General features: G+C 40.2%; 1 protein-coding gene and 1 long non-coding RNA gene across 3 annotated transcripts; one reads left to right on the top strand and one right to left on the bottom strand.

Annotated features, from left to right (window-relative positions):
- Window positions 1–29,777: 29,777 nt before the first annotated feature.
- LOC130408341 (S100P-binding protein-like) lies at window positions 29,778–39,768 on the top strand. 2 transcript variants are annotated; one of them, XM_056731834.1, is made up of 4 exons: window positions 29,778–29,868; window positions 38,972–39,069; window positions 39,210–39,321; window positions 39,565–39,768. In XM_056731834.1, exons 1-4 carry the CDS (start codon window positions 29,831–29,833, stop codon window positions 39,680–39,682), a joined length of 366 nt encoding a protein of 121 aa, XP_056587812.1. In that variant the 5' UTR covers window positions 29,778–29,830; the 3' UTR covers window positions 39,683–39,768. The 2 variants fall into 2 exon arrangements, with proteins under 2 accessions (XP_056587812.1, XP_056587811.1); XM_056731833.1 differs by lacking the exon at window positions 29,778–29,868 and adding an exon at window positions 37,800–38,376.
- Window positions 39,769–65,045: 25,277 nt separating this feature from the next.
- LOC130408342 (uncharacterized) lies at window positions 65,046–69,356 on the bottom strand. Its single transcript, XR_008904741.1, has 4 exons — window positions 68,530–69,356; window positions 67,386–67,493; window positions 66,152–66,319; window positions 65,046–66,075 (listed from the first exon to the last, which is right to left on the bottom strand). It is a non-coding gene; the product is annotated as an uncharacterized LOC130408342 (long non-coding RNA).
- Window positions 69,357–72,089: the final 2,733 nt, after the last annotated feature.

Genomic DNA, 72,089 nt, shown 5'->3' with positions numbered 1-72,089 from the left:
AGCACTTCCTGCTCAGCTACTGTTCGGACGCTCACGCTTACTGCTCCGCGCTTTGCTCTATCGCTTTGACATTTTATCCCCTATTTCTTCTTTTATTTTATTTCCTTTTATCACCTAATTTTAACTTTAGCAAATCAGCACAGTGCTCATACGACAAAGTTTGGATTACTACAAAAACTGAGAATTCTTTTACCCGACCAGCTTACATTCCGGGAAAGGAAAACACAACTGCCCAAAGGATAAGAGAAAATGCCTCTTCTGGAATCTACTTGCTGCACAAACTGCCACAGACTTTTACAAAGGATTGCAGTTCTTGAAACAAAGTTACTTACGAGACCACCAAACCAGACGGAGCACACAACGGAGCTTCGTCATGGACACCCTCAGCATACCGGTGAGTCCCATGAAACTAGTGCTCCTCGACAGGTAGAGAAACAAGCCGATCGACTTACTAATCGATGGCACAAACAGGGAGCGAGACCCAAAGGCACTCGAGACATCAGACTGTCACGAGCATCACATATTACTGCAGTAGCATCCTCTACCCCAGATACAGCTCTGACAAGGATTGCAAACACTTGTCTCCTACCACCGCCTATACATCTTCAGAACAGATTTGAAGTGCCAATGAATGTAAATGAGGAATCCCCAAACGTGATGAATGTGATCGAACACAGACTGAATGGGCCAGTAGCTAACACTGATGCTAACTGGCGCTCAAGGTTGAGCAGACACCGGCACTCCGCTCAGAGAGCAGCAGAGCCCAGGACTCTGATAGTGGGGGACTCCATAATCAGAAACATTAGCGGCAGGGATACAACTACGTGCTGCCTTCCACAAGCAACAACTTCTGATGTTAACAGGGAACTTCAGAATATTCTGATGAAACATAAGACTACAAATCAACTCATCATTCATGTGGGGAAGAATGATATTCATAAAGAGCAGTCAGAACTCCTTTCAATGAACTTTTTGAAACACTTGAAAGACTGAAAGTTCAAACATTCATCAGTGGACCTCTCCCAGCAAGAGGAACAAACAGGTTTTCACGGTTACTTGGGCTAAATACGTGGCTGCAAAAAACCTGCAATATAAAAGGAGTGAACTTCATTGACAATTTCAATCTTTTCTGGAGTCAGAGACAACTCTTTCATCGGGATGGGCATCACCCAAACAAACTTGGTTCAATAGTGTTAAAGGATAATATTTACTTCTCCCTCAATCATCCTTCTGCAGTTTGTGCCAATCCACTCAATCTGAACGGCACACACACATCTGGACACAGTATGAATGACCATGGGACTTCACTTCAGCAGCAAAATGGACATGATAACACCACTCCACCACAACAACCTCTGCTCACGGACACAATCTCAGCTGAGCCCTGCCCACAGAGCTCATCACAGACAGACATATCAGAACTGCTTGAAGATTCAGCACCCAAGGACGACTTCCTGGAAAACAGCCAGGGAAGCCAGGACAGCATATCACAACCTCCGATAACAGCAGAGCAACGGGACCTTTCACCAGACACCTTTTCCCTCTCTCCAGCCTCGCCCCTTCTGTGCTTCTCACAGAAAATGGAAGAACTGGTGTATGCTGGAACCAGACTATCCCACTCTTTTGCTGCAAGCCCCCAGATAACAACCAAAAAAAGACAGGCTCCATTACCACCGACTTCGAAGCCTGCAGCAAAGCTTGCGGGCCCAGCTCGCCCTACCGCTCCTGTGAGAATTCTTCGGTCTCTGCCACAACGCCAGGCCCCACACCTTCCTTCATCTGCTCGAGGTGAACCGAAAACAACTGATACCAGCTCTCAGTGATGTGTGTCGGGTCCCCGTTTTGATAACAGTAACTTTCTCAAATGTTTACAGAACAAGCGAGAACCCAGTGTGCCTGCATCTTCCTCTATTGCTGTTCTATTACAAGATAGAAAGTCTAAGGCCTTCAATAGCCGTACTGCAAACCTAACTAATCTGGTGCCTATTACACGTCGAACTAATATTGCTGTGGGGATAAGTAAGACTGTTAAGTTAGCACTCCTTAACATCCGCTCACTTAAAAATAAATCACTTCTAGTCAACGACTTAATAACCACAAACAATCTGGATTTTATGCTTCTGAATGAAACCTGGCTAGAAGACAGCTGCAGTGCAACAATCCTAAATGAAGCAGCCCCCCCCTAACTTTACTTTTATGAGTGTTTGCAGAGCTGTTAAGAGAGGTGGGGGTCTAGCTGCTCTTTTTAAAGATATCTATCAATGTAAGCAAAAATCATTTGGGAATTATTTGTCTTTCGAATATCTGGGTATTGTGTTAAAAGGTGCTCCACGCATTTTACTTATCATTATTTACAGGCCTCCAAAATACTCTCCAGCCTTTGCTGAGGACTTTACAGAACTGTTATCGACAATTACCTCAGAGTTTAACTGTTTTGCCATTGCTGGAGATTTTAACATCCACATAGATAATGCAGAAACCAATATGGCAAAAGAAATCAATACTGTTTTAAAAACTTTTGATCTTACTCAGCATGTACATGCACCCACACACAATCGTGGGCACACTCTAGATTTACTTATCAGTAAGGGTCTAAACATTTCATCGATTGTTATCAAGGATTTAGCACTGTCTGATCATTTCTGTATTTTCTTTGATATATTGATCTCTCCTGCCACTGAAGCTAGGTCTGTGTCTGTCAAGAAGAGATGCTTAAATGAGAACACTAGTGTACTATTTATGAAGGCTATATCCTTAACACCAAGCATATCTGCAGACTCTGTTGATTTTCTCCTTGATTCCTTTAACTCAAAAGTTAAAACTGTAATTGATGATATTGCTCCTGTGAAAGTCAGGAAGAAGAGTGGCAGACAAAAAGCACCTTGGAGAAACTCAACAGCAGTGCAAAATATGAAAAGACAATGCAGAAAAGCAGAACGCATATGGCGGAAGAAAAAACTTGTAGTCCATTATAACATCTACAAAGACAGCCTACATGCTTTTAATATGGAACTAGGCAAAGCTAGACAGACTTTCTTCTCAAATATTATAAACAGTAATTTAAACAACACACGCACTCTTTTTGCTACTGTAGAGAGACTGACAAACCCGCCAAACCAGATTCCCAGTGAAATGCTCTCAGACAACAAGTGCAGTGAGTTTGCTTCTTTCTTCTGTGAGAAAATCAATAATATCAGAAAGGTGATCAGCACATCCTTGAGTTGCCCTGGGGTTAGACAGATAATCAAACCACCTGAGAAAGTTGTTACTATGTCTGACTTCAAAGAAATTGATGGCACAATTTTGGAAGAAACCGTACAACACCTTAAAACATCAACCTGTTCTCTTGACACACTTCCCACATCATTTTTCAAAAGTGTGTTAAACAGCTTAGAAGCAGATCTTCTAGAAGTGGTAAATGCCTCACTTCTCTCTGGGAGTTTTCCAAACTCCCTGAAAACTGCAGTTGTAAAGCCCCTCCTGAAAAAGAACAATCTGGATAAGACCATATTAAGCAGCTATAGACCGATCTCAAATCTTCCTTTCATAGGCAAGATCATTGAAAAAGTTGTCTTCAATCAGCTGAATAAATTCTTATGCGCGAATGGATACTTTGACAATTTTCAATCTGGTTTCCGACCACATCACAGCACAGAGACAGCGCTCATAAAGATAATAAACGATATTCGCTTAAATACTGATTCAGGCAAATTATCAGTGCTGATACTACTCGACCTCAGTGCTGCATTTGACACTGTCGATCATAACATACTTCTTGACAGGCTGGAAAACTGGGTGGGGCTTTCTGGGATAGTCCTAAAATGGTTCAGGTCATACTTAGATGGGAGAGGTTATTATGTGAGTATAGGAGATCATAAGTCTGAGTGGACATCCATGACATGCGGAGTCCCTCAAGGCTCAATTCTTGCGCCAATCCTGTTCAACCTGTATATGCTCCCAATGAGCCAAATAATGAGAAAGAACAAAATTGCTTACCACAGCTATGCAGACGACACACAGATTACTTAGCTCTATCGCCTAACGATTACAGCCCCATTGACTCCCTGTGCCAATGCATCGATGAAGTCAACAATTGGATGTGTCAAAACTTTCTTCAATTAAACAAAGACAAAACTGAAGCAATTGCATTTGGAAACAAAGATGAAGTTCTCAAGGTGAACGCATACCTTCACTCTAGGGGTCAAACAATTAAAAATCAAGTCAGGAATCTTGGTGTGACACTAGAGTCAGACCTTAGTTTCAGTAGTCATGTCAAAGCAATAACCAAATCAGCATACTACCATCTGAAAAATATTGCAAGAATTAGATGCTTTGTTTCCAGACAAGACTTAGAGAAACTTGTTCATGCTTTCATCACCAGCAGGGTGGATTACTGTAACGGACTCCTCACTGGCCTTCCCAAAAAGACCATTAGACAGTTGCAGCTCATACAGAACGCTGCCGCCAGGATTCTGAGCAGAACTAGAAAATATGAACATATCACACCAGTCCTCAGGTCTTTACACTGGCTCCCAGTTAAATTTAGGATTGATTTTAAAGTATTATTACTGGTATATAAATCATTCAATGGCCTAGGACCTCAATACATTGCAGATATGCTCAATGAATATAAACCCAACAGATCACTCAGATCACTAGGATCATATCAGCTAGAAATACCAAGGGTTCACTCAAAGCATGGCGAATCAGCTTTTAGCTATTATGCCAGCCGCAGCTGGAACCAGCTTCCAGAGGAGATCAGATGTGCTCCTACAATAGTCACTTTCAAATCCAGACTCAAAACGCATCTGTTTAGCTATGCATTTAATGAATGAGCACTGTGCCAATGTTCGTCCTACTGTCTGTACTGTACTGTATTTTACTTTTATAAACTGTTTTAATTACTCTTATTTCTTTTTATTATTTTAATTTCTTCTATGTAAAGCACTTTGAATTGCCACTGTGTATGAAATGTGCTATAGTTTTACAGTTTTATAAATAAAACTGCCTTGCCTTGCCTAAGCGTAAATACTAAGACTCATCAAGCAACCTTGGTAAATTAGGATTGCACTTCATACCCGGTGAGTCATGGCTTCTATTCCTATTGTTGTTACTTGCACCTCATGTCATATGTTTAGTTTAGCCTTCTCTGTCAGCGGTGAGGGTTTTACATGTGATAAATGCAGGGAAGTAGTTAGGCTGACGGAGAAGATCTCAGAGTTAGAGTCTCGCATCCAATCTTTATTTGAGGATAGTAAGAGTGTTAGGACTGTAGAAAACACTTTGGATGCAAGCAATGTTAGCGCACACAGCTCGGTTCCGGTTGAAAATCCCCTGCAGCAGGGAAGCTTTGTAACGGTGAGACGGCATAGTCGCAGGACAAAACATCACTCAACCGTTCCGATTAAAGTCTCGAACAGGTTTGCCCCGCTCAGTGACGCACCGACTGAGAAACCTGCTGAAAGTGCCCTAGTGATCGGTGATTCTATTGTCCGGAACGTTAACATAGAGGCACCAGCCACCATAGTCAAATGTTTACCGGGAGCCAGAGCGCCTGACATCAAGTCAAATTTAAATGTGCTGGCTAAGGCTAATCGTAAATACAGTAAGATTGTTATTCATGTCGGCACAAATGATGTTAGACTCCGTCAATCGGAGATCACTAAAGATAATATTAAAGAGGTGTGTGAGCTCGCGAGCACGATGTCAGACACTGTAATATTCTCTGGCCCCCTTACTGCTTACCGTGGTGATGAGATTTATAGCAGATTATCATCACTAAATGGCTGGTTGTCTGAGTGGTGCCTGCAGAATAATATAGATTTTATAAATAACTGGAAGAGTTTTGAGGGCAGACCTGACCTGTTGAAACGAGATGGTCAGTTTCCCTCCTCCCTAGAAATTTGGCACACAGTCTTAATAATGCTAAAGTCTGACTACCTGGGGCCCAGGTCAGGAAGGAGACAGAATGGCTTAACCGACTGTCTGCTTGCCGTCTCACGTTACAGAATACACAAAATATACAACATGTTATAATCCCTTCTCACAAACAACATAAAATAGAGACTGTGTCTGTCCCCCGGATTAGCAAACATAAGATATTGCGTGTTGTGTACTCGTTTTTTATTTACACATATGTCAAATCAACTCAGCCACACGCATGCTGACATTCTGAACAGCGACTTATACTTCCCGTTTCCCAAGATGCATCGCACTTTTCTTAAAGGTACAGAACATCATTCCAGTACATGACATCCCCCCCAAAGTCGGATAAAGAACTAACACAATTCAACTTTAGCTCCTTAAGATGAAGTGTTCCCTGCATTTGGTAGAACAAATAACATACTCCCTTAACTTAGAATTATCACATTTCTAACATAGTTTCTTAACAATTAACAGGTCAAAAAAACAGTGTTGTATATCAACCAATTACAAAGTCATCAAATCTTTGAGGCAATTTCTTTTCCCTTTGGGGCTTGACACATATAGTGTTTTGGTTACACGTCACATTAGGCACACGTCTCTCTGTGTCCTCGGGTAATGTCTGTTGTTCTGCATTCATAGCGCAGTCACCACTCCCCACGTTCTTGCTATCCTGGTTGCTTTCTGTCTCTCGCTCTACATATTTCTTCACAAACACTGTGTTGCGAGTGTATTGAGCTCCCGTAGGTGATTTAACAATTACTTGGTTCCCAGCTTTGCTGACCACTGTGTGGGGTGTTGCATTAAACGGTGTGGTAAACTTGTCGATCTTGTCCTGCCTCAACAGGACTTGGTCTCCAACCCTGACATCAGAGTATTCTGCTTTGCGATGTTCATCTGCATACAGTTTGTATCTCCCCTTTTTCTCAACATCACGGTCGTGAACCTTAAGATCTGTTTCCACTGACGTAAGATCTGGTAACTTGCCTCTCATCCTTCTTTTAAACAGAAGCTCAGCAGGGCTTTTGCCTGTTGTATTATGCACAATTCCCCTGTACACTGTGACATACTTCCTGAGTTCTTTTTGCCAGTCAAGTCCATCCGACTGTGCAATTTTGATTCGTTTCATGATCAAAGCATTTTGGCGCTCAACCTCGCCATTCGCTTGGGCCCATTTAGGTGTGGTTTTCAGATGTTTAATTCCATTAGTTTCACAGAAATCCTTGAACTCATCTGACCTGAACTGAGGCCCATTGTCCGATTTCAATGTGAGTGGGAGTCCATGTCGGCTGAATATATCCTCAAGACAGTCAATCACCTTTGCTGTTGTTGTGGTGGTCAGTATCTCATATTCATAGTACCTACTGTAGTAATCCACTACAACAAGAATTGAGTGTTTTGATGGCAAAGGTCCAAGTAAATCTATTGCCAAATCTTGCCACGGTCCATCTGGCAATGGTAAAGGCCTCAATGGTTCTGGAGCATCAGGGCGAGACACAATTTGACAACCATGACACGACTTGCAATACCTCTCAGCGGCTTTTTCCATGCCCGGCCACCATACTTTTGTTCTTAGATGTTGTTTGGTTCCAACAATACCAATATGACCCTCATGTGCCAGTGCAACCGCTCGTGCTTGTATTGTTTTAGGAAGAACAATACGTGTTCCACGTAAGACCAGAAAACCTACAACACACAGCTCGCTAGCTACAGGTGCATATGTCATACACCTCTCAAAATGTCCACTTTCAATTGCTTTTCTCACCTCTTTGAGTTCTGGATCTTTTTCTGAGGCTTCCTCAACTTCCCTTGTGGTTAAGGCTCTCGGGGTGGCAGTAACAGCTACAAATCTCACATAATCATCCGATTCATACAAGTGTCTCTCTCTCATTGCTGTGCTTCCAAGGAGTCTCGATAAGGGATCAGCAATGTTTTCCTTTCCTGAAACATGGACAACTTTAAAGTTGTAAGGTTGAGGACGCAAAACCCATCTCTCCACCCGGGCACAGGGCTTGGAGCGTTGACCGTATATTGACTCTAACGGCTTATGGTCGGTGACAAGATCAAATTGTCTCCCATATACATAGGGGTGAAGCCTTTCACAGGCCCACGCAAGGGCAAGGGCCTCCTTCTCAGTCTGAGAGTACCTTCTCTCACAGTCTGTTAGGCTTCTACTGATGTAGCAAATTGTAGCACCATTTGTCCTTTTTGACTCTGTATCAGTACAGCACCCAATCCCACAGGGCTGGCGTCAGCTACAACCCGGGTTGGAGCGTCTTTGTCGAAATAAGCTAAAGTCCCTGCTCTTGCAAGTTCTTGTTTCAGGGCTTTGAATGCACTTTTCTGTTCTGTGCCAAAGACAAATTCAGATTCTTTTATGGTAAGACGTCTCAAGGGCTCTGCCAGTGTTGCAAATTGTGGAATAAATCTACTGCTATAACTGACAAGTCCAAGAAAACTTCGAACTTCTGAGACATTTTGTGGTTCTCTGGCCTCTACTACAGCTCTGACCCTCTCTTCGGTAGGCCCGATGCCTTTCTGTGTGAGAAGAATTCCCATAAAGTTAAGGCGATCCATGCTGAATTGGCATTTTAAAGGATTCAGAGTTAGTCCACACTCTTTAAGACGTTTCAAGACGGCCTGGAGACGTTGGTTATGTGTTTCGCTGTCAGGCGCATGCACAATCACATCATCTGATATGTTTTCAACTCCCTCTATTCCAGCAAGAGCAGACGCTATCTCATGTTGGTATTGTTCACTTGCAGATGATACTCCAAAAATCAGTTGTTTGTATCGGTACACCCCATTATGGACTGCAAATGTTGTAATCTGGCGAGACTCTGGTGTTAACTCCAGTTGATGATATCCCCACTTGAGATCCAGCTTGCTAAAGACTATGGATCCATTCATGCTTTGCAAAAGTTCATCTACAGTGGGGATGGGGTATCGTTCCCTGATGATTGCTTGATTGGCTTGTCGCATGTCAAGACAAAGTCTGATTTCAGAGTTGGCTTTTGGCACAATTACTACTGGATTAACCCATGGTGTTGGCCCATTTACTTCTTCAATAATGTCCATTTCTAAGAGTTCTTTTATTTTTTTTCCTCTACTGGACTCCTAAGATTAAATGGTATTCGCCTTAAAGGCTGGGCCACTGGCTTAACTTTCGGGTCAATGTATAAGCTAATTTTTTTGGTTTTCAGCTTACCGACTCCTTGAAAAACTTCTGGGTACTGCGAACGAAGTGATTGTTTGAGATCCATTACTGCTGCAATGTTTGTGCCAATCTTTAGCACTCCAAGTTTCATGGCAGTGTCTCTCCCTAATAGCGGTTCTCCATTGCCTTTGATGACAATAAACTCAGCATATACCGTCCGGTTGTCTATTCTTGTTTCACACTTGAAAGCTCCCTTTATTGGTAACGGCTGATCAAATGAGTAAGAGAATAATTTTCTCTCCATTTCTGGGATGTACGAATGGCATTTGATATTACTTGATTTCAATTTCTCCCATGTGCTTTCATCAATGATATTGCTGGTTGCGCCTGAGTCTACAAGCATCTTCAAATTGACATTTCCCAAGCACACATTCAGTCTATCGTCCATGTTTTTATCTTGGATAACAAATGCATATTCAGGTTGTGCCTCAACTTGGTTGACTGTTTGCTGCTTTACATTTTTGGACATGTAGAATCCCTTTTCTAAGTGATCTGTATTTCCACATCGATAGCATTGTTTATTTGACTTACTGCATTCTGCTCGTTGTTTTCCTTTGAAGTTTCTTTTTTTCCAGACGCGGTTAACAGACTCTGTATCCGGTTTAGATACGTCACTCACCGCAGAAGAAGCCATTTGTTCCTCTATCCGTTCACAGAGCGCAGCGACCTCTAACGCGCGATCCAGTGTAAGATTGGGTCCTTCCTCGAGGAGTTTACGGCGTACATAAGTCGATGAGCCTTTGCGTCCCGAATTTGATTATTCATGTACTCCCCTTACGCACAGTCTCTTGCTGCCTGTCTGAGACGCGTTGTAAACTGCTGAACCGTCTCAACGGAGTTTTGGGAAAGTTTATAAAATGTCTGCCTTGCATATGCGTTATTCACTCGTGGGACGAAGTATGCGTTCAAACCTGTAATAGCTGCGTCGTAATCGGCAGCACCGCCCGTATCGGCCAGAGTTGAAAAAATATCCTGAACATCTGGTCCAGCATGATGTAAAAGTAGTGCTCTGCGCCACTGACGAACTGATGCTGTAGCCTCCGCCTCGATTATAAGTCCTTTCCCGTCCGCGTAAAGTTCAAATGATGTCAGCCATCTCGTCCATCTTGGACCAAGAGTTGCGGGATCTTTGTAGCACTCAAACGTAGGAATACCTGACTTTTCCATCGCTTGCAATCAGTGCTAATATCCACAAAGCTGCATCCTCGTCGCCAATGTTGTGTACTCGTTTTTTATTTACACATATGTCAAATCAAATCAGCCACACGCATGCTGACATTCTGAACAGCGACTTATACTTCCCGTTTCCCAAGATGCATCGCACTTTTCTTAAAGGTACAGAACATCATTCCAGTACATGACATTGCGTAAACCTCTTGAAAGTAATTTAATAAACGTTAAACAAATCAAACATGGACAAAATACAGATAATCAACTGTTACGACTTTGATTGCTTACTATTAGATATCTCTCAAATAAAGCACTTTTTGTTAACGATTTGATAACCGATCATAAAATAGACATGCTTTGTTTGACAGAAACATGGCTAAAGCCAGATGATTATATTACTCTAAATGAATCTGTTCCCCATGATTGTTACTATAAACACAGCCTCGTCTAAAAGGTAGAGGGGGAGGTGTAGCTGCACTTTACAATAATTATTTTATCATCTCTCAGAAGTCTAATTTTAAATACAATTCTTTTGAAGTCATGGTACTTCACGTATCAACACCTGATACTAAGGACAAAACATTTTTAAAATTTATTCTAGCTATTGTATATAGGCCTCCAGGGCACCACAAAGATTTTATTAAAGATTTTGGTGGGTTCTTATCAGAACTAGTACTGGCCGCAGATAGAGTCCTTGTCGTTGGTGACTTTAATATCCATGTAGACAATGATACAGATGCTTTGGGACTGGCTTTCAAAGACACTCTTAACTCCATGGGCGTTAGTCAACATGTGTCAGGACCCACTCACCTTCGTAATCATACTTTAAATTTAATTCTTTCTTATGGTATAAATGTGGACGATGTTAAAATCGTTCAGCAGAGTGAAGACATTTCGGATCATTATCTGATATTATGTTTATTTCACTGGCCTACGGCTGCAAATCAAACTCCTTGTTACAAATATGTTAGAACGATTACTTCAACTACCAAAGATGTGTTTCTCGATAATCTGCCTTAATTGAATATCAAATATCTAGCATGAGTAAAAACGATGACGATCTTGACATTACTATTGAAAATTTTAACTCTACCTTCTCGGAAACATTAGACACAGTTGCTCCTCTGCGTTTAAAGAAAATTAAAAATGGCAGCCCAACACCATGGTATATTGAACACATTCAGGCTATAAATAAAGCGTCCCAGAAAATGGAGCGCAACTTTAAGAAAACTAATTTAGAGCTATTTCGTATAGCATGGAAGGACGGTACTCGAAAATACAGGAATGCCTTAAAAACGTCTAGATCCGCCTACTTTTCATCACTAATAGAAGAAAACAATCACAACCCTAGGTTCTTATTTAACACCGTGGCTAAATTAACAAAATTAAGTTGTCATCGACGTCAGATTCTGATTATCAGCATAACAGTGATGAATTTATGAACTACTTCACGAGTAAAATCCAAGATATAAGAGAAAAAATTATAACAATGCAACCTGTAGTGAAATCCGCTGAACAAACTAACTACAGCACCCCTAAGGAGAAATTGCAATTATTTTCTACAGTAGATCACGATGAACTGTCTAAAATCATTAGATCATCTAAATCAACAACATGCATGCTAGACCCTATACCTACAAAACTACTGAAAGAAATGCTCCCAGAAATTATAGATCCTCTTCTCAGTATTATTAACTCATCTCTGACATTAGGACATGTGCCTAAAGCATTTAAGGTGGCTGTTATAAGGCCCTGTGAGAATCTGGATTTCATCCTGTCCTCTACAAATATTCCATCTGTGTTTAATACAAAGTTCATATATCATATGTAGTCATTCATATTAGATGTGCCTTACTTTCTGGTTGTTTAACCTCGTTGAAAGTTCTATCATGTCATGCTGTCTTATGTTGATATAAGTATCTGTTGTTCTCCATCTCAAGGTTCCTAATAATGTCTAGGGACAATTGTTTTGATATTGTTTGGAGAATTGTTTATTATTGTAATATTAAATACGATCATATCTGATTGTTCAGGAAGAATAGACTAAATAGAAAGTCTGGTGATTTTCCACTGCTTTGGTGGTTTTATATGACACCTCCTGTTTCAAACACATAAATATTAGTCCGAAAACAATAAACATTGGACTCTGATTGAACAAGCACTTGTGTCTGTGTCAAACTTTGTCTCCAGGCCTGAAACTCTCTGTGTTCCATCGATTAGACTCTTCAACCGTAGAATATTGTTTAGACAAGGGGACATAAGGAGTTTGACAATGCCTTGTCAAAAAACCCAAACTCGACCCTAGAGAACTAGGGAATTACAGGCCTATATCGAATTTACCTTTTATATCTAAAGTTCTTGAAAAAGTAGTTTAAACTCAGTTATGCTCCTCCCTCCAAAGGAATGACATTAATGAAGAATTCCTGGATTTCGAGCATGTAACAGTACAGAGACTGCTTTGATCAGAGTTACAAATGATCTGTTTTTAGCGTCTGACCGTGTGGCTGTATTTCATTATTGGTGCTGCTAGACCTCAGTGCTGCATTTGACACCATTGACCACAGCATACTTCTACATAGACTCGAAAATTACGTCGGCATTAACGGAATAGCATTGAAATGGTGTAACACATCTCCATAAAATGGAAGGAAGGAGTCGGGAACCGGAAGACATTTTAAACATTTATTAAAGTAATATAACAGCCGGCGGCCCCTCACGGACGACCGCCGGCGAACAAAACATAATATAAATACAAACATAACATAAGTTCGGGCCCGGTCCTCTCTCTTCGACGGTCCGGTCGCTCGTTCCTTTTATATGCTCCCATCTCCTACGTGATTCGAGGCCGGTGTGCGCACAGCTGGCGGTAATTCACAATTACTCACCGGACTCGAACCACGGTCTCGCCCCGCCTACTCTACTACAAATGGTTTAACCATTTTCAATGTGTAGCAATAAACGATGAGGTGTCCCGCAAATCGCAAGTCCAGTACGGTGTACAACAGGGCTCAGTCTTGGGGCCTCTGCTCTTCGCATTTTACATGCTACCTCTAGGAGATATAATAAAGCGACACGGAATTAGCTTTCACTGTTATGCTGATGATACTCAACTTTATATTTCCTCGAAGCCACATGAAACCCAGCAGTTCCATCGAATAAAGGATTGCATAGTTGATTTAAAAAACTGGATGAGTAACAAGTTTTTACTACTGAACTCGGACAAAACAGAAGTGTTACTTACTGGACTGAGAACCGCAATACGTAACAACCAAGAATACTGCTTATCTATTGACAGATGCTACATAAAACTCTCGTCGTCAGCTAAGAATCTTGCCATTGTATTCAATAGTACTTTGTCATTTGAGAGCCATGTCGCCAACACCTGTAAAATTGCATTTTTCCATCTTAAGAGTTTATCTAAACTACGTCAGATGCAGAGAAATTAATTCATGCATTCATGACATCAAGACTAGATTAGTGTAATGCACTTTTAGGTGGTTGCCCTGCAGGCCTATTTCAAAAACAGCAACTGGTTCAAAAAACGGCAGCTCGAGTTCTTACACGTACAAAAAAGTATGAGCATATAACCCCGGTTCTGTCAACCTTGCACTGGTTACCTATAAAGCATCGCATTAACTTTAAGATCCTGCTTATTACCTATAAAGCCCTACATGGTCTAGCGCCGCAGTATTTAAATGAACTTCTATTGTATTACAGTCCTCCACGTGCTTTACGCTCTCAGGCGTCCTGTCAGTTGGTAATACCTAGAATTTCAAACCCATGCAGGTGGTAGATCCTTTTCTTATCTAGCGCTTAACTTTGGAATATTCTTCCCTGCACTGTCAGGGAGGCAGACACACTCTGTCAGTTTAAATCTAGATTAAAGACGCATCTTTTCAATCTTGCATACACTACACTTCCATAATATTAATCCTCAGAGGATTTAGGCTGCATTATTTAGATCAACTGGAACCAGGAACATGTCCAACAACAAATGATGTACTTGTTGTATCAAAGAGTGCAGAACAGTGCTCTACTCTCAGCCAGTCTTGTCTCTTTGTTCCAAGGTTACCACAGGATGCAGTTCATACCCAGATCTGATGGCAGAGCTGAGAATTGGAAGCGGTTACCTGACAAGAGGATAAAGCTGGATAAAGGACGCTGCAACTTGACACGATTTTCCTACAACCACTCATCGTGAAGTGAGTACAACACGAATGAATAAGTATAAGTTGAACTGAAGCCGTTAGAATAAACCCAAAACGCACGAGATTTTTTCGATCATCATCTCATAACATATACTCTTCGCACTGCAGAAATCAGTTATCTTGTTATCAACAGGGTAGAACGATCACCTCAACTACTAAAGATAGTTTCATAAGGAACCTGCCAGATCTGACTCCTTTATTAACCTTGCCAACTAATATAGAATCGCTCGATGACATGACCAGCAACATGTGCACTATTTTGTCTAATACATTAGAAGCGGTCGCACCTATGAAGTCAAAAAAGATTACTGAAAAGATCATAGCACCATGATATAATAACACCACTCGGGCCCTTACCCTAACCCTAAACACTTAAACTGGAGCGCAAATGGAAACAAAGCCAATAAGAAGTCTTTAAAATATCATGGAAAGAGAGCGCAAACTGTTACAAAAAGGCACTAAAAGCAGCAAAAGCCGAGCACCTCCGTAACCTCATAGAAACTAACAAACAAGCAGAATTCACCTGACCTGGCTATTCCGCCGCACCTTGGTATCAAGGAATTCAGGATTTTTTTTACAGAGAAAATCGGAAAAATACGAGACAACATAGCTAAAACCAAACCTCCAAGTGTGTCTGAAGAATTAGTATCGACCATCACCCAAAAAGAAAAGCTTCAGTGTTTTTCTCCTATAAGTCAGGAAAATTTAATTAAACTTATTGCAACATCCAAACCGACAACCCCATTCCGACTACTTTATTAAAAGAGTTACTACCTGTTGCAATTGAGCCCATTTCTACCATAATCAACTCGTCAATTAATCTAGGCCATGTCTCAGGACCAGTGGCGGCTGCTGATCTTTTAAAGAGGGGAAGCTCATTTTCGGCCTAAATCAGAAAAATTGTCCATTTATTTATATGTAAATTCTGCCCTACGTTCCTTTTCAAGAAAATGCTCTGTAACCCTGTCGTACCAACTAGGCGTCTTTTCCAGTGACTTGACCAGTGTCCTCTCAATGGCCAGCAGAGCTAGGCTGCTTAAACGGCCTTGGCCCATTGTGTTACGGGTGTAGGACTTGAGCCGCTTTAAACAGGAGAAGCTCCTTTCTACACCTGCAGATGTAGCTCCAATTGTTGCCACAAATGAGAACAGTTTGTAAAGCTGAGGCATTGCACTGTCAAACTCCATGTCTTTAAGGAACACCAAGTAATCACAGAGCTTTCCCCTGTTACTCTGCAAGTCCTGATCTGAATACAGGACTTGAAGTTCAGACCTCACTCTCCCTGAATCAAAGTGATGTCCATAACTTTTCACGACACTTTGGAAGGCCTCCTCTGGAAATGCTTGTCTCATGTCATCAAATTTCCCTGGATTGACTAATTCTAAGAAAAGCATACTTTCCAAATTTGAAAAACGTCGAGGAATCTGCTCCAAGATGTTATGAAGGATGGCCATGTACAGATTTCTGTAGCACTCTTGGGGATCCTGCAATTGGGTCAGACGGCGCTTTCTCATGGGCTCATCTCTTGGGTCTGATGTGAGATCTGCTGCTTGGGCATAAACAGCTTGGAAAGCCCCCTCTGACCTCTTCTCTTTGACAAATGCCAGAAGAGACTCAATTCTTTTCTTGCAGTAAAGAACATCCATCGCTCTCTGCTGGACAATATCAAAGACCACATCAGTCTCAGAGAAGATTTGTTCATATGTGTACAACATGAACACAAACTCAAAATTAGTGGTGGGCATAGATTCATTTTTTTAATCTAGATTAATCTAGATTAATCTAGATTAATCTAGATTAAAATGGCTCATTTGAATTCTGCCGAAGGCATTCAGAATATGTGTGCTACCCAAATAATGACTAAAAGTAAGTCTTTGAGAACGGGTTTCTCAAGCCAGGTGGCGCATTAGACCAGGGGCTCATCTCCTGTTTCCAAAATGCATCACAAACTGCTTGAGAAAGCTGTTCTACTATGATAATTGGTGATGAAAAATAAATTATGTTCAATAAAATGTACTTGTGTTTACTTCCGCATTAGCTAAGGGATGATTTGCGTTTAGGTGGTACTTGAGACTGGAAGAGCTCCTACAGTACATTTACATTTAGTCATTTAGCAGACGCTTTTATCCAAAGCGACTTACAAAGAGTGAGGGAGCAACAAGCGATATGTCATACAGGAGCCATAATACATTAGATCTCAATACAAAGTTACTGGTTTCAACTAAAGCTAGACCACTACCTGTTGAGAGAAAGTGTTTTTTTTTAAACCAATTCCGCATTGCACAAGGTGCAAACAACCTTAGTCTTGTCGATGTTTCTATTGGGAAGCTTCTTACAAATTAATATTCCCTGAAGCAAACCCGGCGGCTTCATAGCATGTTAGCACGTCACGTTTGATGCGGTAATTTCACAGTAACGTTATGTTGTGTTCAGACCAAACGCGAATGGCGTGTCAAGCGTGACTGATTTATATGTTAATGCAAAGAGCCAATAGACCTACTTGCTGCGCGAATTGCACGAATGAAGTCCTGATTATGAGATGATGAGGCGGCTTCTGCTTCCGCGAATGACGCGAATCACGCAAGTTGAAAAATCTCGTTCTCGCCCCGTACACTGCAGTTAAGCTGGTATACATCCGCGCTAAAATATCAAGGTGAAAGTCATCATAGCTTGCGTAGTATAGACCCAGCTGCAAACCCAACTTTGAGAATAGATTAACGGCGACATTTTTTTTAACGCGCGACGGCCCACCACTACTCAAAATCCTCCAGTTTCCTCACGAAGCCTTTGGCACAATCCAGTGTATCATCATCCATTGTCGTATCTGCAATGATGTTATCAAATGTCTGCAGGAGGCCATCATAATTGTTTGCCACAGTGCTCACTATCCGTGATGTGAAATTCCATCGAGTAGGAGCAGACCATTGAGAGCTGAAGCCATGATAGCAGCCCCATCATAGGTCTGTGCCACAAGCTTATCCTTAAAATTTTAGCCCGGCATGTTCTCATTTAAAACATCAAAAACGGACTGAGCATCTCGCCCCCCAGAAACATAAAAAAATCCAATGAAGCGCTCCTGAATTTTACCTGAACTATCCACATAGCGAACAATGACAGAGAGTTGGGCACGGCAGGATATATCAGTGGTTTAATCCACCTGCCATCCAAAAAAGGGAGCATCCTGAATTTCATCTCTGATCTGATCAGAAATGGTGGCTGCAAGAGCAGAGATCAAGTCATTTTGAATAGTGTGTGACATACCAGAAAACACAGTTGAGGACTCGAATTGTGTGGACAGGACAGAGTCATATATAGCTAATGTTTCTGTGAACTCTCTGTAATTCCCCTTGTTGGATGATTCACTACTCTCATCATGTCCCCTAAATGACAGCTCCTGCCGGCCAAGCAAGGATGTCACATCAATAAGGCGGTTTAGGAAGGCCCTGTTTTGTTTAACAGTTTCATTATGTTAAGCCACTTGAATGCGAGCACCTTCATTGATTGCACGTCAACCCTGATCCTGCCCATGCAACTTAATCTTGCACATGCACTCACATGTTCATTGCTATTTTCATGCCTTTTATATGCCCTGTCAAAGTTTGACAGATCTCCAAACCCCAATTTTGACCAAACAACACATCCATGAGATGGTTTCATCAAGAGACATGGCCAGCAGTACATTTTCTTTTTCACAGCACTTCCAGTCAGCCAGCTAACATTGTCATACCAGGAGAGCTGAAAAGACCCGTTACTTTTCCCTATCTTTTGCACTAAATCAATCTTAGGTGTTGATCTGCCCTGCTGTTTAATTCTAAGTTTCTCCTCGTAAGGAAGACTTTCTAATGGCTTTGCCAAAATCAGGTCGACAATATTAGCACTGTCTGCCATCGTGTGCAGTTTGCCAGCTGGCTAGTTCAGACTATATGAATTAATAAACAAACGATCTAATTAATATATATATATATATATATATATATATATATATATATATATTTAACTCAACGGGAGGAAATGTGGAAATTATGTTAAACTGAAACAATGAATGTGGTGTGAAATTGTGTGAAATATACGATGAAGGTTGCAGCAGTTTGTTTTTCGACTACACATGCAAAATCTGCGATGGGACTGTGTTGGAAATGGAGACACAGAGTGATACGCGTCATAATCTGAAGACCACGCCCACACCAACCGTCTCTTTGCATGTCTAAAAGCTGATATGTGACAATGTGTATAGCAAACAAGCTAAAAAAACAAACAAGAAATAGGTTTTATAAGATGTCGACCCCAAAAAACGAGCGTTTTAGGACATAAAAGTGGATTAAAAAGAGATGACAGACCCTCCAATCATCACGCAGACGCTCGGAGTCCGGGCCAGCCCACTCCTCCATTCATCCCAGAGACGCTGATCGTCCGTGGGCGGGATATAATCGCAGCATTATCCAATGACCGTCTTGTTTCTAAGCAATGAAAAAAACTGTTTAAAGCAGCCCCATTGAAGTCAATGGATGCTGGGCTTCAACAGAGTAATGCACTGTACGTTACGGGAATGAATGAGAAGGAAATCGAGTCAGCCGACCTAAGTAGCTGATTCTGAACGAAATTATTTTCGTACGAGATGAACGTGTTTAACGCATTTTTAGTCAATAAAATGTTAACATAACAGTACATATATTGGACCATTCATTTTTTGACAATTATAGGGGAAGCTGAGCTTCCCTTGCAGTCTTAAAGAAATCGCGTCTGCTCAGGACCCTTTAAGCTGTCTGTCATTAAGCCTCTTATCAAAAAAACAAACTTAGACCCCAATGAACTTGGAAGCTATAGACTGATTTCAAATCTCCTGTTCTCGTCTAAAATACTAGAATAAATAGTGTCCACTCAGTTGAGTACTTTCCTCCAAAATAATGACATGAACGGAAAGTTTCAGTCTGGCTTTAGACCGCATCACAGCACCGAAACTGCAATCGTTAGAAATTACAAATGACCTTCTTATTGCATCATATAAAGGTAACATCTCACTCTCAGTCCTTCTTGACCTTAGTGCTGCCTTTGATACTGTAGACCATAAAATACTGCTAGATCGTTTACACAATTATATCTGTACTCAGGGACAGGCACTGCAATGGTTCAGATCTTACTTAACAGACCGATATCAATACGTCCATTTAAATGGGAAATCGTCAAGTCTCAGGCAAGTCAATTATGGACTACCTCAGGGATCGGTTTTAGGACCATTGTTTTTCTCCATATACATGCTGCCCCTTGGCAACATTATTAGAAAACATGGAATTAGCTTCCACTGTTATGCAGATGATACTCAGCTATATATCTCATCAAGACCAGATGAATCCTTCAAGCTATCCAAACTGCATCGAGGACATAAAACATTTGATGACTTGTAATTTCCTTCTTTTAAACTCTAACAAAACAGAATTTACAAAACAGAATAATAGAATTTGCATGCGAGCCAATAACGATGCAAAAGCTATAGGCCTAATGTTTAGTTGTAAATGAGTCAGATTCCCAGAGCTCCTCTGCACACCCTCCAAGAACTCTATACAGCCACAGTGGGGAAAATGTCTCAGAAAATCACCCTGGACCTCTCACATCCAAGCCATCATATCTTCACAATGCTGCCGTCTGGTGGGCGCTACAGAGCACTGAGCACCAAACAACTCAACTCAACTCAACTCAACTCAACTTTATTTATATAGCGCTTTTTACAATTTTCATTGTTACAAAGCAGCTGTACATGAGACACATTGAATACAAGTATGAATTCTAAAGCAGCCCCCCCGGCCAGGCAGATAGTGCAAAATAATATGCAACGGTGGTGAGGAACCCAAAACTCCCATCGAGAAAAAAAACCTCAGGGGAACCCAGGCCCAATCAGGGGATTCCAGTTCCCCTCTGGCAAAAGCTGCCGCCTCTTCACAAGCTCAACAGTGCTTGCACAACAAGGCTTAATTAAAATATAAAAATTAAGGATTTAAGACTATCATTAACAATCTAATAGCATTTGAAATGTTGTAGGAAAAACAAAGTTGTCGCGTCCTTTATCCAGCTCTATCCTCTTAGCACTTGTCAGGTCACCGCTTCCCATTCTCAGCTCTGCCATCAGGTCTGGGCATGAACTGCATCCTGCGGTAACCTTGGAACAAAGAGACAAGACTGGCTGAGAGTAGAGTACTGTTCTGCACTCTTTGATGCAACAAGTACATCATTTGTTGTTGGATGTGTTCCTGGTTCCGGTTGATCTAAATAATGCAGCCTAAATCCTCTGAGGATTAATATTATGGAGGTGTAGTGTATGCAAGATTAAAAAGATGAGTCTTTAGTCTAGATTTAAACTGACAGAGTGTGTCTGCCTCCCGGACCGTGCAGGGAAGAATATTCCAAAGTTTAGGCGCTAGATAAGAAAAGGATAACAACCAGACACAAAACAGCTTCTTCCCTCCTCCTGAACAGTTCAATGTTTTTACCCACCGTGCAATCAATAATTCTGTGTAATATCGCCAATGTGTGCTTTCACTGTGTGTGTGTGTGTGTGTGTGTGCGCAAGTGTGTATGTGTGAGAGTGTGTTTGTGTGTGTTTGTGTGTGTTTGCGTCTATGTCAATGTGTGTAAGTATGTTTGCATATTGTGTGTGTGGAGCATTTGTATGTCTGTCTTTTGTTGTTTTCACCTTTTTCTTGTTTTTACAGGTATATGACTTTAGTTGTTTTTCTTGTATTCAATGTGTTCCATGTACAGATGCTTTGTAACAATGAAAATAGTAAAAAGCGCTTTATAAATAAAGTTGAGTTGAGTCAATAATAATTAAGGGCAATATTAATTATATCCTCCAGATAATACACCATCTATTTTTTTACAACTCTTTCTGTCAATTATATTTCATTCTGCTGTATATAGCACATTCCTTGTACTACAATAGTATATTCTTATTTTTTACTTGTACAGATTTAGATACACACATAGGTTTACTCTCTATATCTTATGTTTATTGTAGTGTATTTCTTAATTTTTTATACACATAGGCCCTTATTAAAATCATCCGTGTACTGTATTCTTGTCACAGATGTTCTCTGTTTTGGTTTGTTTTTGCCTTCTGTGTCTGATGTCTTTATTAGTTAATTAGTCCCTCACCTGATTCTGTTTCCCTTTCATTGTGTTTCCCCATGTATTTAAGCCCTGTGTGTTCCTCAGTTCCTTGTCTGGTATTGTTTAGGTTACCGCGTGTTTCCTGTTCTCCTGCTCCCGTGTTTGTTTTGGATAGTCATCATTTAACCATTTGGATTTACGTGTTTGTGTTGCATCTTCATTCCTCCTCCGTGTCTAGCCGTAACAGAATATCAGACCTTAAATTTACATGGACAGCTCAAATTCTCTCCAGAGGCCATCCTCATGGATCTAAGGCAGGATGGTCGGACCCTGGAGAGTTATGTGGAGGAGTTCCTGGAGTTGTGCTATCAGGTAAATTGGCCATTTTTTTGACCGGTCTGGTTGACAATCTGCTCATCCTCATCATGCTTCTCGACGCAGATGAGTACCCGCTGGAGGACTTCGTAAGTCGAGTCCTCCAAGCGATCTGCTCCGACTTCTGCGTCGGGGTAGGTGATGAGGACTTAAGCAAGGTTTGCCCAGTTTCGGTTATTGATGGGGGATGTGCTCCAACTCACCTGGATGCCGCGACTCACTCCTCCACCATTCAGCTGCAAGAACCGGTTAAAGGGGGCCTACTCTCAGACCCTGTCCCATCCGGCCATCCAGAGGCCTTGGAGCCGGTCCCGTCCGGCAATCCAGAGGGTGCTGGGCGCTCTGGAGGTCTGGAAGGCGTTCTGGGGGTCTGGAAGGCGCCGGGTGCTCTGGGGATCTGGAAGGCGTCGGGCGCTCTGGGGGTCTGGAAGGCGCCGGGTGCTCTGGGGATCTGGAAGGCGTCGGGCGTCCTGGAGTCTATATCCCAGAGTCATAATCTGAGGTCTCCTCTCGGAAAGTGCACACACACTACTCAACCTTAGGGGCTCAGGACACTTCGGGTGCGGCGGCGTTGATATTCTCGTTCCTAAAGCGTTTGAAACGCAGCATAGAGTGTAGCTTTTGATTGGGAACGTCTTGGGTTTCTTGGCTGTAACCCTGTTCCCTGAAAAAGCGGGAACGAGATGCTGCGCCTCAATGCCACACTGTAGGCGTACCAGGACATCCTTTTAGACAAATTTGTAACCTGATGACATGTCCGCATTCACGCGTATTTATAACCTGCAGGTGCTGGTGTTATTGTTGTTTCACAACAGGTCGAACAAAGACTGTTCTTCCATAGCGTTTTAAACGCAGCATCTCGTTCCCACTTTTTCAGGGAACAGGGTTACAGCCAAGTAACCCGAGACGTTTCTTAGAATGAGATTCGAACCCACGTCCAAACAAACATAAAAATTATGTGAAAAATCTGACTGGCTGTGACATTACTCTAGGACCGGGGTGTCCAATGTTGGTCCTGGAGGGCCACAGGCCTGCAGTTTAGCTCCAACTTTGCTTAACACACCTGTTTGGAAGTTTCTAGTCTGCTTTGTGAGACCTTGATTAGCTGTTCAGGTGTGTTTGATTAGGGTTGAAGCTAAACTTTGCAGGACACAGGCCCTCCAGGACCGACATTGGACACCCCTGCTCAACGACCTTGGACAGCTGCAGGAAAACTTAAATCTGATTGGCTGTCAGTGCATTCCACCTATTATTGGGTTCGAAACTCCCTATCAGATCGTAAGGCGTTTATTTTCAATAAAATTAAGATAATAGAGCGGCCCTAAGAATAAGGAAAGTGAGCCATAATGCTTCATTATTTAAATCGTATATGTACCAAACACTTAGCGCTGAGTTTCACTATCTGAATCTTCAAATCTTTGTTTTTTTACACGAAAATCCCATTTTGTTAGATGCTTTGTTGAATGCTAGTTTCGTGAACTATAAATGCTCGTTTAACACACAATTTGATGTCATTATATAAATTTTACTTAAAATGTACTTGTGGCGGGGTCAGTCTGCCCCCACCACCACCAGGTTATATCAATTGTATACAGACACAAGAAATCAACAGGAGGTCAGAGATATTCCCTGAGATATTTATCTTTATCTTTATGCTATATATATGTATATTTATATAATGTAATTTAGATTATGAATTACATAATTTTGCACAAATTAATACATTCATAGAAAATACATTACAATCTAAGGTAAAACAGGAAGAAAAAACATTTTCTATGTCAGTCAATCTGTTACTGAAACTTTTCTAGTGTCGATTTGATTTAAGGAATCATTTTTTCTTTCTGTATTGTTCTCTAAGGATCTCCTCCCTTCTGTGTGGATCCCTTTTCATTTTCTCTCTATACATGCTCTTCGATTCCATTTCTCCATCAATTCTTTCCGTCTCAAAACCAAAGAAGCATCACCTTTTCTTTACAGCTTAACATTTTTTTCCTCTTGAGTGACACTGCAATTGAACATTATCTGTCACATCGAAGGACATTTAAGCCTTTTGTCTCCGAAAAGGTTCAGCATATTTAACAGTTTGACAACTTTTAGCACTGGGACCGCTACTCCATCTATCAGTTTCAAACCATCTCCAAATCCAGTCACGTCAACAACCCATGCATATAATTATTTGATTATGTTATATAAATATATATATATAATAACTATATTTTTTGCACAGGCCATTGTTCTTTTGTCAAGGTCTCTGTAATTATTCCTGTAAAAAGTGTCTTTGTATTGTCTCCGGTGTTCCTTTTACATGTGTTTGCCTCCCTTCTTCTGTGCTGTGGCTGGAGTGTTGCTGAAGATGTTGGGACAACACTGGCCTGCGGAGTCAACAGAGGAGTCGCCGAGGTTGTCGGGACAACAAAGCATCTGAAAGCAGGGTGTTAGGTGGTGAAAAATGTGAGAATAGAAGAACCACCAACCACCCACTGGCCCAATGGCGGAGTCCAAGTGGCATGGCGAAGGTATTCGCGCGTTCTGTCTTTCCAGCGCTCTGGGTTGTTACAATTAACGTTATTTTAACATTGTGTAATTTATCTGACTCCAAAAGATAAAGAGGAAAACCTTGTTGAATGATATTATTTGTATTTGATTATTATGCGTGATAATAATCAAGCAATTTGGGTCAGTGTTTGATTATCCCGCTATACTCTAAACTATATTCACTCATCCGATTCTCATGTCGCTTAGAGTCTCGCGCCGGCCGTTTATACGCGGATCTCACGGTTACAAATTTGCCAGTCTTGGTCATTGCCAGAGGTAAGAGACCAGTAACATTTTGGTGCCTGCCCCCTGCGACTCACTACTAAACGCACCTTTTTGGTCAGCCTAGATTATAAACACCTAATCACAAGCAACAATTGTTTTCAGCCAGAGGTCATGACCAATCCACAGTGATAGATAGACCAATCTTACCTTCTCTAATGGAAGCTTTATATAATCATACCATGGTTTCCCATGTACACTTAACTGGAATAATATTACTGTAATCAGAGTCTGATACTTACTCTTTTTAGATTGGTCAGACATCCCTTGTGTTGTTCTAAACGGAAATTCACATTAACAGCCTCTAAGATCTAAGTACAGTTGTGTTCAAAATTATTCAACCCCCTCTGAAATTGATTGTTTTGGTCGGTTTGACATTGATTATGATCATTCAATCCTGCTTACAATTAAATCAAAGAGGCACGTGTAGATCAGACAAATATAACACAACATTTATAATGAAATAACCACAAATGTCTTTTCTGAGCTCATATCATTATCAGTTTTATTCAACCCCCAAGTGACATTCAATCTTAGTACTTAGTACAACATCCCTTTACAGTTATAACAGCTTTTAAACGTGAAGCATAGCTTGACACAAGTGTCTTGCAGCGATCTACGGGTATCTTCGCCCATTCATCATGGGCAAAAGCCTCAAGTTCAGTCACATTCTTAGGCTTGAGCACTGCAACTGCTTTCTTTAAGTCCCACCAGAGGTTCTCAATCGGATTTAAGTCTGGTGACTGCGATGGCCACTTCAAAATGTTCCAGCCTTTAATCTGCAACCATGCTCTAGGGGACTTGGAGGTATGCGTGGGATCATTGTCCTGTTGAAAGGTCCAACGTCTTCCAAGCCTCAGGTTTGTGACGGACTGCATCACATTGTCATCCAATATCTCCTGGTACTGAAGAGAATTCATGGTACCTTGCACACGCTGAAGCTTACCAGTACCTGCAGAAGCAAAACAGCCCCAAAGCATGATTGACCCCCCGCCATGCTTCACAGTAGGCGAGGTGTTCTTTTCTTCATAGGCCTTGTTCTTCCTCCTCCAAACATAGCGTTGATCCATGGGCCCAAACAGTTCTAATTTTGTTTCATCAGTCCACAGAACACTATCCCAAAACTTCTGTGGTTTGTCCACATGACTTTTGGCATACTGCAGTCGACTCTTCTTATTCTTTGGGGACAGCAAGGGGGTGCGCCTGGGAGTTCTGGCATGGAGGCCTTCATTACGCAGGGTGCGCCGTATTGTCTGAGCAGAAACTTCAGTACCCACATCTGACAAATCTTTTCTCAGTTCCTCAGCAGTCACACGGGGACTTTTCTCCACTCTACGCTTCAGGTAGCGCACAGCAGTCGAAGTCAGAATCTTCTTTCTGTCACGACCAGGTAGTGTTTCAACAGTGCCCTTTGCCTTGAATTTGCGAATGATGCTTCCTATGGTGTCTCTTGGTATGTTTAACATCTTTGCAATCTTCTTATAGCCATTGCCCTTCCTGTGAAGAGTAATCACCTGTTCTCTTGTCTTCCTGGACCATTCTCTTGACCTCACCATGTTTGTAACCACACCAGTAAATGTCTAGAAGGAGCTGAGTATCACAGTCATTTTAAAGCTGCCTAATTGGTGCTTATTAGGCTTTATTGCTGCTCCCTGATATCCATAGGTGTTTTCAATACCTGATTGAAAACACTTCATTGAACCTCTGTTCTTCAGAGTGGTAGACTTTAAGGAGTTGAATAATTATGTCAATAAAGAATTCACAAAAGAAACATTTACTACTGTATTACAAAACTAATTGATGTCATTTTAGTTGCATATGGTTCTTTAAGAAGTCCTTGTAGGATTTCATTCTGAATACAATTACAAATGTACACTAAATTACCTAAAACCATTTACAGCATTGGGGGTTGAATAATTTTGAACACAACTGTACACTTAAACTAATGCCAAGTTGTTAGCCGGATCTCTAAAATTCTCAGCTGGTGTGTCATTGCCACCTAGACAGGATTCTAGTCCGTTACTAACGTAGAAAAGTTGAAGCCCCGTTGAAGGTTGCTTGAAATATTTCAGAGTGCGAACATCTTTCACCACTCATTTATCACGAAAGCATAAGCAATCAGGTCCAAAGCAGTAGTTTCATCTCTGCAAACAGTGTGATACAGCAGCAACAGACAGAAAAGTTAATACTTCAGATCAGTCGCTTAATGTTGAGGTACCATCAACATCGTCAATTGTAAGTGAATATTTTAGTTTTTTGGTTACATGTATTGTTGTGACGACTATTTAATTTGCAAAGTTGTGTTGAAAATATGTTTAATGAATTGATAGGTGACAAAATTGATGTTGTTTATTTATATATTTTTTATATTGTAAAAGAAAATAGAATGTATTTGGTTAACATTTTGACTTATCTTTGCCATACTTGTCTATATACACACCCATATCTACAATACAGTGTTATTATTTTCGTTTTATTTTATTTATACTTATTTATACTTTGCTATACACTAGCAGTGGATGTTTTATTTCAGAATAACATTCAGTTTTGTTGAATTATGTGATTTGTTTAATTGTCGTATGTAATTATGGATTTTCTTGTGTTTTGTATGCATGTTTTGCTAAAGTAATAAATTACGTTTGTTGAAACATCTTGAATTTATTTGTCTTTTTAGAAGATAATACCATTAAATAAAATTGCAGCATTTTTGATGGAGCAGAATGACAACAATATTAAATACACATAATGTATATGTAGTATTCTACTGTGATTGTGAAGCATTACAGTAAATAACTATCACTACTCTTGGCAGTTATTAGCTGTTATTCTTGATTTACAGTAAAATACTGACAAAACTGTTGCCAGTTAGTCACCGTAAAGTCTCAGTTACAGTAAGTAGCTGGCAACAGTGTTGCCAGTATTTGACTGTAGAAATGCCTGGAAAGGTCTAACAGTGTAGGCCACTGGATGCTGACAACTGAAGGTTAGGTTGTGTGTGACGTGCTCAGCACAGCTTCATGTCTGGCCTTCCCACTCTGTTCATAGCATGTCACATATTCAATCTTGAGTACCAGGATAGGGCAGCATGTATCTTGGAGTCCACTAAAAGGTATTGGTTGAACTACTTCCTTACCTGCATTTTATAGATATGTTAATGTTATATACCTGTTAAGACCTTTAAAACAGTATTTCTCAATAAGAGATACATTTTTTTAGGGCAAATTATTAAGAGGTCTCCCCTATTTAACACTAGCAAGCTGATGATTCAATTAATGTGTTTTAATATAAAATTATTTGTATATTTAATATATAACATTTAGTTTTTCCTGACTCTTTGTAGATATTAATCCAGAGAGTGGAACAAGAAGAAGCGTCATCTAAAATTCTAGGATACAGAAGAAAGGTTGCATTGAAACCACATGTTGCCACTCTTCTTAACACAATGATGAATTTTCAGTGTAATCGATGAAAAGTAAGAAGCACGCATGCAGGAACGCGCGCACACACACACACACACACACAGACAGATCTCATCATTGAATTACATCATTTCATTATTCTCTGTCTCTGACTGTATATGCTGTCGTCTGTTTTTCGCCGGCTATAAATTGAATATCTAACATTATTCTCTTTATTCTCTTCCATGGTTCTATCTACTTGTTGTGCTCTGATGGATCAAGATGTCGACCGTTTTACAGACTCACTTGGGCTTTGTTTTGCGATGTTGTTACATGATGGTTATGTTGGTTAACATGTTGTTTAAACATGAATGTTTGTACATTTATTGTTTAAAGAGGCATCTTGGCTACTATGAAGTTGTAACTGAATAAAAATATTTCATGTACAAAATTCGTCTCTAATGTATTTTTGTATCAATTAAAAAAAATTAAAACACTGTATATCCAGTATGCAAAACATACTGGATATACAGTGATTTATGTATTTCTTCTAAATACAGTAAATTAAAATCAAGCAATTAGCTGTAAAAAATACAGCATTATACTGTTGCTATTCAAAATTACAGGTTTTTCCTGTATTATGCCATTACAGTAAATGCCTGTAAATTAAATTACAGTATGGTGGCTGTACAAGTTACAGTAACTGGCTGGCAACCCTGCTGCCAGTAATTTACTGTATACTTTACAGGATTTTTTTACAGTCTATTTAAGAAAGAATGATCATCCAGCAAAGCAGTGATGGGTATTAAGTAATATTAATTATGCACTTTAATAATTGGCCATTACCAAAAATAGCATGGTCTAATAGTTTTTTGCACTAGTAGGCTAACTGCAAATGTTCTATTGTCTCAGTATTGTTACTAGTTTACATGTAGTTAAACTAATACAAGTTATATAACTACAATTTTTTTTCGATTGCAAAAGTAATATTGATTCAGTGCCATTAACAATGACAGATCAGCAATTGTGTTGACCCAACTAAACAGATTTATTTATTGAATGACATTAATTACTTTTAATCGCTTTAAGATGCTGACTTATTTTTGAGTGAGTTGGAACTTAAACGTGAATTAATCAAAATGACTGTAATAAAATTTCAGGTTTTTGTATTTTGTAATTATTGTGAATAAAAAGCAAAGGTCTGAACCAATATAATTTTTCAGAAAAAAAAACGAATAAAGTTGGCAGTAACAAATTAGAGTCATTTTCACAAGTTTGATTATTATTTTTCAGTGGAACTCAACACAATCTTCTTCAACCAAAGCAAATATACTGTATAATTTGAGAAAAAAAAAATATAAAATTGATTAACAAACTAGAGTTGTGAGTTTGCCCAAAATATTTATATATCACATCAAGCAGGATGTTTGAACAAAAGCAGTAAATCAGCAGCGTAGCGTCAACGTTAGGTCTGTTTTTGTTTAAACATTTTAACGTTTCGATTTATTTATTTGTTGGGGAGTTGCTTAGTGCTGCTGCTGCTCTTAACATGGCGGGTAAAAAGATTAATCGCCGGCATAGAAGAGGCAAATACAGAACCCACCTGAACCGCTGGGAACATGAACAGCGGCATCATGGCAGAAGAGAGAGTAACATTGTGAGGAGTAGACACGTTGTTCGTTAATGAAATATATTTTGAGAGCGCCTATTTGAATAACTGAGCTAAGAGTTGTTGTGCCGATGCAGAAATGATGTTAATGGATGACTATATATTAACAAAGTTCGGGAGAAGCCACAGCATATAATTAAGACAGGCTTAAGTAGACAAAGTAAGTAGCACATAAGTAGAGAAAGATTCTTACCTGAAGCCATCTCTACAGGATTACACATCACAGGAAGGACGTAAGGTATTAAAGGGATCATAGGGGTTTTAAAACGATGCAGTCACGCAGCAGGGCCGATCCGTGAGGCAACATTTCCAAATACATCTTCCCGCAGATTCCGTATCCCCGCTTGTTTACGACGCCCTCGTTCGTTCCCACGTGCAATTGCTGCCGTGTTGTGCCGAAAAATGCACCCCTGCCAGATTAAGCACCCCCTTCTAACACACGCTGTCTGATTGGCTAATTCTAACCACTCCCCTCCCCACACCTAATCCTAACCCCTCCCCTAACACCTAATCCTCACCCTAACCATTGTGGGGATGAGGGGGTGCATAATCTGGCAGGGGTGCATTTTTCAGCATAACACCGGCACCAGTAAACATATCCAATAAAGATAAGCTCAATGACATTACGTTAACGTTTCAATGGCTGTACAATAATCTTGAAGGAAACGATTCACTCTGTCGTTCCATGCAGCAACTTTGACTCTAATCAACCCCAAATTCTATGACTCAATTCCGATAATTCACAATATATGACAATGTACATGATTATAAACTGACTTTACTAGTGTTTGAACAGCCGAACTCGCTGTCACGCAAGAAGCTGGGTGAGTACAATCTTTTAATACATTTATATGTATCCACTGTCATTCCGCGGCGCCACTGCACTCAACATTGGCATATCGCTGGCCAGCACGGAACCACGACGTTCAGCGAACATCAGTCATACTATTGTAAACTTCCGGAGATTAGTAACATAATCGGCACTTCTGAAAGGGATTGCTAGTTAACAAAATTGTCCGTATCCAACGGGATACGTTTCTACACAGGGTGTCATTTACATCTTGCCCAAATAACGCACGCACCCGTTACCGTTAAACTCCACTCAACTTCATTTATAAAGCGCTTTTTACAATTTTTTTTGTTACAAAGCAGCTGTACATGGAACACATTGAATACAAGTAAAACAACTAATGGCATATACCTGTAAAAACAAGAAAAAGGTGAAAACAACAAAAGACAGACATACAAATGCTCCACACACACAATATGCATACATACTTACACACATTGACATTGACATAGACTAGGGTGACCACCCGTCCCGCGTAGCGCGTGCGCGCACAGCGTTTGAAGCCCAATTCATGCGTCCCGCAAATTGAGACCCTGTCACGCTTAATCAATACTTGCTCAAAAAAAAGTTGGTCGCTCTATATCCTCGAGCCCCAGGCAGCCAAACGAACATTACTTGACAGTTCAGCACGCTACTGTTGCCACACCCACCCCTCAGTTGAACTGCTGACTAGATTGTTCCGTTGTTGTTGTCATGACAGCGCGCACACGTGCACACAGTAAGAAGGAACTTTTAGATGCGCGCTCCAATTTGAAAAATGGAGAAAGAGAGTCTGAGCCAGGGCCGATTCTAGGTTTTCAATATTAGGGGGGCTCAGCCTCCAATGAGGATATATATAGAGAGAGAGAGAGACACACTCTAATCACCACATATTGTATACGTTACTAAAATAAATAATTAAGAAAGAATATGCAGAAAAGCATAAATACAAGTTATTGTTATTCAAATGAATATCACATTAATCGGTCAATGTGCAACATTTATATTTCAAAGTGACAACAACAGTCACAAATCCATAAAATAAAATGTCACAATCAACTGCTGAATCATTATTTAGTAAAAATAACTTAATATGTTTCCCTGCCATTCATTCTGATGAGCACTAGCGCTGTCACTCTCTCTGCATGACTGTGTGTTCATCTATTACCTCCACAGTATGTTTTCAATTAATGATAAAAATACTGAAGAGTCTAAAAAACGACATAGAGCTTCTGTACACTTTTATTTCCTCTGAACTCAGAACAATGAATAACACTGCCGCACCGGGCTGATCTACAGTAACTCTTATCTGCTCGTCCTCTTTCCGGAGCTGTCAAAACTACCGTCGACTCTCTATAACTATAGCACATCATCTTTAATGACACTTTCTGTGCGCTACAATATCATCTTGATCGTGGAAGTATGACGTCATTGGTGTTTGGTGCTTTCATTTGGCTTGAGGTAAAGTTAGCAAATAGTTAACGAGGGGTGAACGCACATAAAACTTTTAAACAGTGAATGGGAAAGGGTCATGTATCGCTTCCACATCATATTAAGATGCATTTATAACAAAGAATGCCAAAAATGCAGATGTCATGTTAATGAACACACCTTGTAAAGTTACTCTGCTAATGACGTTAACTCCAATGTCCTTCTGTGTGAACTGAAGAATGCGCTAAATAACGCAGCCTAACGCCGTTTTCATAATAAGAGTTTTAAAGGGGGCTATAAAGCGATCTCGAATTCTTGTGCAGATTAAATTACACACAATATTTTAGGGGGGCTGAGCTAGAACTTTAGGGGGGCTTTAGCTCCCCTAAAAAGGGCCTAACAAGGCCACTGGTCTGAGCCATTAATTAAAAAGAGAAGGTGTCGGTACAAGAAAGACTTGGAAAATAAAATAGCTAAAGTAAATCGTAAGTGGAAGTGCATTTGTCAATTCATTGAATGTTCAAAATATTGTGAATCTTTATGTAAAAAAATATTTATTGGGTGGCCTATTCATGAGCATACATCAGCAATTACACATGTTTAGGGGAATAGAGCATTATTAATATACCATGTACGGTGGTATGTGCTAGAAATGGGTAAACCACTATCTGTGAGTCTGTCCGGGGGGTGGGGGCACCGCCGCGCCAGGCAGTGTCCCACATTGTCCCTCAGAAACATACCCCTTGTCCCCCCTTTGGCTTATTAGCAGGTGGTCACCCTAACATAGACGCACACACGCAAACAAACTCGCACACACGCACAGTGAAAGCACACATTTGAGATGAAGGAGAGAGAACCACAGGTCTAATATTAAACGGACTATAAATTCTTATATGCAATATTAATTATGTCTAAATTCTAAAGGTGCAGTTTGTAACAATTTCGCATTAAACTATCCCTAAACCACAAGCAAGTGTTTCATATATATTTTGATCAATATACAAAAGAAGCCTGAAGCCAGCATCGCACCAACCGACAGCCCCCGCAGGGGCGCGTGCTTCATCCCTCACTCTGCCACTGCAGAATGTCTTTCCTACCCCCAGCTGACCCCTCCCTGCATGTTTCCTTTCCACATCCCCCTGCCCCCGAAGCCAGTATCGTATTGTGTGACCGCCCCCGCAGGGGCCCGTACTTCAGCCCTCACTGTGCCGCTGCAGAATGTCTTTCCTCTGATAGAATCCCTCGCATGTTTCCCTTACCCCTTCCCCTGAAGTATTGTGCTTCTTCCCTCCCCCTATCATGCCAGAAGCCAGTGTCACCGCAGTGATCACTCCCAGGTTTCCAACCCTGGTCTTACCGCAGTTGACGCCAAGCAGCACGAAGACAGCATCGCGTTAGCGAACACCCCCACAGGGGCACATTGGTTTATACTTCTCTCTGCCGCAGCAGAACATGTTCCACACCCCCACCCATGCCAGACGCCAGTATCGCCGCAGCGACCGCCCCCGCTGGGGCCCATGCTTCATCCTTCTCTCTGTCGCAGCAGAATGTGCTCCCCCCCATACTAGAACCTAGCGTCACCGCAGTGACCGCCCACAGGCTTCCAATCTTCACTCTGCCGTAGCAGATGCCACGCATCTCGAAGCTAACTTTGCCGTAGCGAGTGCCCAAGCAGGGGCCATTGCTTTAAACTTCTCTCTGCCGCAGCAGAACGTGTTCCACACCCCCACTCATGTTAGAAGCCAGAGTCACCGCAGTGACTGTCCCGGTCTTCCAAACCATGCTCTGCTTCAGCAGCCGACATGCATTTCGAAGCCAGCATCGCTGCTGCGAATACCCCCACTGGGGTCCATTGCTTCCTACCCATGCTCTGCCTCAGCAGACACCATTCATCCTCAAAGCCAGCATCGCCGCAATGACAACCATGCTCTGCCACAGCAGATGTCTTTCATCAGGAAGCTTGCTTCACCGCAGAGTTCATTTCCACAGAGGCCTATGTTTCTATTCACGCTCTGCTGCAGCAGAGACCGTGCATGCTCATGCCAGAATCACCACAGCGACTGCCCCTGCAGGGACGTGTGGTTCCAACTCGTGCTCTGCTGCTGCAGACGCCACGCATTTCGAAGGTAACTTTGCTGCAGCAAATGCCCAAGCAGGGGCCCATTGCTTCAAACTTCTCTCTGCCGTAGAAGAACGTGTTCCACCCCATCCATGCAAGAAGCCAGAGTCACCGCAGTGACCACCCCTGGGCTTCCAATCTTTCCCTTGGAAATCCACATCCAGAGGATATGACAAGATCTGTTACTTCAGGACCTCCACGACCCCCCAGCCCGTGGCGACCGCAAGCCACTATCCAGGAAGCCTTTTTCTCAGCGGTTTGTTTTTGGAGAGGATGCGCTACCTGGCTGCTGTCCAACTAATATCCTTGCACTTTTTGGGGGATGTTTTGGTTTCGGCCGTATCCGAGCTCTGCACACTCACCCCTATTGGGGGGCGGGAGCGTTCCAGGATCAGATGGAATCGGCGAGCTCGGAACCTGCTCCCCGGACAGCACGCCAAACTAGCATACTTTACTACCCCTGCTATCTTCATTATCTGCTCAGGTGAACTTGTGAAAGTCAAAGTTTGTATCAAATTCAGCAAAGTGACGGTGCATTTGTTTTTTTTTATCATATAACACCAATCTTAGTTTTTTTTCCAGTAATAATCATTTCTTGATGCCTGGAGTCGAAATGTTGCGAGGACAAAGCCGAAATGTTGTGAGGACAAAGTCGAAATGTTGGGAGGACAAAGCCGAAATGATGCGAGGACAAAGTCGAAAGAAATGTTGCGAGGACAAAGTCGAAAGAAATGTTGCGAGGACAAAGTCGAAAGAAATGTTGCGAGGACAAAGTCGAAACGAAATGTTGCGAGGACAAAGTCGAAATGAAATGTTGCGAGGACAACGTCGAAATGTTGCGAGAAACAATGGATGTGGAGGATTTGGTTGAATCCTACTTTAGATTAGGATTTAGCATTAAGGAAATTCTTTGTCTTTTGGCGCATCATCACGGAGTTATAAGTAGTAAAAGGACACTGAAGCGATTATGTTGCAAACTGACTTCGTTCTTAGTTCATGTTTGAATTTTTCTTCTGAATTAACCCACTGGTTCAGATGAGGTGCTTAAACATAACTTTAACTCTTAAACTGCAACTTCCACGTAAACAAAATAGGTATTACCACGCGTTTATTCTCGTTACATCTCGACTGTATTCTCAAAACATTTCAACTTTATTTTCCTAACATTTCAACTTTATTCTCGATTTTTTTTTTCTTTTTTTTAACGTGGCACTAAATTGCCATCGTAGCATCGAGATGAAAAAAATTCAACTTTTCAGACAGGCGTGAGGTCATGCCAATACAGACAAGCTCAATGGAGATGAAGACACAGATAATCACAGCATAATTTTATCTAGTAGCAGAGTTATTGCAAGGTATTTTCAGTGTGTATAATCCATATAGCCTTTGTTTATTCGTCTGAACGGCTATCGTGGCCCATGGTCGCGTCATGCCAGACGCCATGAGAGCGCAGCGTCCAGGGGCATCAGTTATCAACAAGTGTGTATGCTCACTGTTATTGAGCAGTGTGTGTAGTGAGCAGTGTTGTCTAAGTTACTCTGAAAAAGTAATTAATTACTAGTTACTCATTACATATTCAATAGTGTAATTAGATTACTGTCCAAATTACTCTGTCCAAAAAGTATTTAGTTACTTATTACTTTCTATATCCTGCATCAACCTTGATTAGTTAAGTGATTCAAGGATAGACATGAAACGGCTTATTTAATTCATTCAAATAAATAATATTATTAACTGACCAAAGTATTACAAATGTGAGAATTATACATTAAAGCACAGATTTTAAAGTAAGACTTTGAATTGTGATGTCAATTACACTATTGCACACGCATATATTTCACAAAGTATTTAGTTTAATTACATCACAGAAAACATATGAGTAATCCCTTACTTTACTTTTTCAAGGGAAAAGTAGTTAAATTACAGTAACTAATTACTTAGTAACTAGTCACACCCAACACTGGTAGTGAGTGCGTAAAAACAGTTTCATGCAAAGGGTGGGATTTACCAATAATTACCTATACGTAGAAATGTCAGTAAATATCCGCACACCTCTTATGCATAAAAAACCAAGTGGTAGAACAGTGATAATACAAAAAGAGGGCCATCGTGTGTTTCCTTTGTCCTTTTTTGCAAACAATCAACTAGTAACTTCATAGTTCAATATAGACATTTGTCTAATTGGTGTGAGAAGCTACAGAAGAAAGATGGGGAATCATTTGAAATGATTTTGCTGGATGATTTGGCAAACTTTTATTGAAAGCACAATGTAAAGGACACACTTAACAGAACAATATATGAAAAAATAAATAAAAGAAAAAACATTCAAACAAACTGAAAAAGAACAAAAAGAGGTTTGCATATTAATCATTATGACAAAAATTAAATAAAAATGTATATTACTAAATATTACTAATATTATTACATAGTTTTACAAAATCATAATAACATTGCAATTTCACCAAAAAAATGAAGTGCTAATTCGGTTTCTGTTCTGAACATTTCATTTTAAGCTAAAAAAATAATCTCCAATAAATAATTATGAAATTAACAATAAAAACCAAAACATGCATTGCTGTGATCAGAGCACGGAGTACATTCACGTGATTTATAAAGGAAGGTTTCATTGCCATATATGGTTCATTGGTGAACGAGCATGGCGCTTAAGAACATGTGGTATTTATCAACAATGATTACTCACTGGTGTGCGTACGAACTGTGTACGCACGTTTGATAAATACAGATTTTTTTTGTACTTGGACACATTCTAAATTTCATTCGTAGGACAAAATATAGAACCTTTTCTACGCACTGTAGATAAATGAGGCCCCTGGCCCTTTGGGAAAAAGAGGACGCAGAGCGGCTCGCGTTGCGCCGCTTTAGACACGAAATGTGAATCGTCTCTTAAAGCATATAACGACTTGAATGAACCCACTGGCCTATATAAATTCACCAACTGGACGTACACCCGGTAGTTAGAGTGGTCTGCCCGCAAAATGCACTTTAAAGAAATACTTCACCCAAAAATGAAAATGATGAAAGCATTTACTCACCTTTGAGTTGTTCCATATCTGTATACATTTCTTTGTTTTTATGAACACCGTGAAAGATATTTGAAAGAATGCTTATAACCTCCCAGATCCCCCTCCCGAATAGTTGGAAAAATACTTCAAAATTTATTTTGTCCTATTGAACATAAAACAAGACATTTTGACTATAGTTAGTTTTAAGAGCTTTGACAGATGTGTATGCTATGAACACTTCAATAAAGCTGCTTATTATTATAGATATATTCAGGGGAGAGAGAGAGGCACTCAGAGAGGAAAAGGCACCCAGAGAGAGAGAGAGAGTTGGAGAGAGAGAGGCCATCGGAGAGAGAGAGGCAGACGTCGAGAGAGAGGCACTCAGAGAGAGAGAGGCCATCGGAGAGAGAGAGGCAGACGGTGAGAGAGAGGGACTGTGAGAGAGAGAGGCAGACGGCGAGAGAGAGGCACTCAGAGAGAGAGAGAGACTCGGAGAGAGAGAGGCCATCAGAGAGAGAGAGGCAGACGGCGAGAAAGAGGCACTCAGAGAGAGAGAGGCCATCGGAGAGAGAGAGGCAGACGGCGAGAGAGAGGGACTCTGAGAGAGAGAGGCCATCGGAGAGAGAGAGGCAGACGGCGAGAGAGAGGCACTCAGAGAGAGAGAGGCCATCGGAGAGAGAGAGGCAGACGGCGAGAGAGAGGGACTCTGAGAGAGAGAGGCCATCGGAGAGAGAGAGGCAGATGGCGAGAGAAAGGCACTCAATGAGAGAGAGGGACTGGGAGAGAGAGAGGCCATCGGAGAGAGAGAGGCCATCGGAGAGAGATAGGCACTCAGAGAGAGAGAGGCACTCAGAGAGAGAGAGGCACTCAGTGAGAGAGAGGGAATGGGAGAGAGAGAGGTTGTCAGAAACAGAGAGGCCGTCGGAGACAGAGAGGCCGTCGGAGACAGAGAGGCCGTCGGAGACAGAGAGGCCGTCGGAGACAGAGAGGCCGTCGGAGACAGAGAGGCCGTCGGAGACAGAGAGGCCGTCGGCGAGAAAGAGGCAGACGGAGACCTATGACACGTACATAAGACCCCGTTACCCTGTACAGAGGTAAACATCCGTCCATGGATCCAATCAAACATTTTATTTCTAATACATTTTAAATAGAAAACTGAAATCAGAAGAAGCAATTGCTTTGTACATCCATCTCACAATACACAATACTGAGTTTTTGATCACAAAATATACAATATTTACAGAATATTAACAATCTAAAACAAACCACTTTTTACATTTTTGTTCATGGTGTGACAGTGACACAACAATATAAATTCTGAGTGAAAATTGACTCACCTTCTTGACATTAAAAAACCTGACTTTGTAAACCATAACACAAAAGAAGATACTTTGAGCAATGTTGGTAACTGATCTCCATTCAATTTGGTTTTGTGTCCATACAATAGAAGTGAATGTGTGTCACTTGATGGACTTGTAAACCACTTTGAGTGCACTACATACATCACACTTTTTTATTTGGTTTGATTTTATAATTATATTATCTTTCTTTTTGTTTGTTTACATGTTACACTATTTGTACGCAGCCCAGCTGCAAATGCTTTGGCAATACAAATTTACACTTTGTCATGCCAATAAAGCACATCTAGATTGAAATGAAGAAGTGTGTGTGTGTGTGTGTTGGTTCTAGGTGTCCAGAGTTGAGAACTGAAGAGAGCTGGCAGAGAGCAAAGGAGATGTATATGAAGTCTGTCATTGAACACACAGAATCAAGGAGAGCAGGAAATGGTAGCAAACTACACAAACACACTACACTACTCAAACAACTTAAGTGTGTAGTTACTCAGGGGTTGTGTTCTGGAATCAGTGCAGCCCTCATCACATTCAACACGTGCACGTGCGCGTCTATTGTTTGTTCTTCTTTGCAGATGTGATGACAGAACTTCATCATCTGATGAACGCAGTTGCCGGGCAGCGTTACGGTCATCAGTCAGGACGTGATGGAACTCACTGGCAGCACCCAGCTGATCTCACCCGGAGGTAGAAAAACCATTACTGTAATGTGAAAAAAAAGATTTTTTCATGTAAATTGTTCAATATTTATACATTCATGATGCTTGTTCTACTTATATAGATGATTCTGAAGTGTAAAAATGGTATTTTCTTAAATCTGACTGTCGCATCAAAAACTTGCAAACAGAGAGCACCCCCCGCAAACCTTTTTAGGTTTTGCAAACATTCTTCATTTCTTCTGTTGTTTGTTTCCTCTCTTTATGTTTGTAGAAACTATTGTGTCAGAGGTCGGTTGCTGTCTCTCAGCGAGTGGCAGAAGAGAAATCATCTCGATTTCAAACGCTTCGTCAAAGTGCCTGATATTTTCCACAGGAGCGCAGTGCTCTGATAGAGATATATCTGTGTATCTGTATATAAATCTGTTGTCTGTGTTAGAAATCGTACATGTTTATCTTTGCTGAGACGTTTGAAGAATTTTTTTGTGTGTGTGTGTCTGTTTGTCTTTATTAACTTCAGTTACAAACTTAAGTTTTTATAACGTTGCATAATAAATTGCAAATTAAACAATTGACATTTTTTTCTTCCTTTGATCTTATTCTTTTTCACATATGAAACCAACTGTTTTGAAAATGTATTTATTCCCTTAATATTGTATTATTGAGTCAAATCCCCATATCTTTCAAATGAAAACTGTGTCATCATCATTTACTTACCGACTTGTCATTATACATCAGGATGACTTTCTTCTGCAGAACCCATAAGAAGATGTTTTGATGTTGGTAACTTAACAGCAGTGGCAGTGAGTGGTTGTCAGTTATCAACATTCTTCAAAATATCTTCTTTTGTGTTCAATGTAAGAAAGTAGAGCCGCACGATTCTGGATAAATTGAGGATCTCGATTCTTTTGTTTCAAATAGAGATTGCGATTCTGAATGATTACTATAAGTATTACATTATTTATAAGAGGATCTGACAAAAAGTAGTTTATTTAGGTATGTAATATTTAGGACTTTGCTTCAAAATTATTACATATTTCATGGTTGACCTACAGTAACTATGGTGAGAAATGTTTAACCACAAATTCCATAAGTAAACTAAAGGCTTTTTCTTCATTTTTTTACCTTAAATGCAAAAGTTAACTTCCTAAAAAGTATAAATGCATTGAAGTAACTTGTACAGGAAATATGTCTCAGTAAAACAAATTCACTTTTTTTATTTGATATATTTGCCTGATGTCTACAGACCGCTTGAAGGGGTCTTTACTGAAAGACACTACTGATAAACATAACAACGCAGAATTCTCACCTGTAAACAGTTTAAAATAACCTGAAAACATGAAATGATGGACACTAGCGCAGCTTCTCTATTAGCGTTTATAGAGTAATAGGCGCTCTGATGACGTATTTTACCACAATGACGGATATAAACGCTCACTCGGATTTGTCCGCGCTACAAACTACAATCGTTAGTTTAGTTTCAAACATGTCCAGTTAAGATGTAAAGCATAATCAGAACAATGTATCACAATCCTGAAAGACACACATAAGAACAGTTTTGTTGTCAGGCTGTATTTTCTTTATATGTTGGTCTGTTTTTTTGGTGTGAGATTAATTTGGGCAGATTAGGATTTTGTGAACGCGTCATATGCTTGTGAGTTGGCAAATCTCTGCTTTAATCCCAGTAACTTTACTTCTGTTAAAAAGACTGTTTGTGACGTCATTAAATACCTTATAATAATCATTTTAACTTCTGCGGCAGCAACATCAAATACTGAAGCGGTATGATTGAAGTCAGAGGTGTAAATTAATAGACACACGAGAATCGTTAATTTTCATTAATGAGATAATAATCTTTTAACGATTAATCTAGCTCCACACAAGATCTTGTCTTATCACCATCAAGTCTTTCTATATTACATGAAGAAAGTCAAAAGTTAAAAGGGACATTTCACCCAAAAAATACAAATACTGAAAAATTCTTACTCACCATCAGGTTGTTCAAATTCTATATGAATTTATTTCTGATGTTCACAGAACTATATTTGAAAGAATGCTTGAAACCAAACAGGCCTTATTCCCATTAACTACCACAGTAGGAAAAAATACTATGGGAGCCAATGGGGGATTAGAATTTAGAACAATGTTGGTAACAGAATAGCACAGCTCCCATTCACTTCTATTGTATGGACACAAAACCAATGCAAGTGAATGGGGTGCTGTCAACAACATTCTTCAAAATATCATTTGTGTTCTGCGGAAAAAGGAAAGTCACACAGGTTTGAAATGACAAGAGGGCCGTAAATGATGAGAGAATATTAATTTTGACGGTCATCTACTTTATAGGGCAAGTTCAAAATTTCAGTGGTTTGCAATGTCAACATTACCTGGTATTCTTTGATCAGACAGCTTTCATCTTCACCAAGGTACCTGATGAGGCACTTCAGCAGACACTCTCTTCTGATGTCTATGTCCAGAGTCCACAAAATGTTCAAGATGTACGGTTTTTATTAGACCAAAACACTACTGAATTGATTACCACAAACAATTCTATGTGCAAGCAACCAATACCTGATCCATAACTTTAATTGTGTCCCTAGTTTTTTCACGGAAAACTCCACCTTTGCTCTTAATAACCTGGAGAAGCTGAGAGCTCTGTCGGTCCAAAGAAGCCAAAAATCTTGATTGTAAAGGTATAGTCGTGATGCGCAAAGAAAGAAAAGAAAGAGAAACAGAAAATAGACTTTGGAAAGAACCTGATATTACTTTGAGAACTAGTTGTAAGAATACATATATACACAGAGAATTAAAGAACAATCTAAGAAATTACACTACATACTAAAATCCATAATTTAAAATATGGTAAATTCATTTTTATTCAATTACACTTTAAATGAAATAACAGATTTTATCTCCTCTTGTTGAAACAGAGCAGGCCACCTTTCTTGCAGTTCCTGAACTCTAGGTTGGTTTTCCACAACTTCTCGTCTGCGTAAGGCAAACGTCTTTGTCATTTTTTCTCTGATTGTGCATGCATTTTTTATTTTCTTCAATTCCTTTAAAAGTGCCAGGCTCTCAGTTTCAAGGTTTTCTGACGACACTCCAGCAGGTACGGATGGGATATGATTGGCCTCGCCACGTTTAGGTCGTTTAACATTTTTTGCTGGACAAGCATTATCTGAGGCTTTGGTTTTCAGGGAATCTGCCAAAAACTCAGGGCATCCAAGACCTTTCAACTGTGTGTGTAGGTTTCCCATCTTCATTTTAAATCTCTGTGTCCACCCGTAGCAACCATTGAAAGATCCTTTTTCTGCCAAGCAAGGATGTTTCTTGATAAGAGTCTCTGAAACTTCACAAAAGTTTGCACTGCTGGGATAAGATTTATACTTGTAGATCTCATCTCTCATACTTGTATCTTCTCCAGAATATCAGACTTTATCTTTGGAGTGACAGTCAGCCTTGTGACACCACAGTCTTTGCATTTCCACATTGAGTTACTTGTCAAAGAGAAGAGTGGGGTAGAACATAGAAGAAAAAATACATTACAAAACTGACCCTACAAAGCAATAATTAAAAGGTGCAAATTACTTAAAAAATTTTTCATGTGCCTGGATTATTGCAAGAGCTCAGTGGCTTGATCCACCGAATGTGCTACTGTGTAAATCAAGTGCATGGTGGTAGATCAAGTGCAGGTGGTAGATCCTTTTCTTATCTAGCGCCAAAACATTTATATGCTGATGACTTGTGTCATCAGCATATAAATGAATTCTAGCTGAGGTTATCCCACAACCAAGGTCATTAATATAAATAGGAAATAAAACTGTGGCTAATGAGTAAAAATCTTTTACTACTGAACTCGGACAAAACAGAAGTGTTTCTTACTGGACTGAAAACCGCAATACGTAACAACCAAGAATACTGCTTATCTATTGACGGATGCTCCATAAAACCCTCGTTGTTAGCTAAGAATCTTGGCGTTGTATTCGATATAGTACTCTGTCATTTGAGAGCCATGTCGCCAACACCTGTAAAATTGCATTTTTGCATCTTAAGAGAATATCTAAACTACATCAGATGCAGAGAAATGAATTCATGCATTCATGACATCAAGACTAGATTAGTGTAATGCACTTTTAGGTGGTTGCCCTGCAGGCCTATTTCAAAAACAGCAACTGGTTCAAAAAACGGCAGCTCGAGTTCTTACACGTACAAAATAGTATGAGCATATAACCCCGGTTCTGTCAACCTTGCACTGGTTACCTATAAAGCATCTCATTAACTTTAAGATCTTGTTTATTACCTATAAAGCCCTACATGGTCTAGCGCCGCAGTATTTAAATGAACTTCTATTGTATTACAGTCCTCCACGTGCATTACGCTCTCAGGCGTCCTGTCAGTTACACTCGGGAGGCAGACAATCTCTGTCAGTTTAAATCTGGACTAAAGACGCATCTTTTTAATCTTGCATACACTACACCTCCATAATATTAATCCTCAGAGGATCTCGGCTGTATTATTTAGATCAACCGGAACCAGGAACACATCCAACAACAAATGATGTACTTGATGCATCAAAGAGTGTAGAACCGTACTCTACTCTCAGCCAGTCTTGTCTCTTTGTTCCAAGGTTACCACCGGATGCAGTTCATGCCCAGACCTGATGGCAGAGCTGAGAATGGGAAGCGGTGACCTGACAAGAGCTAAGAGGATAGAGCTGGATAAAGGACGCTGTAACTTGACACGATTTTCCTACAACATTACAAATGATATTAGATTCAATTCAATTCAATTCAAGTTTATTTATATAGCGCTTTTCACAATGTGTATTGTTTCAAAGCAGCTTTACAGGGGCAAAAAGGAAAAACAGATAAGTTAGAACACAGCACAGTGCATGGTGTTTATACAACGAGTAAGATCATTCTAATAAATAATATCTAATTAATAAATGAATGAATGCAGTCTCCCGGTGAGCAGGCCAACACTGCCCTGCTGTGGCGAGGAACCCAAACTCCAATGATTGATTAATGGAGAAAAAAACCTCGGGAGAAACCAGGCTCAACCGGGAGGGCCAGATCCCCTCTGACGTGTCATAGCTGCACTCAAACTGCTGACATGTGATTTAAATTTAGCATTTAATACCAAATATTGTAGCTTCAGCATTAATAAGACAAATAATCCGTCTTTGCTCTTGGTTGGGGATGTAGTGGTCTGAGCTGGGATGGTCTGATGGTCATATTTCTCTTGGCTGATGGTGGAATTGCCTTAGATGGAGCTGGGATGGTCAGTCAGTCTGCAGCTGTAGCTGGCGTAATCTCAAATTGGGGATGGGCATCTGTCGGTCGCCTGGACATGGTGGAACTTCTTCCTACCTCGGGATGGGCATCCCGAGGCAGAGGTGGAAAGAGAATAAAGAGAATAATTAGCGTAGCTGCTGTTCATTAACTATGTATTAAGTGAAAGCTTGGCTGAAAAGATGTGTCTCTAATCTAGATTTAAATTGGGAGAGTGTGTCTGACCCTCGAATAGTATCAGGAAGGCTATTCCAGAGTTTAGGTGCTACGTATGAGAAAGCTCGTCCCCCTTTGGTGGATTTTCTTATTCTAGGTGTTGTCAAAAGTCCTAAGTTTTGAGATCTTAGAGAGCGTGATGGGTTGTAACGTGATAAAAGCTCGGTTAAGTAAGTAGGTGCTAAACCGTTCAGGGCTTTGTAAGTAATTAAAAGAATTTTCAAATCAATACGATACTTAATGGGTAGCCAGTGAAGCGATGATAAAACTGGGGTTATGTGATCGTATTTTCTTGACCTAGTAAGAACTCTGGCAGCTGCATTCTGAACTAACTGTAGTTTGTTTATCGATGATACAGGACAACCACTAAGTAGAGCATTACAATAGTCAAGCCGTGAGGTCACAAATGCATGAATAAGCTTTTCTGCGTCTGCAACACATAAACTATTTCGTAATTTGGCAACATTTCTAAGGTGGAAGAAGGCTGTTTTTGTGATATTTGAGATGTGATTTTTAAATGACAGGTTGCCGTCTAATATGACGCCTAGGTCTTTAACTGTATTTGTTGGAGTAACAGTGCAGCTTTCAATTTGCAGGCTGTAATCGGAGATATTCTGTTTACATGATTTTGGTGCTATAAGTAATATTTCTGTTTTGCTAGAGTTTAAAAGGAGGAAATTACTAGTCATCCAATGTTTTATGTCCTCGATGCACTCTGCCAGTTTGGATAGCTTAAAGGATTCATCTGGTCTTGATGAGATATATAGCTGAGTATCATCTGCATAACAGTGGATGCTAATTCCATGTTTTCTAATAATGTTGCCGAGGGGCAGCATGTATATGGAGAATAGCAAGGGTCCTAAGACCGATCCCTGAGGTAATCCGTAATTTACTTGCATAAGATTTGACGATTTCCCATTTAAATGGACGTATTGATATCTGTCTGTTAAGTAAGATCTGAACCATTGCAGTGCCTGTCACTGAATACAGATATAATTGTGTAAACGATCTAGTAGTATTTTATGGTCTACAGTATGGAAAGCAGCACTAAGGTCAAGCAGGACTAAGAGTGAGATGTTACCTTTATCTGATGCAATAAGGAGGTCATTTGTAATTCTAACAAGCACAGTTTCAGTGCTGTGATGCGGTCTGAAGCCAGACTGAAACTTTTCGTTCATGTCATTACTTTGTAGGAAGGTACACAGTTGAGTTGACACTACTTTTTCTAGTATTTTAGACAAGTACGGGAGATTTGAAATTGGTCTATAGCTTACAAGTTCATTGGGGTCTAAGTTTGGTTTTTTGATAAGAGGCTTAATTACAGCCAGTTTAAAGGGTCCTGGGACATGTCCTAGATTAATAGACGAGTTGATTATGTTACATATGGGCTCAAATACAGCAGGTAGTAACTCTTTTAATAAAGTAGTCGGAATGGGCTCTAATAAGCATGTTGTCGGTTTGGATGTTGCAATTATTTTAATTAAATATTCCTGATTTATAGGAGAAAAACACTCTAGCTTTTCTCTTTGGGTGACGGTTGAAACTAATTCTTCCGACACACTTGGAGGTTTGGTTTTAGCTATGTTGTCTCGTATTATTTCGATTTTCTCAGTAAAAAACTTCATGAATTCATTGCTACCAAGGTGCGGCGGAATACCCAGGTCAGGTGGAGTCTGTTTGTTTGTTAGTTTAGCAATTGTACTAAATAAAAACCTTGGATTGTTTTTGTTATTTTCTATGAGGTTACAGAAGTGCTCGGCTTTTGCCGCTTTTAGTGCCTTTTTCTAACAGCTTGCACTCTCTTTCCATGCAATTTTAAAGACCTCTAATTGGGTTTTTTCCATTTACGCTCCAGTTTACGCGTTTCTCTTTTAAGGGCGCGAGTGGTGTTATTATACCATGGTGCTATGATCTTTTCATTTATCCTTTTTGACTTCATAGGTGCGACCGCTTCTAATGTATTAGAGAAAATAGTGCCCATGTTGCTGGTCATGTCATCGAGCGATTCTATATTAGTTGGAAAGGTTATTAGAGGAGTCAGATCTGGCAAGTTCTTTACGAAACTATCTTTAGTAGTTGAGGTGATTGTTCTACCTTGTCGATAACGAGATATACAACTGATTTCTGCAGTGCGCAGTGTACATGTTATAAGATGGTGATCGGAAACATCGTCGCTTTGAGGTATAATATTGACATTGGTTAGATCAGCTCCATGAGATATAATCAAGTCTAGGGTATGATTAAGGCGATGAGTAGGACTATTGATGTATTGTGTTACACCACAAGAGTCTAGTAGTTCTTTAAACGCCACAGCTAATGGATCGTTAGCAATATCTACGTGGATATTAAAATCTCCAACAATCAGTACTTTATCAACGTTAACCAATAGATCCGATAAGAAGTCTGCGAACTCTATCAGAAAATTAGTGTAAGGCCCAGGGGGTCTATACACAGTAACCAATGTAAGAGAGACCAATGTTTTTTTACTTTTATTTGGAACAGTTATGTTCAACGCAAGCACTTCAAATGATTTAAATGTATGCATTGTTCTCCGAGTAAAGGTAAGAAAGTCTCTAAAGATTGTTGCGACACCACCACCTCGACCCACCGGACGTGGCTCATGAATATAACCGTAACTTGGTGGAGTAGACTCATTTAGACCAAAATAATAATTTGGCTTAAGCCAGGTTTCAGTAAGGCATAGTATATCAAAACTGTTGTCTGTGATCATTTAATTTACAATAACTGCCTTTGGATTTAGTGATCTAATATTAAGTAGCCCAAACTTTAGGCGTTGGTTTTGCTCATTAAATATATTGTCTTTTGGTTTAATCATGATAAGATTTTTTCTCATACTTTTAAATAAATTATTATTTGGTTGTATTATTCGGGGGGCAGACACAGTCTCTATGCATTTGAAAGCAGTAACATTCTTAACAGTTGGGTGAGAAGAACACAGACTATGGTTAAAATTTGTACTTACTAGTCAAATGGTGCGTAGCGTCTTTGAGATGTTGTCAGACAGAATTTCCGCTCCAATGCTGCTGAGGTGCAGCCCGTCGGGGCGGAAGAGCCTTGGTTGCTCCCAGAACAGATCAAAATTATTTACAAAGAGCAGCTTCTGTTCAATACACCATGACTTTAACGAATTATTAAGCGTAAATAGTCTACTGAACTTTTCGTTCCCTTGTCGGTAAGTAGGAAGCGGCCCTGATACGATGATCCTCCCCGTGGGCGATGCGTTGCGAACAGTATCGACCAGACTCCTGAAATCCCTGACTGCCGCATTCTCACATCATTCACCCCCGCGTGCAGAACTACGGCTCCCACACTTGCATCCTCCTTCAGAATCGCAGTTACTGCTCATACTATTTTGTACGTGTAAGAACTCGAGCTGCCGCGTTTTGAACCAGTTGCAGTTTTTGTAATAGGCCCGCAGGGCAACCACCTAGAAGTGCATTACAGTTATCTAGTCTTGATGTCATGAATGCATGAATTCATTTCTCTGCATCTGACAGTGACAGCATATGACGTAATTTAGATATATTCTTAAAATGGAAAAATGCAATTTTACAGGTGTTGGCGACATGGCTTTCAAATGACAGAGTACTGTCGAATACAACGTCAAGATTCTTAGCTGATGACGAGGATTTTATGGAGCATCCGTCAATCGTTAAGCAGTATTCTTGGTTGTTACCTATAGCAGTTTTCGGTCCAGTAAGTAACACTTCTGTTTTGTCCGAGTTAAGTAGTAAAAAATTGTTACTCATCCACATTTTTAAGTCAACTATGCAATCCTTTATTCGATGAAACTGCTGGGTTTCATGAGGCATCGAGGAAATATAAAGTTGAGTATCATCAGCATAACAGTGAAAGCTAATTCCGTGTCGCTTTATTATATCTCCTAGAGGTAGCATGTATAATGCGAAGAGCAGAGGCCCCAAGACTGAGCCCTGTGGTACACCGTACTGGACTTGTGATTTGCGGGACACCTCATTGTTTATTGCTACAAATTGAAAACGGTCGGATAAATAAGACTTAAACCATTTCAATGCTATTCCGTTAATGCCGACGTAATTTTCGAGTCTATGTAGAAGTATGCTGTGGTCAATGGTGTCAAATGCAGTACTGAGGTCTAGCAGCACCAATAACGAAATACAGCCACGGTCAGACGCTAAAAGCAGATCATTTGTAACTCTTATCAAAGCAGTCTCTGTACTGTGACATGCTCGAAATCCAGACTGGAATTCATCATTAATGTCATTCCTTTGGAGGAAGGAGCATAATTGAGTTGAAACTACTTTTTCCAGAACCTTAGATATAAAAGGTAAATTCGATATAGGCCTGTAATTCCCTAGTTCTTTGGTTTTTTTTAAAAGAGGCCTTATAACAGCCACCTTAAATGCTTTAGGCACATGTCCTAATGTCAGAGATGAGTTAATAATACTGAGAAGAGGATCTATAATTTCTGGGAGCATTTCTTTCAGTAGTTTTGTAGGTATAGGGTCTAGCATGCATGTTGTTGATTTGGATGATCTAATGATTTTAGACAGTTCATCGTGATCTACTGTAGAAAATAATTGCAATTTCTCCTTAGGGGTGCTGTAGTTAGTTTGTTCAGCGGATTTCACTACAGGTTGCATTGTTATAATTTTTTCTCTTATATCTTGGATTTTACTCGTGAAGTAGTTCATAAATTCATCACTGTTATGCTGATAATCAGAATCTGACGTCGATGATGACTTATTTTTTGTTAATTTAGCCACGGTGTTAAATAAAAACCCAGGGTTGTGATGGTTTTCCTCTATTAGTGTTGAAAAGTAGGCGGATCTAGACGTTTTTATGGCATTCCTGTAATTTCGAGTACTATCCTTCCATGCTATACGAAATACCTCTAAATTCGTTTTCTTAAAGTTGCGCTCCATTTTCCGGGACGCTTTTTTTAGAGTCTGAGTGTGTTCATTATACCACGGTGTTGGGCTGCTATTTTTAATTTTCTTTAAACGCAGAGGAGCAACTGTGTCTAATATTTCCGAGAAAGTAGAGTTAAAATTTTCTATAGTAGTGTCAAAATCGTCAACGTTTTTACTCATGCTAGATATTTTAGACAATTCAGGCAGATTATCGAGAAATGCATCTTTGGTAGTTGAAGTAATCGTTCTACCATATTTGTAACAAGGAGTTTGATTTGCAGCCGTAGGCCATTGAAGCAAACATAATATCAGATAATGATCCGAAATGTCTTCACTCTGCTGAACGATTTTAACATCGTCCACATTTATACCATAAGAAAGTATTAAATCTAAAGTATGATTACGAAGGTGAGTGGGTCCTGACACATGTTGACTAACGCCCATGGAGTTAAGAGTGTCTTTGAAAGCCAGTCCCAAGGCATCTGTATCATTGTCTACATGGATATTAAAGTCACCAACGAGAAGGACTCTATCTGCGGCCAGTACTAGTTCTGATAAGAACCCACCAAAATCTTTAATAAAATCTGTGTGGTGCCCTGGAGGCCTATATACAAATGCTAGAATAAATTTTAAAAATGTTTTGTCCTTAGTATTAGGTGTCGATACGTGAAGTACCATGACTTCAAAAGAATTGTATTTAAAATTAGACTTCTGGGAGGTAATAAAAGAATTATTGTAAAGTGCAGCGACACCTCCCCCTCTACCTTTTAGACGAGGCTCGTGTTTATAGTAACAATCATGGGGAACGGATTCATTTAGAGTAATATAATCATCTGGCTTGAAAACAAAAAGTGCTTTATTTGAGAGAGATCTAATATTAAGCAATCCGAGTGATTATCTGTATTTTGTTCATGTTTGATTTTTTTTAACGTTTATTAAATTACTTTCAAGAGGTTTACGCAATATCTTATGTTTGCTAATCCGGGGGACAGACACAGTCTCTATTTATGTTGTTTGTAAGAAGGGATTATTACATGTTGTATATTTTGTGTATTCTGTAACGCGAGACGGCAAGCAGACAGTTGGTTAAGCCATTCTGTCTCCTTCCTGATCTGGGCCCCAGGTAGTCAGACTTTAGCATTATTAAGACTGTGTGCCAAATTTCTAAAGAGGAGGGAAACCGACCATCTCGTTTCAACAGGTCAGGTCTGCCCTCAAAACTCTTCCAGTTATTTATAAAATCTATATTATCTGCAGGCACCACTCAGACAAACAGCCATTTAGTGATGATAATCTGCTATAAATCTCATCACCACAGTAAGCAGTAAGGGGGCCAGAGAATATTACAGTGTCTGACATCGTGCTCGCGAGCTCACACACCTCTTTAATATTATCTTTAGTGATCTCCGATTGACGGAGTCTAACATCATTTGTGCCGACATGAATAACAATCTTACTGTATTTACGATTAGCCTTAGCCAGCACATTTAAATTTGACTTGATGTCAGGCGCTCTGGCTCCCGGTAAACATTTGACTATGGTGGCTGGTGCCTCTATGTTAACGTTCCGGACAATAGAATCACCGATCACTAGGGCACTTTCAGCAGGTTTCTCAGTCGGTGCGTCACTGAGCGGGGCAAACCTGTTCGAGACTTTAATCGGAACGGTTGAGCTGATGTTTTGTCCTGCGACTATGCCGTCTCACCGTTACAAAGCTTCCCTGCTGCAGGGGATTTTCAACCGGAACCGAGCTGTGTGCGTAACATTGCTCGCATCCGAAGTGTTTTCTACGGTCCTTACACTCTTACTATCCTCAAATAAAGATGGGATGCGAGACTCTAATTGTAAGATCTTCTCCGTCAGCCTAACTACTTCCCTGCATTTATCACATGTAAAACCCTCGCCGCTGACAGAGAAGGCTAAACTAAACATATGACATGAGGTGCAAGTAACAACAATAGGAATAGAAGCCATAACTCACCGGGTATGAAGTGCAATCCTAACTTAGCAAGGTTGCTTGATGAGTCTTAGTATATACGCTTAAAAAGAGAAACAGTTAGCACACAAGACAAATAGGGGGAGATGATATTCCACAATGTAAACAGAAGGCAAGCTAACACGCTAATATGCTAGCGGCGTTACGCTTCAATTAATATAGATTTAGAAAATAAAGTGAAAGTAAATAATTCGGCAACGACAATGATAAGTAATTATAGTAAAATACACTAATATTAAGACCAGGAACAAATGTGAATCACTTGACATGTAAGGAAAAGTTCTGCTGAAAAGTATTATCAATTGTCGTTATGTTCTCGCGCTCTTTCAATGCATCACGTGACAGTCACGTAGCAACGGACAAACTTGTCACCCGCCGCCTACGCAGAGAGACAAGAAGCGGAAGACATGTAGTGTTCTGTCATTACGTGATAAACGTGGCCGAGCAGGAGAGTCTCAACCCTGTGATAGAGACCGATGTCTCTATCACGTCATGCTCCGAGATGGAGAGCGCTCCATCCCGCACGACCACGCATTAGATATGGAGCCGTCCTCTACCTATACTTCCAAATGACAGTATTTCAAACGGTGGTAAACACAGACAAATTTCATTAAAGTTTCATGATGAGATTTACGAGTCAGAAAATGGTTTATTATACACATTATATGTATTATATGTATAAATGAGTAATAAAAACATGGCAAAATGGAAGACAGAGCATGCAAAGTGCTACCTCGTTGATTATTCAAAACAACAGCCAATGGCAAGTCTCCACAGTCAGCCCAAGCAATAACTGGAGAAAAAATAGGCTTGTTCGACTTCATTCGGCGACGCAAGAATCTGCAGCCGCCTGAAAACAGCGATGCAGTCTGTTTAGACACTTTGTCCGACTTTGATCGCCGCAGCAGCCGTTTTACGATCACACGTGCCAACAAAGTATCGCGAGAGTAAACGAGACCAGCCGCTCAGGTCAGGCAAAGACTGTGAAGGAGGGTGGAGAAGGGGAAAGAAGAAATAAAAGAAAGGGATGATTTTATTCATGACTTTGTCCACCAGCAGTAAAGTTTTTTTTCTTTGCGTTTCATAAATTATCGTAAGAACATTGTTTTCTTTCTAACTATGCATTTCAATGGGAGTAAAGATGATCATAACGTTACTGGTGTCAATCCCACGGTTGGCAGAATTTAAAGTTGTCACTTTACGTTGTTACTGTTTTACGCATTACATTAACATTATTTGTGTTATTCCTTATTACGATTTTAATTTCAGGTCCATGAATGTCCTATGTGTGTGACCAATACGATCTTGAATGTTGAAATTTGAAATGAACATTGTGTTAAAAATATATATTACAGATTCTAGACATTTGTACAGGTCTTTTTACAGTTTTAGAGTTTGGGCACTTTTAAGACTATTCCTATTAGTAACAACTAATGTCCCTCATAGCCAATCTTTTATCAATTCCTGGATTCATTCACTCTTCTTTTAGTCAATCCATTTATTTTTGAAAGCTTAAAACAAATAATAGTACCTAGTAGCTGGAATCTGCTTTCAGAAGACATCAGATGCGCTCCAACAGTAGCCACTTTTAAATCCAGATTAAAAACACATTTGTTTAGCAGTGCATTTTCAACCTGACCACTGTGCTGGTTCACACCTACTGCACTTTTATTTCTATCTTTTGTTTCTCTCTTTTTTAATGCACATTTCGAATCCATTTCATTTCCTTTTTATTATCATTTACATCCTTAAGTTGTATTTGTAATGTTAAATCATTGACTTTTTAAAGATGTCTTATGCATTATGGGTTCTATGTGTGATGTATCACCTGTGTATGAAGTGTGACATATAAATGAACTTGCCTTGCCTCTAACTTTTGACTATACAACAGCAAGTGTACTGGAGCAAATCAAAACAAAACAAAGAAGAGAGAGAGAAGCATTTATGTCCAAACTTTTATTTTCAATCACTCATAGCCAAACTTTCTTTAATTCCTTGATTCACTCATCCCTCTTTTCTGTCTATAATAACAACTTAAAGAAAGAGAATTATTCATCTATAACAGTTTTATTCATGTATGTTTTAAAGCAGAGGTGCCCAAACTAGGGCCAAAGTTGCAACCGCTGCAACCTTTATTTTGGCCCGCGATGCCATATATGGCAAGATAGGGAAAACGGTAACCATGCAGATTTTAATTTCTGATTTGACATAATATTTTAACATTGTACATGACATGTTTTTGAGTGACAATGATGTACGTTAAAATTAAAGGATTAATAATTTATTATTAAGCGAATTTGACTCTTATTTACTGTGCATGTGCACTGTGACTCGCAGAAACGGTGCGATTTGCCACAAGGAACGTTAACATTTATAATGGAGAGAGGGCGGCAATGGCACACAGACAAGAGACATTTAAAAAAAATTGGCAAAATGATTTTCTTTTTACTGAGGTTAATTCAAAGGCAGTGTGTCTAGTTTGCAAACAGTCATTCGCTGTGTTGAAAGAGTACAATATTCGTCGTCATTATGAAACAAAACATTCTTCGGCTTTCTCAAAGTACAGCGGAGAGGCACGAAAGCAAGAGGCTAACAAGCTGCTTGCTAAACTTCGATCGGAGCAGAGTACACTGCTACGTCCTTCGTCAGCTCAAGAAAATGCCACACGGGCCAGCTATGGAATTACTGCATTAATTGCTAAAAGTGGAAGGGCCTTCGCAACTGGAGAGTTTGTCAAAGAATGCCTTGCAGTTGCTGCAGAAGCAGTATGCCCCTCTCAAATAAGATCATTTTCGCAAATCAGCTTGTCAAGGAATACCGTTACCCGACGCATAGTGGATATGGCAGAGGACATTGGTGAGCAAATCAAGGTAAAGGCAGCAGCCTTCTCTGCCTTTTCAATAGCTTGCGACGAGAGCACAGATATATCTGATTCCGCACAGCTGTTGGTATTTTTACGTGGAGTAAATGAAGATTTTGAAGTGACACAAGAGCTTGCTGGCACCGAGACTCTTTCAGGGACTACTAAAGGTAAGGACCTTTTCTTAGCTGTTGAGCGCGTGTTAAAAAAGAACGAATTAAAATGGAAGAATATGGCTGGAATTACAACTGACGGAGCCCCAGCAATGGTAGGGAAGAAATGTGGCCTTGCTACGTTGGTGTCTCAGAAAGTCCATGAGTGTGGGGGGAAAGTCGTGAAGTACCACTGTATTGTACATCAAGAACAGCTATGTGCCAAATCCATCGGGCTTGTTGATGTGATGCGTGAAGTCGTCAAAATTGTGAATAACATACGCTCCAAGGCGCTGACTCACAGGCAGTTCAAGGCACTGTTGGACGAGATGGATGCGCAATATGGTGATGTGCTGTACCACCAGGAGGTTAGATGGCTGAGCCGAGGAAAGGTTCTCAAGAGGTTTTTTGATTTGCGTGATGAAATCAGAGCTTTTCAGGAAAGCAAAAACAGTAACTTCCAAGTGCCAATGGACCAGAAATGGCTTTCTGACCTTGCTTTCCTTGTGGACATCACAGAGCTGCTTAATGTTTTGAATGTTCAGCTCCAGGGAAAAGACCAGATTATTACCCAGCTTTTCGATCATGTCAAAGCCTTCAAACAAAAACTACTGCTGCTCAAAAGACATCTCTCAGCAGGTTACATTCATAGTTATAATATTGCACATTTTATGTGCAGTCAACAATTATATTTAGTTTGTATTTACTGCATATCCAGTGGTATCAGCTGTATTATTTGATATATTTGTTAATATAGCTAATCATTTTTTTATAAAGTTGTTTTAAGTTGTGTAGTATTGTCTTCTTTTTGCTTTTTGTCAGTTTTTTACATACCTGCTGCATATCGTTCAAATCACTACTACACGTCTCTCACTGTTCCCCTCTCCCTCTCTCTTCTATCCTTAAATTCAGGTATATTGGCTCATTTTCCCTGTCTTAAAGAGGCAGGAATGATGAAAGAAAAGTTACCAGAGTACGATGCTGTTCTCAGCAACCTTATCCAGGAGTTTGACCGTCGCTTTGAGGACTTCAGAAACAGTGCTGCTGACTTTGAATTGTTTTCTCAACCCTTCACCATCAGTGTGGACACAGTCAGTGATGATCTTCAGATGGAACTAATTGACCTTCAGTGTGATTCAGAACTCAAACACAAGTTCAGGTCCCAACCGTTGATAGACTTCTACAAATGTGTCCCAGCAAACAGGTACCCAAAGATGTGCAAACAGGCACAAGTGATTCTGTCTCTATTTGGCAGCACCTACATCTGTGAGCAGACATTTAGTCTGATGAATTTGAACAAGTGTAAACTGAGAAGCTCACTAACTGACTCTCACCTACATAATGTACTGACTTTGTCAGTAAGTCAGCTCCAGCCCAATTTGGAAAAACTCTTGAAAAATAAGGACCAGCTTCATGTATCTCATTAGAGGAGACTGGCTGCACTGCTTTTAATTGTTATTTGTATATGTGACTGTTTCTGTGTTTTTATTGTACACAACTTTGTACAAGGCACTGTTTCTATGTTCTGAATGTACTTTATATAGTGTAGATTGTAAGTTATTGAATATTGAATTGTAATTTCACTGAATTGTAAGTTCCTAGTTTCATTGAACTATAAACCTTGGAATAAAAACTGCATTCATTATACAAATCACAGAGTAATGTATTTACTTTATCAAATGCTAAATAAGTGATGAATAAATGGGATAAAACTTTAATTTAAATATTATACAGTTTGGTATAATTTCACAGATTTTTCGGCCCATAGCCCTCAGTCAAAGAATTTTTTTGCCCTTCATAGGAAAATGTTTGGGGACCTCTGTTTTAAAGGAATAGTTCACCCCAAAATGATGTTGATGTATTCAAACCTGTATGACTTTCTTTCTTCTTCAGAAGACAAAAGATGTTTTGAAGAACGTCGGTAAGAGAAACAGGCAGTTTTTTATTTCCTCCAACCACTGCTCCTTTGGTACAGCCTCTACAGAGGGGCAGTATACAATCCTCTTATCTTCCTCTTCAATTGTGCCTGGCCGACGGTTCTAATGGGCAGGTGGTATTGATGAGCGAACAAAACACATGCAAAGGTGAACATGTATGACAAGTCAAAGAGGAAAAGTAGAGAAAGCTAAATGTTCCTGACCTGCTGCTGTGTGAGGACCAGAGAGAGCTGGTTCCTACGCTTCACAAGATACTCTGCTCTGAGAGCATTTTTTCACCAGAGTTATCCACAGCCTGAAAAAAACAGTGATGAGCAACAATTTGAGGATCGTGAAGTTGGACTAAACACAGACACGTATACACTAATCAATATAGTAGGGATGCACCGAATATTCGGCCACCGAAAATGGCCAAAAAGTGCATTTTCGGTTTTTGCCCGAAAGACTTTTATGACCGAAACAGTACGGCCGAAATGTTGTGATGACGAAAACAGAAACCGCAACCTGCACGTGCTTATCTGAAGCAACATGTCTGCGGTGTGGACGTATTTCAGTATATCTGAGAAAGACCCACGGACAGCAAAAAATGTAATGGGGAAATTTCAAAGACTTTCTCCACGTCGGGTTTAATTTATCACCTGAAATCCAAACATCCCGATCAATACGCTGAATATGAGAGGAACGCGGCACAGAAAAGGAAAACGCCTCCAAGCACGCCCACTCCATCTGTGGAGGACGTTTTTGAAAAGGCAAGGCAGTTTCATGATGATGGTGTCAAGGCAAATGGCATTACACAAAAGATTATGGAATTAATTGGCTTAGATGATCAGCCATTCTCTGTCGTAGAAGATGTGGGATTTCGTAGGCTGATCGAGCACATTGAGCCCCGTTATGTCATGCCGAGCAGACGACATTTCTCAGAGGTGTGTTTACCTGAGCTGTTTAATGTTGTTGCAACTCACGTACATGAGCATATAGCTGCAGCAGATATTTCAGCAATCAGTTTCACGACAGACATATGGAGCTCAGACGGGGGTGTTGTCTCAACGCAGCGTAAAAGACACACTGGCTTTAGGCAGAAGAACTGTTGGCCACTTTAAACATTCTCAGCTGGCCTATTCCCGCTTGCAGTCTATGCAAGATCAGTTTGCAACACCAAGCAAAGGGTTCCGGCAAGACGTGAGTACGCGGTGGAACAGCACTTTTTATATATTGCAAAGCCTCTTTACGCAAAAGCGAGTCTTGGCTGCATATAGCGCAGATCACGAGGTTCCCGCGACATTCACTTCACACCAGTGGGTCTTAATAGAGAACATTCTCTCTCTTCTTGCCCACTTTGAGCAGCTGACTAAAGAGATCAGCTCATCTGATGCACATGTTTCGGACGTTATTCCTTTAATCGCAGCACTAAAGCGTCTCCTAAACAAAGAGGTTGAGACGGACCACGGAGTGAAAACAATGAAAAGAACACTCTTAAGAGTTTGTCAGCACACGTTTCACTGAGATCTATTCGGATCCTCTGCGACTGTACTTGATCCGCGTTATAAAGAACATTATTTGGATGCGGAAATAAAGCAGCTATGAAAATGGCTTCACCGGTCTGGCAATTCTACAAGGTGTGTGAAATAGACAATGCATTATCAATCTGATACGTGTGTACTATGCGATTTCCACGATGCGGGAAGCACCCAAAACATTTTTACACCAAAAACCTCTTTAGACATTTGAGGGTTAGTCACGTAAAGCAGTGCGACTAGTTTTCAAAGTTAGCCTCGCGCAGAGTCAGCGGGCAGTTCAGCAGCTCGAGCGCAACTCAGATGCAGAGATCGCGTCAACCAAAGATTCATTTTTTCTACCAGTGATAGAAAAATCTGAAGAGAATCTGTCATTTTGACGGACTACAATAAAGGCGATTTTTTAATTCCCCTTTTCATCATTTCGTGTCATTAGAACGTGGACGTGTGTTTCCTATTCATGAGCTAACTCTCAAATGCCTGCTCAGTTTTGCTAAACGCGCATGTGGTCAACAGAGACTCGAGCTGTATATGCATCCATCAGTCCCCGCATACACACAGGCGCGCTGTGGTGCCGTTTTTACAGAGTTTTTACCTCATAAAATAATGTCTTTTTGTATAAATAATAGCTTTTAGTAAGTGGAAAAATGTCTCTCACTGCGTTTTCTCTGTTCACTGAAGCAGCACATATATGTGAACCGGGACAACAAAAGAAGTCTTCTGGGAAAATTATTCGAAATTAAGATTTTATTAAGAAATTAAGATCATGACAATTTATACATCAATGGAAAGCTGGATAATTATGCTTTCCATTGATGTATAAATTGTCATGATATGATCATATCTGGTGGAGATATACCCGTTTACAACTCTGGAATGCGAGGGTGCAAAATATTCAAAATATTGAGAAAATTGCCTTTGAAGTTGTTATTAAAAGGCCCTGTTAATGGCCATCCACTCATAAAAATAAAGTTTTGATATATTTAGCATATTGAAATTTACAAAATATCTTCATGGAACATGATCTTTACTTAATATCCTAATGATTTTCGGCATAAAAGAAAATTCAATCATTTTGCAATGTATTTTTGACTTTAACTAAAAATATTCCCGTGCTACTTAAGACTGCTTTCGTGATCCAGGGTCACATATGACCAAACCACAGCTTTCTTGTTAGTAAAAAACACCTTTTACAGGCACCTGTCATTGTTATTGAATGGACATAAGAACATAAACATTTGCTTGTAATTAGATTGTTATTTTATGTCCGACAACTGAAACATTGAATAATAAATGAAAAGTCTAAGTCTAGCACAACCTCTCCTCAGCTGTCAGTAACAGAGACATTTTTAAAAGCATCAACCCTACTGCAAGGACAGTAAGATTATGAATATCAGATTATCAGATAAAATAATGTAATAAATTTGCATTGATCACGGCCACTTTACATTGTGGAAGACAAAGGGTTTCTGGGACTCATGTCACATGCTGCTATGTTTTATGGAAATATGTGGTAACACTTTCCTTGAAGCATGTATGTTTAATGCATTATAAAAGTAGTTTTCAAGCATTGTAATGCACATTTTAATGCATTGTAATGTCTAATAGATAATTGTTATTACAGTTATTACATTATAACACTAAGCAATTCACTGTAACACGACATATATTAAATTGCTTATAATTATTATCAACTACATATAATGCATTACAACACACATTATGAATATTAATAATGCATTTTACCCTTTAATAACTCTTTATAATGCATTATACATAAATGCTCAGTGTTACCAAATATGTTACTAATATTCATTTGATAATTCTTGACACTTTCTCTTCTGGTACTGAGAAAGCTTCAAATAGCTCCTATAATCGGTGATCGGTATCGGCCGATACAGCTTTCAGTGATCGAGGATCGGTGATCGGCTCAAAAAATCCTGATCGGAGCACCTCTAGTCAATAGCTGTGCTTTCTTCAGGATCAAGTACAGCTACGACCGCAGCTGCACCTAACGATTCAGTGTATATAATATGTTATTTACATACCGCAGACTCATAAGTAGACGCCGAGGTGCATGACTGTGGCATGGAGTCAACAGCCAATGTGGTGGAGGCAGCAGCTAGGGAGGAGAGAGACTCAGAGGAGGACAGAAAGCAGGAGGAAACAGAGAAGCTTGGTTCATCTGAGAGACTCGATAGAGTAACATCCAAGGTTTGGTCTTCATCGAAGCCCTCGTCTTCTTCGTACCTTCCTTCATCCACATCCTCAAGCATGTTCTCGGTCTTCTCCGAGTCGGGATCCACCACGAGGGGCTGTCCAGTCAGACTCAGGAGAACAAAAAGAAACACACACATACATGACTAATGATATTCAAACCATAACACATAGATCAAATTGTAATTCAACTTCTGTGTTTACGATTACAATAATTGTAAACACGTCCATATCCCCAGTGAGAAGGGACTCTGGCTTGCTGGTCACTCGCCCGATCCTGATTCCACCTGTTCAAGCCTTCCAGGAGGTAGAGCTGGAAATTCAGAGCATTTGCACTAGTTCCTATGGAGAAAAAATATACCAATTGGAAAGGACATGATTTTCTATCTGAATAATAAATACATCATTAAAAACGAAATGTATCTAACGTTATGCGAGATACCAACCTGGAATGAACCTGTTCAAGTGGTAGTGGAAAGACTCCAGGGATGCGGACCCTCAGCGATACCTGGTCAGGATGATCCCCGCCTTTGAGGTGGTGCCGACTTTAGTGTAGAGCGGCATTCCTGGAATGTCCTGAATGCACCTGACATGCCGTTTCTGCACACGCCAGATGTGCTCCATGTGCACCTCATCCAGCAGTGGCACACCCATAAGGTCTCTCCCGTTTGCCCCACCCAGCTCCTGCAGCAGCTTCTCGATGGGGTGTATTGTGGCCTCCTCATTGCGTGTCCTCCTGCAGCAGTAAAGGCTGAGCTCTTTCTTACCGATGCTCCTGTCCACCAGGAGGTCAGTGATAGCTGGCACACCCTCCTGCATCAGTTGTCGTCTTTTTGCCTGCCACAACAGGCTGAGGTCTCCTCCATCCCCATCAAAGATGAAGGCGGACAGTATTTCCATGAAGGTGGGGTTGACGGGATGGGTGTCGGTGGTGCAGCCCACCTCCTTATAAAGTGCCAGATGTCCAGCCGTATGAGGAGGTCTGGCCACTTCCCAAACCTAGACTGCAGCTTGCTGGTTTCCCCCTCACTCACGCAGCAGCCACAATCCACATACAGCAGGACTGGGGGAGGAACGGCTGCCTGGCGGTACCCCTCCATGACACCAGCAACCATCCGGTCCAGTCCTGGCCCCTCCTGCACCGACAGGACACTGGTCAGGATCAGTCTGACCTCGTTGCCAATGGAGGTTACCCAGAGTACTGTCCCCAGTCCATGAGCAGCCAGCTTCCTTGTGATCTGATATTTACAAATGTAACAACATATTCATGATGTAATGTTACCGCTGACAACAATATTAACGTTTATCCGCAAGACCTTACCAGCCATTTCAACAGTAATACATTGGCAACACTATTGCCTTCCAGTTACTGTAGGTCTTTACAGTAAACTACTGCAATGACTGTTTGAAGATACATCATTACATGATCTTTTAACTCACTTAAGTCACACGGTCTTAGATGAACCTCAACTGTGAGTAACAGATGAACACATAAATCTGTCAAGATCTCACCAGAGGAGAATAACATACAAGCGCCATTAACATTTTCACTTATTACAGACACCACTTTCACTTTATTTCTGTCATACTTCTACAAAAGCTCTTATTGAGATTTAACAGAGATTAAGCTCTAGTGCGTAATGGTTTCATTAAGATTTTCACTTTTGAGTCGCTCCAAATCTGTATGAATGTATTTGTTGTGATGAACACAGTGAAAGATATTTGGTAGAATGCTTACTGTATAACCAGACAGATTTAGCCTCCGATTGAATCCCATAATATGAAAATACAATAGTAGTCATAAGTGTTAATTTCAGTGTTTGCTCCTCTCCTCAAGGGGGCGCTGTAGTGGGAAAAAAGGCGGGGTTGTTTTGTGACGCTTTGAGCAGGGCTCTATGTTTGGTTTCTGGGAGTTAAATAAAGAACTGTAACGTAACATTTTTGCCTGGTCATTGGATGGCAAAAAATGCAATGCACAACGTACACGGGTTCAGTCCTTACCAGCTTGTTTTTGGACAAAATCCAAACCTACCATCAGTTCTCACTGACAAACCACCAGCTTTGGAATATTCCAGCGTGAGCACATGGGCAGGGCAGCATATTTCTACCTTGCACGCTGCAAGAAGAGCGTTTACAGAAGCGGAGTGTTCTGAAAGAATTCGAAGAGCCCTACGAAAACAATTAAGACCCACAGATGAAAGATATGAGTCGGGTAACAAAGTGTACTACAAACATGCAGGCTGTACACAGTGGAAAGGTCCAGGTGTCGTCATTGGCCAAGATGGGGCAGTGATTTTTGTGAGGCATGGAGGAACTTATGTTCGTGTGCACTATTCAAGACTCCGAAAGACAAATGACAACCACACAGACAAGATGGAAGTACAAAAACAACAAAATCCTGGGAAAGATACAGGTTTGCAGCTCACAGAAATTGTCGAAATGGATGTTGATAGCATAAGTGGGAGCATGGAAAATTCACAGCAGGGTGAGGAATGTGATGATACATCACAGCAGGATGAGGAATGTGATGATATATCTACCCAGCCAGAGGAAGATGTGAGAAGTTATAAGCACAAACTTAAAGTTGGACAAACAATAACCTATACAGACAGAGAAAATGGTGAGGCTCGGACAGCAAAAATTCTCGGCAGAGCTGGAAAACTTACAGGCAAACACAGACACTGGTATAATCTACAGTACACACAACCTGGGACTGTTGCTGGTGTTACTGGATCTGCTAATTTAAACCAGGTAGATGACCTACAGATTGTTTCTCCAGACACCACAGTAACACATTATGATCAAAATGAGTGTGATGTTTTCATTACTGAAGATGAGATTTTTCATTCAGCAAAAAAAACAGAGCTGGATAACTGGAAAAGAAACTGTGTGTACGAGGAAGTTAAGGACAACGGTCAAAAATGTATCAGCACGAGGTGGGTGTGCTCAGTCAAAGAAACATCTGATGGTGTAACGCCTAAGGCTAGGCTAGTTGCAAGAGGTTTTGAAGAGATGAATGTCAGTGACCTTCCTAAAGACTCACCTACTTGTGCTTCAGATTCTCTGAGAATGGTTATGGCAGTCATATGTCAGAAGAAATGGTAGTTAAATTCCATAGATATCAAAGCTGCTTTTCTGCAGGGAAGAGAGTTGACTAGAAATGTCTACATTCGCCCTCCTTCAGAAGCACAGTGCAAAGGATCCCTGTGGAAGTTAAACAAATGTGTGTATGGTTTGGCAGATGCCTCTCTGTACTGGTACAACAAAGTCAAAGACACTTTGCAGCGTTTGGGAGCTCATGTGTCTCAAGTTGACCCTGCAGTGTTCTACTGGCTGAGTATCTCCGGAGAGTTAATTGGAATTCTTGCTTCTCATGTTGATGATTTTTTATGGGGCGGTTCTGAAGCTTTCTCCTCTTTGGTTATCCCACACTTAAAAACTGCTTTCCAGGTTGGGCGAGAAGAGCACCACAGTTTCAGTTATGTCGGAATGGAGATCACATCTGAAAATGGTGATATACATGTGCATCAAAATACATATATAAAGAATCTTCATCCCATTGTTATTGATCCAGTCAGAGCTGTGCAACGTGAAGCTCCACTAACAGACCACGAAACCGACATTTTGAGATCCAAGATTGGACAAATATTGTGGGTTGCAAGACAAAGCAGACCAGATGTTGTATGTGACACATCTATCCTTGCTTCTTCCACAAAGAACGCTACTGTTCAGACTTTGCATGATCCTAACAAGCTTGTCAGAAAACTTAAGTCAGAAGATGTGACTCTAAAGTTTCAGAACCTAGGAAAAGCAAGCTCAATGAAACTGGTTGTGTTTAGTGATGCTTCATTGGGAAATCTTCCGGATGGCGGTACTCAAGGTGGACACCTGATTCTGTTGATTGGGTGAAAATGGAAGATTCTCACCGGTCTCTTGGCAATCTAAAAGAATCAGAAGAGTTGTCAGAAGCACTTTGGCAGGGGAAACCTTGGCTCTTGCTGATGGCGTTGATGAAGCGATGTGTCTGTCAGCACTCTACTCAGAAATAACAAATGGTAATAGTTTGCCAATTGTCTGTGTAACTGACAACCATTCACTTTTTGATGCTGTGAAGTCTACGAAGTCAGTTGCAGAAAAGAGGCTTCGTCTCGAAATCAGCAGCATAAAGGAACTGATTCAGTCTGGAAGTATCCAGCAGATCCTTTGGTCTGCTACAAAAGATCAACTTGCAGACTGTCTTACAAAAAAGGGGGCATCTTCATTAATGCTTTTGAAAGTTCTCAGTAAAGGAGTATGGGAACACAAATAAACATAAAACGCATTATGTTTTTTTAGGAGAAATTGCCTTAATGTTCCAAATGTGTTATTGTTCTCCCTCTTTGATTTTTTTTTGCCTTTTTGTTGTAATTAAATAAATAAAATAAAAGAGGGGAGATTGTTAATTTCAGTGTTTGCTCCTCTCCTCAAGGGGGCGCTGTAGTGGGAAAAAAGGCGGGGTTGTTTTGTGACGCTTTGAGCAGGGCTCTATGTTTGGTTTCTGGGAGTTTAATAAAGAACTGTAACGTAACATTTTGCCTGGTCATTGGATTTAAGATTAACAATAAGTGACAGAACTGTTTGCTGTCCTACATTCTTCAAAATGTCATCTTCTTTGGAAAATACATGTTTTTCTATGGTAGTCAATGGGTGTTGAGATCTGTTTTCTTATAAGCATTCTTCCAAATATCTTTCTCTGTATTCATCAGAACAAAGAAATGTATGCAGACTCTTGAAGGTGAGCAAATGAACACAGAATTTCCATTGTTGGTTGAAGTATCCATGCTGGTGATCAGTGTGTGCTTTGGTTTGACTCTTGAACCTTGACCTTCTTTTGAATTGCTATTTGATTCATATTTTTCAGTAACTGCATTAGTGTTTTGTAACGTACACTTATTCAATCATATTGAAAAGCTGTTCAATTTATAAATGTTTGCCTCATAGCTGAAATTGCATCTGATTTAAATCATAATTTAACATTTATGGTTCCAGCTGATGGAAAGCTCTCTGTAATATGAGTTATTGGCCATTGAGGCACACTTATACACTCGACCAACAAACCTCATTAATGGTGGAAAACAATCATGGATAAGTTTTGAACTATGCGCACAGCAAGCATTGCAGCATGAAGCGGTTTAGTTGATTGTCACCATTGTCGAGATTCAAGTGTGGATTGCTGATGTCTCGGTGTATACTGCTAGTGCAATAGTTGAATTTTTGTGTATTTATCAGATCAGCACTTTTTGTAAACGACTAAAGCTGAAGCACATCGTTCATTTGAGACACACCACTTCGCAACAATCTTCCACCATAAAGTAACATTGTTTAGAACACACGTTCAGGAAGAATTCACATTAATAATACGATTCAACAGCTCAACTAAAACAAACACTAATAATGACTAACAACAATTCAACGTTTAAACCTCAATAAGAGCTACAATAACTAGCTGGCAACAGTGTTAGAAACGACTGGTAGGGTCTTACAGTGTGTTAGTATTTGAGAACATCTTGGTGTATAACATAGTCTGACTGTTTATTACCTGCTTGGTGGAATCCATCTTTAAGATATTACCAAAGATGACTGTGATGCTGGCCTTCATTTGATCAATTTAGGAGAGGATGTTCCTGCCATACACAGACAGCAGCCTCTCCTTCCACAGGTGATATACACCTAATATACTAATATACACAACAGCCTGTATAATACATTGGTGTTGTTATACTCACAGAGGATGAACCAGGACTGTGGCTCCTCAAAGAGGATGGAGAGAGGGTGGCGGTCCTCACAGATGAAGGAGATGGGGTGGGGAGCCTCAAAGAGGATGAAGAAGGAGAGGGCTTCCGATCTACTAAATTGGGCTTCAGTGAAGCCAACTGGGAGCCGCCAAAGTGTGACTTTGTGAATTGTAAAGAAAAAGAAAATGAATGTCATTATGCAACATGATGTGAGTTACATACAACATTTGAGTGTATAGCCTACTGTGTGTGTGTGTGTGTGTACTTGTTTAACTCTCCTGTTATCGGCAAATTTGAGTAAAGATTTAATGTTTTTAATTGACCCCAACAATTTCAATGTATGATTAAGTTCTCAAATTGTAATTGTTATTTGCTTTTTAAGTCACAAAGTTTGTGTGTTTGATTTGATTCTCTAAATGTTGATTTTCAAAATTCTTTTAGAAAAAATGCCTCACAAAAGGCATGAGAAAAATATATGAAAATAACTGGAAACGTTATACATGATTTTCATACATTTATGGTATGACCATATAAATTAAAAGTCTAACCTTACCACTTCTTAGAGTCAATGATTAAAAATACAATCATGATTATTTTGATAAGATGTCAAAGAGGATCGTCTATACCTGTGAAGGACAATGTCTTCATTTAAATTATTATGAAAAAAGGTTTACAAATCTAGTGTTTTGCACGTTCCTATGATGGGTAGGTTTATGTCATGGGTTTGTCATAGAAAATATCATTCAAGTGATAGTTCACCCAAAAATGAAAATTGTGTCATCATTTACTCCCCCTCTTGTCATTTCAAACCTGTATGACTTTCTTTCTTCTGCAGAAGATATTTTGAAGAAAGTTGATAACCGAACAGCGCTGGCACCCATTCCTACAAAACCACAATGGAGGTAAATAGGTGCTGTCGATGTTCGATTAACAACATTCTTCAAAATATCTTAATTTGTGTTCTGCAGAGAAAAGAAGGTCAAAAAGGTTTGAAATGACAAGGCGCTAAGTAAATGATGACCAAATTCACTTTAACCTGATATACAATCAATTTAAATTCTATGTAATGTCCTCACTAATACAAAATCAAACAATGTGTGTGTGTGTGTGTGTGTGTGTCTGACTGATCAGTTTGCCAAAGTATGCTAGAATCATTTTGAACTTGGCGGGCTGTATATCCTATCGAACAAACACTAAACACATTAACTAGAGAGAATATATTCACCATTGACAAACTTGGAGGAGGCCTCAGGAATGATCGTGGGGCAGGAGCCGTTTCTGAAGACCCAGACTGTGGAGGTTCAGCAGGAGACTGAGCGGCAGGGGCAGGCTGCTAAAACAACGGCAAAACGGCTTTAGATATAGTGGAACAGCATAACGTCATTTTTTACAGACATGTGATATAACGTTGAATGTCATTTTCAATTAGATCGCCTTAGTGGTGTGGAATCCACAATTGCAGTGCTTAGACTCTCCAAAGAGGCCTGCAAGGGGCATTTATCGATCTGAAAAGATAAGTAACAATATCTATTTATATTGTCTGCACCACAGTAAGGTGACCTGCATACTCGACGCTATGTACATACAGGTCAATTTGCTTTTCCTTCTGATAGAGGTCATGGCATTTCTGCTGCCTTGGGGCTGGTCTATTGCCTCCTCCAGAAGGCCAGACCCCAGAGCTGGCAAACCCCCTCAACCTGGTCATCCATTCGCCATCTCCCATAGCCTTGTGGCTCTTTGGTTTAGTGGTCATCCAAAGAAGTTGATTTTTGCAAGTATTGGATGTATACACTAAGTACTAGTATTCATTTCTTCAACTATACAGAAAAGTTTCATTTCAATCAAAACCTCAAGCTTACTAAATTATGGCATGCCTTGATTTAACCATGTTTTATACATATAAAGGGAAAAACAGTTGAACAAGGGCAAGCACAAATGAAATGTGGTTTTGTTAATCTATCCATAGCTTAACCATGATATATGTGGTGAAACTGTGATTATGTTGTTTCATGATAAAAGGTAATACATCTGCAAAAGAACATGCTTAACAAACGCTTACTGTAGTAAAACCATGGTCAATTTTCGTAAGGTCTACCTATTTTACAACTGTAGTTCTATTCAGTCAAAACGAACTTGAATTGAAATGATTATATTATGAATAATATGTAAGATTATGGGCTAGTTGTGATAACACGAGCACAGTTTATAAACACAAAACCGAAAATACGGTGGATTGAGCGAAATCATCGTCCTTCAATTTGACAACGGGTGTAATCGCAGTGAAGGGAGAAACTCGACAAAACATGACGAATGCATGACTAATTAAGCCTGTCATTAACAGAAGAAGAAAAATGAGCTTTATGACTTACTTTGCTGATTTATCCGCTACCTGCGCTCGTCATCCAATCTCTCAAAGGGTGTGATCGCGCTGAGTGGCCGTGTCCATTCTCATTCCGCGACGCGATTGGCTCCCGTCCCCAGCCTCACAATGGAGAGCGAGCGCCGATGAATATCACGTGGTCTGCTGTAGGTTCAGCTCCCTATGGGAAGCAGGAAGTGTCCGATGTGACGGCTCTTGTCTCGCCAGCAATCGGCTGATCTCGCCAGTCGGTGGCAGGCTAGTGTGGGTCAACTCGAACAAGCCTAATAAGAATAGCACCGGTCAAAAGTGTTTGGACACTTGAGTGAAACGTTTCTCATTATTTCAAAAAACTTCTGATCTGAAGGCGGATGCTTAAATGTCTGAAATGAGTTTAGTAGACAAAGTTGTATGACCAATGGCGCCATCTAGTGCCCATCTCCGCAGCGATACTGAGACGAAGACGTCTTATTTTAAGTTAGCATAAATATATTTGAAAAACATTCAATTAAGGAAGCGGGGAATGTCTGCTGAAGTAATTAAGACAAATCTAGTCCATATATGACAGCTGTGTTTCATGCGTAGCGCAGTAAAAGGCACACAATACTGTTATTTGGTCTTGAAATGTAGCTTTAAGAGTTGTTCATGCGAGAATGTATCTGTTTTTAGTTCAAATATGCGCTCGCTTAATAAAGATTTGAACATTTGCTCAGACGCTTTCGGAGAGCGAGCTCCAGGCGATCATCGGGCGTTCAGTGTGTTGTGTTCTGAAATGGTCAAGAGATGGCGCTGTAGTCCAGATCTTGTGGCCAATAAAAGGGACCGAGTGAGAATGCAATGTGTGTGGCACCTGTTGGTGATTATGTAATAACTGGCTATGTTGGCTCGCTGATGGCTGAAATAAAAAGCGAAGAATTACAACTTTCGTGTCTTCATGTTTTGGATTATCAGGATTGAAACATAACCCAGTGCTCATGCCCAGCAAAAACATTGACGTTGTGACGTTGGTTTCACATCTATTATTACACTTCTACGTGCTTACCACGATGCGCTGTATAGAAGTGCATTTGGAGTTGTACATGATTGGTCGGCTGTCTACAAATTGTCACGTGTTATAATTACAGTTTTTCTCAAATGCTAAAACACATTTCACAAACGTTTCCTACATGTTCCCCAATGTCTAAACATAACACCATTTTCTAAAGCTACATAAACACAACCACACCTTCTCACTTCAAAACTCAAACTTTCACACCAAAAGAGCAGCTCGATGCTTTCAAAAATGTAAACACTATACACATCATTACACACTACAGCAAAACAATTGAAAACACAATGCTCAATTTGTGAGAAGGTTCTTTGTTTCATAACTAGCAATGCATATTTTTTGAAACTTTACAGTAATGGATCTTCTAAGATCTCTGCAGAGGAATAGGCATTTAGATTTGTGAGTTTCATATGAAGAGTATAAATCTATAGTAAATTCTGCATGTACACTACTGTAACACAACTCAATGCAAAAACAGAATCTATTGCGCACAACAGTACTCTTGAAAACATGATCAGGGTGTGAAGTTTTTTTATTTACTTTATTCACACACCACACACACACCACTATCACTGTTGCCCCAAGCACCTCCAAACCCATGGCTGCACAAAGAGTTATATTACCGCCCCCCCCCGTTGGCCAGGAACCTCAGTGATGGCTCTTTGGCCAATGATGTTATGGCCTCTTTGCCTTCGTTTCTGCTGGTTGAAGCCAGCCTCATCCAGGAAGAGGTACTCATGAGGTCTGGCCATCGCATCCAACTGTAATATCCTCTGTGAAAATGTGAAAGTGCACAGGTCTTCAGAACAACAGTCAATCACGTATCACAGTATTGTCCAGAAGTAATGTAGGCCACTGAGCAACACAGTATGTCCACTAACTGTACTGTGAACTTGGATGTAAACTTACTTGCACATACTCGTAACGTAGGTCTTTGTGTCGCGTAGAGTTGCGCTCAAAGGGAACCCTGTAGACCTGTTTTATCCGCATCTTTTGGTGACGGAGAACTCTGTCTATTTTGGCCAAGCTGACATCATCAATGCTCTCAAAGTTGACATTTTCGGCAATGACTGTCTCTGATCTCCAGGAGTCTGATGACGTTGTTCTCACGAACCATATCCACAATGAGGGTTTCTTGTTCCGCTGTAAATATGGCAACCCTCCCACCTCTATGTGGCATTCTTTCAACTCTAAAGAAATAAACATGTGCTGTCAATTTACATGTTTTACAATACAGTAACAACTGATTTGAAAACCAATAGACTTCTTTCACAGGCTTGTAAAATTGTGTTGTGACAAAGAAAGCAATAGACTACAATACCTGTTGTGTTTTATGCCGTGATAATGGTGGCCACGGTGAACCTACTCAGGTTTGGACGGACTCTTAGTCCTCCTTCAGCCATTGTCATGCCATGGACAATGACATGGTCAATGACTGTTGCTCGCATCTCGTCCGTAATGATGGTGCGAGGTTGTCTTGCTCTCCCTCCTGGACCTCCTCCTCTCCCATGTTGGCCTGCTCCTCTTCTTCCATGGCCAGCTCTTCTCCCTCCTCTGACTCGAATTCCTCTTGCCCTGACTCCATCCATTGTTTTTGTTTGGAATCTTCAGCAAACTGTGCACTCTGAACTTGCTTTTATACATGTGGTCACAGCATTAGCAACAAGTGTCTTCAATTTTGAGGCGTTGTGTGTAATGAATGACGCCAGGTGTGTTCATTGTGTTCAAATATTGCTGACTGTGTCAAGCATTTTGCATCACATGAGCCTTCATTTGAGAATATGACTAGAGTTCTTTTGCAACTTGTGTTTTAGCAAGGAAAAATGTGTTAAGATTTATGAGAGCTGAGGATTGTGTTTTGTGAATTGTGTCTTCATGTGAAATGTGTTTATGATATTGGTAAATGATGGCTAGATTTAGTAAATGTGTTTAGACAACTGGTCATTTGGTTTAGAGGATTGGCTTTTGTGTTTTAGCATTTGAGAAAAACTGTATTATTGTTATTCTTTGTTTCCAGATGTTAAATGCACTCCCAGTCATTCCGAGCTACTACAACATCATCAATGCATATTATTAAGTTTCATGTCCTTTAATGTAATATGAATAAATGAAAACTATTGGGCCATGCAAATGATGTTCTAGTGCTCATATGTTTTTATAATTTAAGAGTCATGCTGTTTATGTTTTGGCTTGCCTTATTGTAAATATTGTCTTATTATATTATAAACTGTTGCCCTACGAAATGTATGACTTATTGCCTCAGTTATTTGTGTAACTATGTGTCAATGTGGCCTTTTCCTCACGTCTTCTTTTGCAACAATGTATGAATTAATCTGAAACTTTTTCTGTGAATACTGATACATGCATTCGATTTTTCACATAAATAAACTGTCTATTTATCAGTTGAATATTTATGTCCATTCTTCAATTCAATCTCATTATATTCATATGCTATTCAATGAAAATCATTATGAAGAGAAGACAATGTTATGTCCCTTATAATTAGTGTTTTCATTTTACAT

This window comes from Triplophysa dalaica, chromosome 19 (assembly GCF_015846415.1).
Source record: "Triplophysa dalaica isolate WHDGS20190420 chromosome 19, ASM1584641v1, whole genome shotgun sequence".
In the NCBI taxonomy this organism is placed as follows: domain Eukaryota; kingdom Metazoa; phylum Chordata; class Actinopteri; order Cypriniformes; family Nemacheilidae; genus Triplophysa; species Triplophysa dalaica.
The sequence above is the reverse complement of the archived record's forward strand: the minus strand, read 5'-3'. Positions and strand labels throughout refer to the sequence as shown.

Excerpts from the sequence above, each read along its gene's own strand:
- LOC130408341 (XM_056731833.1), top strand. The coding sequence starts at position 38,024 with ATGGCGAGAGAAAGGCACTCAATGAGAGAGAGGGACTGGGAGAGAGAG. Across the intron at positions 39,070-39,209 it reads ATCAAGGAGAGCAGGAAATG|ATGTGATGACAGAACTTCAT; the intron begins GTAGCAAACTAC and ends TCTTCTTTGCAG. Across the intron at positions 39,322-39,564 it reads CCAGCTGATCTCACCCGGAG|AAACTATTGTGTCAGAGGTC; the intron begins GTAGAAAAACCA and ends TTATGTTTGTAG.